Source organism: Salvia hispanica, chromosome 2 (genome assembly GCF_029641045.1).
Source record: "Salvia hispanica isolate PSC_SH4W2 chromosome 2, Shi_PSC_v1, whole genome shotgun sequence".
Classification (NCBI taxonomy): domain Eukaryota; kingdom Viridiplantae; phylum Streptophyta; class Magnoliopsida; order Lamiales; family Lamiaceae; genus Salvia; species Salvia hispanica.
In genome coordinates, this window is record NC_142693.1 from 54,339,213 (window position 1) to 54,400,576 (window position 61,364).

General features: G+C 38.6%; 2 protein-coding genes and 2 pseudogenes across 2 annotated transcripts; 2 read left to right on the forward strand and 2 right to left on the reverse strand.

Annotated features, from left to right (window-relative positions):
* Positions 1-27,978: 27,978 nt before the first annotated feature.
* On the forward strand, positions 27,979-28,817 carry LOC148932654 (ethylene-response factor C3 pseudogene; annotated as a pseudogene).
* Positions 28,818-30,686: 1,869 nt separating this feature from the next.
* LOC148932655 (geranylgeranyl transferase type-2 subunit alpha 1-like) lies at positions 30,687-35,576 on the reverse strand. The gene is made up of 8 exons (XM_089066048.1): positions 35,296-35,576; positions 35,054-35,225; positions 34,652-34,812; positions 34,462-34,566; positions 33,043-33,795; positions 32,757-32,946; positions 31,396-31,582; positions 30,687-31,271 (listed from the first exon to the last, which is right to left on the reverse strand). Exons 1-8 carry the CDS (start codon positions 35,409-35,411, stop codon positions 30,883-30,885), a joined length of 2,073 nt encoding a protein of 690 aa, XP_088922174.1. The 5' UTR covers positions 35,412-35,576; the 3' UTR covers positions 30,687-30,882.
* Positions 35,577-37,639: 2,063 nt separating this feature from the next.
* Positions 37,640-41,391, forward strand: RUS2 (root UVB sensitive protein (Protein of unknown function, DUF647)). Its single transcript, XM_089063897.1, has 10 exons — positions 37,640-37,749; positions 37,853-37,984; positions 38,688-38,776; positions 38,881-38,965; positions 39,091-39,150; positions 39,233-39,326; positions 39,432-39,529; positions 39,602-39,781; positions 40,649-40,771; positions 40,852-41,391. Exons 1-10 carry the CDS (start codon positions 37,738-37,740, stop codon positions 41,275-41,277), a joined length of 1,299 nt encoding a protein of 432 aa, XP_088920023.1. The 5' UTR covers positions 37,640-37,737; the 3' UTR covers positions 41,278-41,391.
* Positions 41,392-51,198: 9,807 nt separating this feature from the next.
* Positions 51,199-51,840, reverse strand: LOC148932657 (secreted RxLR effector protein 161 pseudogene; annotated as a pseudogene).
* Positions 51,841-61,364: the final 9,524 nt, after the last annotated feature.

Sequence of the window (61,364 nt, forward strand, 5' to 3'; positions counted from 1 at the left end):
GTTCAATTTAATTAGTAAAAAGTAAATTGGATGAGCCCATATCCAAAGCCTTCCATAGATCCCTGTCTGGGCCCAAAAGGAACTTAATATAAATAGGAGAATAAATGAGACAGAAAACACAATTTTTCTCATTATTGTAATTTTCGAAAATCCCTCTCCTAAGCTGAGGAGAATTTCGAAATCCTCTCCTATTCCAAAAAGGATTTCTTCTGTCTTCTTTATTTAAGTCCTAGTATTCTAGTAAGATCAGCCCACACTGATATTGGAGTACAGTTCGGGAACCAGAGAGAAGATTTGTGGTCTAGTACTCAAAGCATCACGTGGAGAAGTAGCTAGCCATCTTCAATTCTTTGGAGAATTAATTAGGTATTTTTCTACTCCGTAGAAAAGCATGTTTTAGGTTTTCAATATTCTTAAAGCATGATTAATTCAAGTTATGAGCATGATACATGTGATAATTACGCGAATAGATTTTGTCTAAATAATCTGCTAAATAGATCTGATTATTATGTGATTTATTATGAAACGCACGCTTCCGCTGCCGGCACCAACAGTAATTCAGTTAGCCGATAGAACATGCATTTCACCCGAAGGTGTGTTGGAGAACGTGATAGTGAAAGTGCATGATTTCCTGTACCCAGCTGATTTTCATGTGTTAAAAATGAGTGATAATAAATCTGTTGAGTCTAGCGGAGTGCTATTAGGGAGACCATTCTTACGCACCGCTAAAACTATAATAAATGTGTTTGATGGAACAATATGTCTGGATTATCATGGGGAATACATTTAACATCGATGAAGCCATGAAGAAACCCTTGGATGTTAAGAATTTGCATTCTGTCGATGTCATTAACTCCCTGGTCCAGGAATATCTTGAGACTGAATTAATGCAGGAACAGTTTAACAACTCGGAGCTGAGCCAGTCTGTTGATAAGGAGATGGCAGGATGGTGTGAAACCCTTTTGACTCGAAACCTGACAGATGAACAGATCAATGAAGCGATCATAACATTCTTCCACCAACCACTGTCATTCGAGTTTACGGGGTCTGTTCAGGTGAGGGTTTAGACGAGGGAACCAATTTAGATGAGATAGCAACAAAGAGTCTGGAGAAAAACCCTCTGCCCCAGGAAGCCATCACACCAAAGAAGGAGTTGAAGAAACTACCCGAGACACTGAAGTATGCCTACCTTGGGGAAGATGAAACATTCCCAGTGATAATCAACAGCCACTTGACAGCAGAACAGGAGAATGATCTATTGGAAGTAATCAGGAGGAACAAGAAGGCTATAGGGTGGATGCTCTCCGACCTGGTGGGAATCAGCCCTAATCTTTGCATGCATCACATCCGACTGGAAGAGGGGGCAAAAGCGCGTAGAGACCCACAGCGCAAGCTGAACCTGAATATGAGGGAAGAAGTTATGAAGGAAGTATTGAAGTTGATATCCTTAGGGATCATTTACTCCATTCCAGACAGCAAATGGGTCAGCCCAGTTCATATGGTACCAAAGAAATCAGGAATACAAGTTGTGGAGAATAATAAGAATGAATTGGTGCCTACTAGATTGGTAACTGGATGGAGGATGTGCATCGATTACAAGAAGCTTAATGAAGCCACTAAGAAGGATCATTTTCCCTTGCCATTCATTGATCAGATGTTGGAGAGGTTGGCTGGAAAGCAATATTTTTGCTTCCTAGATGGATACAGTGGATACTTCCAAATATATGTGGATCCAGAAGATCAGGAGAAGACAACTTTTACCTGCCCGTTTGGTACTTATGCATATAGAAGGATGCCATTTGGACTATGCAATGCACCTGGAACGTTCCAGCGTTGTATGATGAGCATCTTCTCAGACCTGTTGGAGGTATGCATTGAAATTTTTATGGATGACTTCACGGTGTATGGAAATTCCTTCGATGCATGCTTGGCAAATTTGGATCTGGTGTTGAGAAGGTGTCAAGAGAAGAATTTAGTCCTGAACTTCGAGAAATGCCATTTCATGGTACCAGAAGGAATAGTCCTCGGCCATGTAGTCTCTGAGAGAGGGATTCAAGTGGATAAAGCCAAGGTGGATGTAATCTCGAAACTACCCTACCCCACGAATCAAAAGGAAGTTAGAGGGTTCTTGGGTCACGCAGGTTTCTATAGGCGGTTCATCAGGGATTTTGCAAAAATTGTCCAACCGCTAACGCATCTCTTGCACAATGATGTGGAATTTGATTTTGATGAAGGATGCAAGAAGGCATTCCAGATGCAGAAGGATAGACTTGTCTCCGCCCCGATAATCCGCGCACCAGATTGGAACTACCCTTTCGAAGTAATGTGCGATGCCAGTGATTTTGCAGTGGGAGCAGTCCTAGGTCAAAGGATTGACGGGAAAAGCTATGTCATTTTTTATGCCTCAAAGACCCTCAACCAGGCTCAGAAGAACTATGATACCACATAGAAAGAGATGCTGGCAGTGGTGTACTCATTCGAGAAATTTCGACCATATCTGCTAGGGTCAAAAGTGATAGTCTACACTGATCACGCTGCGATTAAGTATCTCCTGGCCAAGAGGGAATCTAAGCCAAGGTTGATTAGATGGGTGCTGTTGCTGCAAGATTTTGATTGGGAGGTAAAAGACAAGAAAGGGACGGAGAACAAGGTTGCAGATCATCTGAGCCGAATTTTCCAAGGGGATACGGATGAAACTATACCAGATGCCTTCCCCGAGGAACATCTTTATTATGTATGGAAGTCTGCTAGGTCTATTGACTGGGAAGCAGTGTTCACAGCAACAGGTCTAGGAACATCAGACAGGGGGAAGCGTCCGATGAATGCAGAGCCATGGTTCGCTGACCTGGCCATTTACTTAGTCACTGGAGAACTACCGGGGTCCCATGAAATTTCCCGGGCCCAGAAAATGAAGCTAAAGAGTGAAGCCAAATACTACTTCTGGGATGATCTCTACCTTTGGAAGATGTGCTCAGACCATGCATTCCGGAGTGGGAACAGAAAGATGTCTTGAACCACTGTCATGCTTTAGCCTGTGGGGGGCATTTTGGGCCTAGGAAAACCGCATGGAAAGTTTTGGACAGTGGATTTTATTGGCCAACTCTGAACAAAGACTCTTTCGAGTTTTGTCGAGTCTGTGAAAGATGTGAACTGACCGGGGGAATTTATAGAAGAGATGAGATGCCGTAGAATCCGATAATAGTTTGTGAGATTTTCGATGTTTGGGGCATGGACTTCATGGGACCTTTCCCGTCTTCGTATGGGAATACATACATCCTGGTTGCAGTGGATTATATATCCAAATGGATAGAAGCAAAGGCTACGCCCACCTGCGAGTCAAAGGAGGTAGCTAAATTTCTGCGGGACAATATTTTCAATAGGTATGGGGTGCCCAGAGCCATCATCTCGGATCAAGGTACACATTTTTGTAACCGCACAATAGAAGCTTTGATGAGAAAATATGGCATACATCATCGGTTGTCCACACCCTATCATCCCCAGTCGAATGGTCAGGCAGAAATCTCAAATAGAGAAATCAAGAGCATATTGGAGAAAACAGTGAACACCACAAGGAAAGATTGGAGTAAGCACCTCGACGATGCTCTCTGGGCGTATAGGACTGCTTACAAAACACCAATCGGGATGTCGCCGTACAGATTGGTGTTCGGGAAAATGTGCCATTTACCCGTGGAAGTGGAGCATAGGGCTTACTGGGCTGTGAAAGAGATGAATATGAAGGCGTCAGCCTGTGAAGAAGAACGGAAGCTGCAACTACAAGAACTGGAGGAGCTAAGGTTGGAAGCATTTGACTCGGCCATGTGGTATAAAGAAAGAACAAAGCTCTGGCATGATAAGAATCTCCGGGTCAAGGCACTTCGCGTAGGGCAGAAAGTACTCCTTTTTCAATCCCGACTGAAGCTAATGCCTGGTAAGTTGAAATCCAAGTGGATAGGAACATACACGATCATTGGCCTTCGAGCAAATGGAGCTGTAGAGATTCAAGGAAGCGCCCTAAACTCAGTTCCTTTCCTGGTAAATGGGCACAGAGTGAAGGTATACAGAGACAACACAGACATGCATGTGGTGGAAGAAACGCCACTACATGCATCTGCTATTGTTTCTTAGGATGGTCAGGCAAGTGGATATCCTTAATAAATTCCTAGGTCAGGTAGAGTGGGAAACAAAATTTATTTTTGCACTGATGATACGCTCGGATTTTGCACTATTTTAAGGCCATTATTTGGTCCGTTTTTGATGTCAAAGTCACTCTACACGTCCATTATTTGCATATTTTGGTATTTTGACGTGTTTTGTGAGAAATTTACATAAATGAGCCGAAAAAGGGAGCCAAAATGCCAAGTTTGGGAATCTAGAGTTAGACGGCGACCGACGCGGATGTGTGCGGCGACACCCGGCACCCGACGGGAAGATCAATGCAGCGGTCCACCTCGGAAAAATGTGCTTGGAAGAGAAGTCTCGTCCGGCGACCGCCGGAAGATGTGCGGAGGTCCGCCGCCGAGGGAACAGACTCTCTGGACTCCAACGCGGCGACCGCCGGCCAAGGTGCGGCGGTCTGCCAGAGAAAGGTGGCGGATCTGAGAAGCCCTAGATTTGCGCCCAGTTTTACCATATTTTGGAGATTTTTTTCCTTCTATAACAAGGCATGGCTTTTCCCTATAAATAAGGCCTCAAGCTTCATCAAAAAGAGAGAACTTCTACTTGCAAAATACTTCATAGAGATCAAGACCTAGAGTACTTCATTGGTGCAAGGAGTTGGAAAAGGATTTCAAGAACATCAAGAACGACAAGGATTCAACCCACGGGTTTTATTTGCTTTAGTTTTATGTTCAAATCGTCTTCCCTTCAATCTATGTTTTATAAATAATATCCGTTTTGTTTTTACTTTGTTTCTTCCCTAAGTAGTTTTGATGCTGCATGATTGAGTGACACAATCGTGTATGATTTAATATAACTTGCTTCATAACTGTGACAGAGTTCTAGCGAGTTAGATTCACTTAGTAGACACTACAGTTAGCTTCCCTTAAAACGACACTGTTAATTGAGAGTGAGGACTTTTCAAGGGTCTTAGGAGCTTTTTGAAGTTACGTGTTAGGATTGACAACCCTAATCTTGTAATCAACATTTGTATCGCATGAGCATAAGCTAGGTGACTCGTCCTTTCAAAGTATAAACTGTGCTAGGGTATTGTAGTTGAATTTTGTATAACCATAACTGTGAACACACATCCCTGGGATTCCCTTATCTCTATCGTCTTTCTCTGTGTTTTATTAGCTTTTTAGTTGGTCTATGCTTTCTATTGTTCTTAGTTTTTCAAAAGTTTTCAAAACCCAATTGTTTTTCCAGATAGTATTTGAGTCTTAGTAGCGGATAGACACTTTGTGTTCGTCTTCCCCGTGTTCGATATCCGGTACTAACCTTTAGCTATACTATATATACTTTGTATACTTGCAGGTTTATTTAGTGCTAATAAAAAGTGCATCAACTGACCTAGGAAATCTTGAGGATACTCATTTACTATGTAAATAGTTTAGTTGCTTTCTGAAAAAAACAAGAAAATCCAAACAAATTAAATATTTTAATTTTCCAAAAATATTTTCGAAGCACCAAAATCCTTGGGGAAATTGTTTTGTCACTCGAGTTCTCCGACCCAGGAATTTGGCGTTTCATTTCCTTTGTTTTTGAATTGATAGGGGGAGGAAGAGCCTTGCAGATAGGAGAGAAGCGGCCCGGGAATAGGTTTTGAGTGGCTCCTGAACCATAGTGAACAGGAGGTGCCAGTGGAAGCGGCCCCGGAATTTTTCTTTAGTTTCAGGTTCAAGGCGACTACCGATCCAGATGCGAACTCCATCTCCTTCCGTCTTTTCACCATCGAGCATACCATGAGTGTAAGGGAGTGGTCTTTGAGGATGGGGCTATTTAGCAATGCCGAGGATGATGAGGGCATTTGGGACGACAGAGTATACGGCCCACCAAAGGACACACCCGGATTCTCACCACAAACTGCTTGGGAATGTTTAACACACGCCAGGAGCGGAATTTTCAAGACCAGCGTATCAAAAGGGATCCACCTCACCGACCATCTCCTCCGTTTCACCCAGGAATTCATCGGGTACAATCTGATGGGCACGGCCAGCTCCAACATCACCACCACCGATCTATACTTCACTTGGTGCATGTCTAAACGCATCAGGGTTCACCTTGGATATTGGTTAGCCCAGGCCTGCCACCAAATGACTGCCAACCCCTCTCGCCACATGTACACCTGCCACCTTCTAGGCGCTTACATAGAGCGCAACTTATTCCTGAAGTATGGGAAGGCAGAGCCGAGTGTTACAATGTGCGAGGCCCCGGAGCTCTTCAGCATGGAGTACTTCTTCAACAAAGGGCTCTTACACATGGAGGGGACGGAGTTGTGCTTCTACAACATAGGTGCCAATGTGGACAAGGTGAAGCGTGAACCGGAGCTGGTGGAAGATGTGGTGAATGCGGACGTGGCAGAGCTGCGAAGGGAGATGGCTGTGGTGAGAGGAGATATTGGGGAATTCAAGAAGGTGCTACAAGAGATCAAAGAGAGTTTGGATACCCTAGCTGGACGCTCATCTGCCCAGAATGAGAGGATGACCGAGGTTGTCAAGCTTACGTAGAGTATGGCAGTATGGTTGGGAGAGATGTTTCCCCAGATCAAGGAGAAGCGGCAGCCCGGTCCCGGAATTTCCTCCCAGCAGCAGCTTCCACCCCACTCCAGGCCTTCGGTAGCCCCCCATGCATCTCCAGCCTTGGCGTCTGTCCCTGTGAAGAAACCCCTGTCTAGACCAATCGTGATTACTGAAGAGAAAGCGCCGGCGTCGCCGGCAAAGAAAAAAGTGAAAGTGAACTGCCCCAACGTTCCACCAAAGTCTGGCTCCCAAGGGAGCCGGACTCAGAATTGAATTCCCCCCCCCCCCCCCCCCCCATTGACCAAGTAAACTTTACATTTCAGTCATTTCATTTTAGTTTCTGTTTTTGTTTATCCATGTTATTTGTGCTGAGCGTATTTAGCTGTTTCTAGTGTGTTCTCCCACTTAGCCCAATCTTTGGTCTAAGTGTGAGAAGTTTATATGTTTCGTAAGCATGCTTTCTTGTGATTAGGTGTTTATCTCCCACTTAGCCCAATTCTTGGTCTAAGTGTGAGAAGTTTGAGTATATATTCAGCATGTTTGTTTTCTGTTTTATGTCTTTGTTTTTCTCTCCCACTTAGCCCGTTGTTCGGTCTAAGTGTGAGAAATTTTATGTGTTTTATTTTTATTGTGTGCACCAACTCCCTCATTTCCCCCCTTCACTAGGATAGCTTGGGAACATGCTGGAGTGAAGTGGGAGGGGATGGGAGAGTTAGTGCAGTATGTGTTCAGCATGTTTAGGAGTTCTTAGGTCTAGGAGTTTTAGTTTTTAGGATCTATGTGTTATAGCATGAACTGGTGATAATAATAAGGCAAGATTCCCTTAGTAAAAGTAATTGAGAATAGGATGCATGCAACTTTGAGACCTCTTTCTTTGAGAAACTGAAATCGGTTTGGAGGAGGCAAGAACGATAGAAGGTGCCTTAGCTGACCTAGTTGTGAAGCCCCACTACACAAGTGAGTTAAAAGTCTTAACATTGAGCGCTAAAAAGGGGCTGCCACCTGATGCTTAGGGAGAAGAATTTAGTAAGGAGAAAAATAGGGAAGAAAAAAATAGAAGAAAATTTTTCAAATCTGGAGGTATAAGCTGGACAAAGTACAGAGAAGGAAAATAACAATAAAAAAATATATAAAATAAAAAATCTGGAAAAATAAGCTGGACGAAGTCCAGGAAAGAGGAGGTATAAGCTGGACGAAGTCCGGGAAAGAGGACGTATAAGCTGGACGAAGTCTAGGAAAAAGGAGGTATAAGCTGGACGAAGTCCAGGTAAAAAATCATTAGGAAGGAGGATAGAAGGAGAAATTCTCATAACCCGAAGCATCAGTAGCAGGAACTAACTATGAGCGATCGATCCTAACATCCCTGGTAAGGAATGAGTGATCGAGCGAATCCAACAATTAGCAAGCTAATGGCTATCTGGACGAGCTGACAAACCGACTAGGTGGACAAAGGGAAGGGGAGGATTTGGAGTGTGTAGACTATTTGATTGACCTTAAGCTTGTGGGGACACTGCTTAAAAATATGAACTAGTTCATGCCTATGTGTTTTATTTTCTAAGTGTTATTTTCGTTCATATGTTAGTTTCTAGGTCTAGGAGTTTACTTTGGTCAGGGAATAACCATGCATCGAAATTCGCCTTATTTCTCTTTTTCTTGTATTTATACTTGAGGACAAGTATGGTTTAAGTGTGAGCAGTTTGATAAGGCTAATTTCATGCATTGGTTATAAGGTTAAATTCTGCGATTTCCCAGGTCTAACAAACCTTTTTGAGCCAGGTGTGTAGAGAAAATGCCAGCCCCAGGAGGATTACAGAGATCGCCTGGTGAAGGAAGCTGGCAAGGAAAATTGAGCAGAAGGATAAAGAGCCACTAGACTAAGGAGCATCGATTGGAGGGCAAAATAGGAATCACAAGAACAGTCTAGAAGCTCTATCCACTATAAAAAGGAGCACGCACTTAACATGAGGATATACTTGATCATCACTTTTTCTAGCTCCTAGCTTAGTTTTTCTACCTTTTCAACACACACACTTGGGAGAAAGTTTAGGGGGGTTCTCGTTTCATCGGAAGTTTGGATGCAACACCATCTCTGCAGAGGCGAAGAAACAATTGTCTTTAATTTTCTGTCTACTTTTGGTACTCGCCGAGTCCTCGCTGTTCGAGGCTCGGCTTTGATGTTGTTTCTATCGTTGGATATCTCGTATTTTGCAATGGATATGTCTGTTTATGTTTGGTATATCTTATTGTGTTGTTTTGGGTTTGATTTGCTGATCTTTGTTGGTTGATCTGAGTTTGAAGCTGTTTTATAAGAAATCTGTTGTTGATCGGTTAAATCTACGTAGATCAGTGAGGATCGGAGATGGTAATGGTGTTTGGTTGTTGTGGATGGCTTGGATCCGGAGTGGATTAAGCGTCCCGTGGTTGGATCTGCTTGTTTGTGTTTCATGTAGTTGTTTAAATTCCGCATTCTCGTTTTACCTCGTCAAGTAGTCAAAGATCTTCGTTCTTGCTCTGTTTTAACTGGTTGTTTCATGATAAATGTTGGAGAAGATGATGTCGCTGTTAGTTAGTCCTTTAGTTAGTTATTTTGCAGCTTTTCAATCGTACTCTACCTTTTCAGAAAATGGGCCCCACATTCAGTTGCTTTCCCAGGTCTAGGTTCATTTAGGAAACTGTTCGTTCGATCTAGCAATTGTCTCGCTCTATTTCCCTTAATATGCATGTTTTTAAGTTTCTGCCTAGATCCAGCTGTTAGAGTAGCAAATTTCAATTACCAAGTCTAGGAATTAAAGCTCAACCATAAAATTGCATGGCAGCAGCCAACAAAAAAAATATAGTCCCCGAGTCTTTGAACATGTTTACTTGCGCATTCATCTCTGTGGATTCGATCTCTACTTCCACGTACTAGTTTTCCTAGCTAGAGTGGGTTGAGGGTTTTTTGAAGAGGGAGTTAAGGAAGTGATTGTGTGCCCGACGACAGGTAGCTCAAGGTTCTCTGAGTTCCTAGACCCAGTGTCTAGCGGATTTCCTGGACCGAGGGTTTTCTTCATTATTTTTAAGAACACGCTTTCTCTAGCCATCATTAGCTTCTAACAAGTAGCCAGCTCTTCAATCTTTCTGTTGTGCGGTTTCTAAGGAACTTTCATAATGTATAATCCGAACATGTTCCAGAAAACTGCAATTTCATGATTCAAATAGCTACTAAGTACTAAATCATCTTCCACGAGATTTGCACAATTTTATAGGACCACAATATTTTTTTCTACCTCTCGTTCTTGTACATAGCGATACTAATCATTAATATTGCTGAAAGGACTTTTCCACTATTTCAGTCCAAATTGCAATAAACAATGACAATCTTCTTCAATCTACGAAATTCTATCTCAGAAGTTTCTTTCTCCTAGATTCGTCAGTGAAATTGATAAATATATACAATAATGAATATCATCTCACATTTGGCCTGATCTTGTATATTAATATATAAATGAATAGTTGAAAACAAATTTGTTCAAAGTTAGTGTAATCTTTAATACTCCTCCATCCTAAGTTAGTTGAAAAGTTTTTTTATCAGAAATTTAAGAAATTGATGATGTCTAAATGTTAATGTATAGAGAATAAAGTAGGAGAAAATGGGCAAAGTAGGAAAATAGACAACATTTGTATTTTTGGATGTCCTTTAAAAATACACCAATTTTATCACTTGCTTATTTTACTAATTGTGCATTCAAATCTATGTTGTTTCAAATGTTATCTAAGTATTTTTTAGGGACGGGGGAGTATAATAAAAAAAAAATCCAATATAGGAACGATTAAACCACTTTAAAACGACTTAAAAATGAATATGACTTAACTATCTTGAGACGGATAGAATATATATCATATGTGTGCCTCACCTGTGCTACTTACCTGGCTTGAATATACTTCCTCCGTCCTATTCAAGCCAAGCATTTATTTTTCGGTATGGAATTTTATGTAGCGTTATTTTGTGAGTTAAGTAGAAAGAATAAAGTAAGAAAGATAGAAAAGGTAGAGTCATAGAGAGAGTGATATTTCCATTTTTATAAATGTGTCATTTATGGTGGTACATTCCAAAAATAAAAATGTGTCACTTAAAGTGGAATACAGTGAGTAACATAACATAATAAGGGTGATTTAATTCACAGGTGTGGTGTTAAACATCCACCCTGATACGATCCATATCTTAGTTTTCTTATTTAATAAGTAAGGATAGCATTCTAGTATTATAAATAGGAGAGCTTGTTATCATATTTAATCATCCAACAATGAATCAATGAATACATTATTTTGGCCAAATGCCTTGCGAAATGCTTTGAATCCATAATTCCCTACGCTACCGGCTGCCCGACGAAAGGTCTCCGCGCACAGCCGCAACGTATATCTGATATGTAGCCGTTGTCTGACAGGTTGGAACCCGCACACAGCCGCCCAGATCCTTATCTCCGCCGACCCTCACGGGCGCCGAATTTATCTGTATTTGTTATTTTCTATTTAATCGGATCGTTAGGGATTTAGGTCCTTAACAACTGGTGCTTTCATTCTGTGTACTCATGAAACGCTTCAACAACAACGGTAAGTTGGTTTGGGGATCGTCCCAACCCGATGTCTTTCCAAACGGTTCATCACGTCGCCAACAGCCGGTTGGACGTCGTGATTTTGGGAATTACAATCGTCGGCCGTTCGACGACGGTGAGATGGGGAAGAGACCCGGAGAGGGGTCACACCATGATGATCCGGTTAGCCTTAAACTGGAACGCCTGCTGGATCGCTTTGATAAGCTAGATGTGTGGAGAGACAAAACTGATCGGCGGTTTGAGAACCTGGAACCCGCTTGGTCACGTGATACAGAACCTCCACTGGGATACGTGGACGGAGATGAATTCGATGATGATGATTTTCGTCAAAAGAAACCTTGGGAGAGGGGTTATCGCCAATCTCGTAACCAGTCCAGCGGGTACGATCAGTCATTCGATCGCATGTCATCTTGCTGGGACCCACACCAGAGGTTTCAAATCGCGGGGTATGACAAACCGGAGCGGGTCAAAATGCATCCCCCTCGTTTCGATGGGACAAATGCATCAAATTGGATCTCGAGGGTCCAATATTACATCGATCATTTGATGATGCCCGATGCCCAACGATTGCACTACGCGGTCATGTTATTTGATCAACCAGCGGCGGATTGGGTATTCAACTATTGTACGAATAACGATTTCGTGATGTGGCAGGATTTCTTGGAGGATGTGCTTGATCGTTTTGATCGTCAAGGTCTTAGACCAGATATGCAGGAGAGGCTACAGTTGCATAGACTATCGTCCTTAGAGGCTGTTATGGCACTCGCACTGGAGCTGGGGGATACTCATGCGGATCGCACCCTCCCGCCACCGTCGTCGACGACTTCTCGTCGCCCCTGGAAGAACAGAGAGGGTAAGGATCAGGTGGGGAGTACTCCGGCGCAGCAGTCATCCCAACCTTTACCAACGCCGATTCAGACCCAGGGAGGTCCGGGACATGCAGCTGATCAGGCAAGACCGTCGAGAGTTCGGGTTTCGCAGGCAGAAAGGACGGAACAAGCTCGGTTGGGTCCGTGTAATTACTGCCCAGATAAATGGGTGGTGGGTCATGTGTGCAAACAGCGTTTATTGTGTTTCGCTGAGGGGGGAGATGAGGGCGTGGCCACTGACGATGAGAATGTTCCCAACAATGCCGCTCACAGTGGGGGCTCTAATTTTGATGTTCCAAACGACTAGGCCATAGACGAGATCGACAAGGCCAACAATATGCCGCTGCAAGGGCTTGTCGGGGTATATGATGAGAAGATTGGTGAAGAAGAGGAGACATTGCTAGAAGATAAAGAGGAGTTCTATTGGTAAAGTGGAGAAGATAATCGCATCGTTCAATGTGGCTCAAATGTCATTGACGGATGGTGCGAACTGTTGGTTTAAGAGAGGTGGTGCTCGCATTGGTGTAAGGATAATTTCCTATTTCTATGTGGATTTTGTTGATGACGATGTTCCAAGTATTGTTCATCATTCGACATCACTCGACGTCGATGCGCGATTCATCCCTCCGTGCAATGACATGCCATATTTGAGTGTTCTTGGAGGTGATAAAGGATGACATTCAACCGTTTGATATGTGTTTGATCCCAGAGGAGACGCCTCTCTAAAGCTTTTGCTTTCAACTCTCGTCGTTGGTTTGTGGTTTCCACCTTGAGGAAAAGATGGATTTTAACCTTGGGGGAGTTGATACAATCCATATCTTAGGAAAATCACAATTAATTAGTTATCTTTGTTTCATCATATCTTTTTCATATCTTAGTTTTCTTATTCAATAAGTTAGGATAGTATTCTAGTATTATAAATAGGAGAATTTGTTATTGAAGTAGTGCTGGATCTAGACTGTGTGCACAGTAAGGAATATCAAGCTTCCTGGGTCCAGCGAATCCACTAGATCACAGGGTCTAGGAGCTCACGGATCGTTGGAACATCTCGGTCGTCGGACACACAAAATACCTCTTCAAAACCCTCAACCACGTATACTAAAATTAGCACAAGGAAGTAGGGATCGATCCCACAGAGATGAATGCGCAAATAAACACGTTCAAAGACTCGGGAACTATTTTTGGGTTGGCTGCTGCCACGCAATTTGGGTTGAAGAAATTAACTAGACTTGGTAATTGAGATACGCTATTCTAACAACTGGATCGAAAGAACTGCTTCCTAAATTTACCTAGACCTGGGAAAGCAACTGACGGTGGGGACCATTTACTGAAAAGGTAAAATACGGATGAAAAGCTGGAAAACAACTAACTAAAGTACTAACTAACAGCGACATCATCTTCTCCAACAATTGGCATGAAACATCCAGTAAAACAGAGTGAGAACGTAATTCAAAACGGAGCAACAGAAATTAAAGAGACAAAATCGAAGAACAATTAAAACTAAGGCAGATCTACGGCTGCTAGACAAAGTAAAGTAAAAAGAAAGCAGAAAGTTCAAAATCCATGCAAACTCGGTTTCCCCTGTTCAGATCCACACTTCGGATGCTAAATCCACTCCGGATCCAAGCATCCGAAACAAACTTCGTCCAAAATAATACCCATAGCTACAGATTCGCCGAATCAACCACAGATCAACAACAATAGCACAGATTCACAACCTATTTCCCAGATCAAGCACAGAAACATCCAAAACAGAGAATAACATTCAACCTCTGAAATAAAACCTCAAAACACAGAATCAACGTAAATCAACACAAAATAAACACCATCGTGACGTAAACTAATTGCAGAGATAATGGTAAGTAGCAAACAACCAATCGACTTCAGGAACTGAATGTAAATGATTGTATCTTCGCCCTTCGTGAGGACGGTGTTACCACTGACTTTCTCCCGAAGAAAAAACCTCTAACTACCCCAGAATCCCCATTTTCCCAAGTGTGTGTGAGTGTGTGAGTTGAGAGCAAAATCATGTATATTTCGTGTGTTGCATGCTCCTCTATATATAGGCATGGAAGTGGGTCCAGCAGGGCTCTCTTGTGTGAATAGTCTTCCTTGCCCTCAGCTTTTGACTCCCTTCGTCCAGCCATTTTTCTCTTTAATTCTACTCACTTTCCTTCGCTTTTCTTCGCTGGTCCACTGCCTTCAGCTCTTCCTGGACCTAGCGATTTCCTTCACACACCTTGCTTAAAAATTGTGTTAGACCCAGTAAAAAGGTGACTTTTCATCACATAACTGATGCATGAAATTAGCCTTATCAAACTGCTCACACTAAAACCATACTTGTCCTCAAGTATAAAGACAAGAAAAAGAATAAGGCGAATTTCAACGCATGGTTATCCCCTGACCGACTCTCTAGACTCTAACTTAACACACACTCCTAGACCTAGACATAAACTGACGCACAAAGAACAAACACTTAAAGAAAACACATAAACACATATGCATGAACTAGCTTCAACTTTTAGGCAACCGTCCCGACAACATTAAGGTCAATCCAACAGGCTGCACTTCTCCAAATTGACCCCTTCCCTTCTACCTAATCAATCTGTCAGTTCGTCAAGATACCCTTTCACCTCCCCAATTATTGGATTCACTCGATCACTCATTCCTCACAGGGATGTTAGGACCGAATCTCTCATAAGTTATTGCCTTACCACTGAAGAGTCGGGTTATGAGAGTTTTCTCCTTTCTACACTTCGTTTTCCCCCTTTTTTCCTGGGTCAGGTTACTATTGCTTCCTGCCCTAGACATATTTCCCCTGGACTTTGTCCAGCTTATACCTCCTCTTTTTTTTTATTCATTTTTTTTTCTCTCTGGACTTTGTCCAGCTTATTCCTCCATTTTTTTTTCTCTCTCTGGACTTCGTCCAGCTTATACCTTCATAACCCAATTCCCCTATGTTTCTCCTTCATGACTCTTCTCCCTAAGCATTCAGTAGCGGCCCCATTTACATGTGTTAGCTCAAAGTTGTTTTAGGCTTATAACTCGCTCTTATAGTGGGGCTTCACAACTAAGTCAGCTAAGGCATCTTCTATCGTTCTTACTTCATCCAGATTGACCTCGGCTTATTAAAGGAAAAGGCTTCTAAGTTGAAATACATCCTATCTTCAATTACTCTCACTGAGGAGAGTCGTATTATATTCACCAACTCATGCGACACAAACAAAACCTAAACTTAACGACTCTTATCATGCTAAACAAATACACGCATTGACTCCCCTCCCCCTCCCACTTCACTCAAGCTTGTCCCTAAGCCATCGTCATGAAGGGAGGAAACAGGGTAGTCAATTCAACACACAACAAACAATTTATCCAAATAAAACTTCTCACACTTACACCGAGCATCGGGCTAAGTGGGAGAAATCAACAGGAAAACAGAAAACACAAACTTCTAACACTTAGACCAAGCATTGAGCTAAGTGGGAGAAGGTAAACACATATAGCAATTATTAACAGAGACACATAATAACACAGACATAAAGAACAAAAAATTACGCTAATACAGAAAATAAAAGTTACTTGGTCATGGGAGCAAATCATCTTCACCTTCTTCTTCGCCGGCAGCTCCGGCTCTTCTTCCTCCTTCTCTTGCTGATCGGACACTGGTTTCTTTAACATCAGGAACTTTGACTTGGATGGGATTAACACTGGCTTGGACGCGGATGGGGTGACCACTTGCTTGAGCTGGTGTGGGGGTTGCTGGAGGGAAGAACTGCCTTGGCCGGGCTGCTTGACCTCACTGCCTGATCCAGGAAGAACCTTCTGCTGGGTCAGGGGAGTGTCTTTTCCAACCATTTCAACATTTTCATTATCAGCTCCACAGCCTCCGTCATCCGCTCATTCTGCTTGGAGGACTTCACCGCCAAGTCTGCAATGTCCCCTCGCAGTGTCTTCACCTCCTATCTGTTCCCACTTAATTCCTTCTGCATCCTGCTGAGTTCCTTCACCATCTCCTTTCTCATCACCTGCATCTCCTTTCTCAACTCCTGTACATCCTTCCTCAACTCCTCGACCTCCTCACTAGGCACAGCCTCCACCGCCTTCGTCTCCATTTTCACCTTGTCTCCTACCTCGTAGAAGAAAGTCTCTTTGCCGTGAGATTGGAGCAACCCTTTGTTGAAAAAGTGTTCAACGCTGAAAGTTTCCGGGGGCTCGCACATTACGACCAAAGGAGTGGTTTTTGCTATCTTTATGTTGATGTTCCGCTAGAGGTAGGCGCCGAGGAGGTGGCAGGTATACATATGTCAAGCAGGGTTGCTTGTCATTTGATGACATGCTTGAGCCAGCCAGTAACCTAGATGCACCTTCACGCCTCTCGCCATGCACCAAGTGAAGTAGAGGTTGTTAGTTGTCAGGGCTGAGTTTGCCGTGCCCATTAGATTGTAGCTGATAAATGTCTGGGCGAATCGGAGGATGCGGTCTTCAATGTGTGAGGCCTTGGAGTAGCTGGATTTGAACGTCCCTGCATTGGAGTGGGTGACCAGCTCCCATGCTGCCTACACTTTAAACCCTGGCGTGTTCTTCGGTACGCAGACCATCCTCTCATTCCAGATACCTTCGTCATCTTCAGCCTTGGTAAACAACCCCATCCTCAATGGCCACTCTTTGTTGCTCATTTCATGTTCTTCGTTGAAAAGCCTGAATGTGATGGAGTCCGCGTCGAGGTCAGAAGTCTTTAGTTGGAACGTTGAGAAAAACTCCCGAGCTAGGTCTACGGGCACCTTCTCCTGGCTGTGCTTCAATAACCACTCAAATCCGATTGCGTAGATACACGCGCGAAAGTCTTCATCACATGCGATCATCCTAAGTTCTTTGGAGCTGTACTGCTTGCCAGACTTAGCCATCTTCCCTGCATTGCATCTCTCTTTGTACATCGTGGCCCGTTTCTGATCGTCGAAGCGCCTCATCAACTCCAGCAGTTCCCTAGTCAGCCACACCTCCGGGCGCTCATGGCTAAACTCCTCGTCAGATTCTCCTAGTTCGGTATCGGACCCAGGAGTAGGCTTGGCTTGTTCCTCGGAGGAGGGATCTTCGGTCACTGGGGAAAGGGGCTCCTCAACCTCCTTGACGGAGGGAGCTTTCCTTGACCGCTTCGACTGCGTCGCAGCTGCCTTACCTTTCCTCGCCCTTTCCTGGGCCAGGCGACGATCCTCCGCCTCTTGCTTCTGTCCCTCGGGCAGGGAACTCCTCTTTCTCGGAATAGACCAAGTCATCTACTTCGTCTAGCAGACTCCTCCTGGCCCTTCGCCTTTCTGCTCTCTCGTCCACCCGGCGTTCGTCTTCTTCCTGGTCGTCCGCCAGGTCCACAATCAGATGTTGCCCTTCCTCGGCGGGCTCCGGTACTCCAGTAGTATCTAGGTCTGTCTCTTCCAAAAGCTTTTCCGGGGTTTCCCCCACATCATCCACCATTGGGGTTGCCCCCTCGATATAAACAGGGGATTCCCCCCTGACATTACTCGGGGTTGCCCCCTCCTCCATCGGTTCAGGGGTTACTCCCCTAAAATCCTTCGGGGTTTCATCCCCGGTCTCCATAGGGGTTTCCCCCTCAGCCATCATCTCTAAAACAGGGGTTTCGCCCTCAGCAATCTTTTCCAAAACAGGGGTTTCCCCTCAACAAACTCTACAATAACAGGGGTTTCCCCCTCAGCAACTTCTTCTCGAATAGGGGATTCCCCCTTTTTCTCACCCTCAGAGTTAGGGTTTTCATCTCCTTGTCTATCGGACTCCACTGTCTCATCACCATCTTCAAGTCCACCATCCGCCGCCAGTTCCCTTGTCGCCTCTTTCTTGTCCGCCTCCAGTGAACTTGTGCTTGGAGCGGTTTCTGCCTGTTGAAAACCAGAGTCCGGTACCCTGGTTGAAGCTTGAGGCCTCTCGTCGTGGGGAACTGTGGGGTGCGTCGTTGAATCCGCGGGGATCGTCGGTGGTGGTATGGCAGCCGCGGATGTCATCAGGCTGGCTGAGAATAGAGCGTAAAACTCCTTCGCCTTCTCGACGCTTCCCAATTTTTGCGTCAGTTCTGCCAGCAGAACCGCGTCGTACACCTCCGGCTGCGAACTTCTGGTGGCCTGAGTTAGATCCATCACCGTAAATCTGAAACCAAAAGAAAACTAGGTAGAAATCGGGTTAGGGTTTGTACTTCTTGAGAGAGAAACAAAGTAGAGAGAAGGGAGAGAAAATGCAGTTCGTCGTTTGGGATTATTGGAGAGAGAAACTGTCGGTTAGCCTTTTTGGTGAAAAGATGGTGCGGTTGCAGGCGTGATGTAAGCAACCGTACACCTCCCATAAATATCGGCCAATTTGAAATTCGAATTATCTCCATCCCTCCTAAAATTCCTCCTCTAGACTCACCTTCCCTAGCTGATTTCCCTAACCACGACTTTACACTTAAAAAGAAATTGAAGACTCCAGACTCCTAAGGAGCCGGTGCTTCGAAAATATTTTAGGAAGATTTAAATTTTATATATATTTTTTTGGATTTTTCCTATGTTTAGAACGCAATTAAACTATTTACACATTCCTTTTGAGTATTCCCGAGATCCCCTGGTTCAGTGTATATATTTAAAATGTAAACCAATTTACTTGACCCAGGAATTCATCGAGAATACTCCCTTGTCTGACTAGGTGATAATAGGGAGTGCGCGTAGTGGCACTTCCTCCACTACACACAACTCAAAATTATCCCTATAGACTTTCACTTTGTGACCATTAACAAGAAAAGGGACAGAGTTAGAAGCACTTCCCTAGATCTCTACAGCTCCATTCGCGCGGAGGCCGACAATGGACCGATCCACTTAGACTTCAACTTCCCTGGCATCAGCTTGAGCCGGGATTGGAAAAGGAGCACCTTCTGTCCCACATGGAGTTCCTTGACCCGGAGATTCTTGTCATGCCATAACTTTGTCCTTTCCTTATACCACATAGCAGACTCATAAGACTCCAGCCTCAGTTCCTCCAGTTCTTGTCACTGTAATTTCCTTTCTTCTTCACAAGCCGAAGGCTTCATATTCATCTCTTTTACTGCCCAGTACGCCTTGTGCTCTATACCCACGGGCAGGTGGCACATTTTGCCAAACACCAGCCTATACGGCGACATTCCGATAGGAGTCATGAAAGCAGTTCTGTAAACCCACAATACATCACCGAGCCTCTTACTCCAGTCTTTCCTTGACGGATTAACTGTCTTCTCCAATATTGCCTTGATCTCGCGATTAGAAATCTCTGCTTGGCCGTTAGACTGAGGGTGGTACGGGGTAGATACTCTATGGTGGACACCATATTTCTTCATCAGAGCCTCGATGGTGCGATTACAGAAATGTGTTCCTTGGTCTGAGACGATGGCTCGGGGAACTCCGTATCTGTTGAAGATATTGGCCTTTAGAAATTTCGCCACCTCCTTTGATTCACATGTTGTGGTGGCCTTAGCTTCTATCCATTTAGACACATAGTCTACTGCAACCAATATGTATGTATTCCCGCAGGATAATGGAAACGGTCCCATGAAGTCCATTCCCCATACGTCGAAGATTTCGCAGATAATCACCGGGACCTGGGGCATCTCGTCCCTCCTTGAAATTCCCCCTGTCTGTTGGCACCTCTCGCAACACTGACAAAACTCGAAGGCATCTTTATTAAGCGTCGGCCAGTAGAACCCACTATCCAATACCTTCCTCGCTGTCTTCCTTGGTCCAAAGTGACCTCCACACGCCAAAGTGTGGCAATGATTTAGCACGTCTTTTTGTTCCCATTCGGGAATGCAGCGTGTGATCACTTGATCTGAGCACATATTACATAAGTACAGATCATCCCAAAAGTAATATTTAGCTTCACTTTTAATTTTCAACTTCTGGGCACGGGAAACTTCTTCTGAACTTGGCACCCCTCCACCAAGTAGTTTGCCAAATCAGCGAACCATGGTTCTGCATTAAGTGTTCGCTTACCCTTGTCGGATTCTCCTAGACCGGTTAATGCTAACACTGCCTCCCAACTGATTGGTCTAGGGAATTCCCCTAAATGATACAAATGCTCTTCAGGAAAAGCATCTGGTATGGCCTCTTCCGTTTCCCCTTGAAAAATTCTGCTCAAGTGATCGGCTACTCTATTCTCTGTTCCTCTTTTGTCTCTCACTTCCCAATCAAACTCCTGCAAAAGCAACACCCAACGGATTAACCTCGGCTTAGACTCCTTCTTCGCCAGTAAGTACTTTATTGCTGCGTGATCTGTGAAAACTATAACCCTCGACCCAAGAAGATAGGGTCGGAATTTTTCGAACGAGTATACGACAGCCAACATTTCCTTCTCCGTGGTATCATAGTTCTTCTGAGCTTGATTTAGAGTCTTGGATGCATAGAAGATCACATAACTTTTCCCATCTATCTTTTGCCCTAAGACAGCTCCCACAGTGAAATCACTCGCGTCGCGCATTATCTCAAAAGGGTGATTCCAGTCTGGCGCCCTGATTATTGGTGCTGACACGAGTCTGTCCTTAAGAAATTGAAAGGCCTTCTTGCATCCTTCGTCAAAGACGAATTCTACATCGTTGTGCAACAAATGAGTGAGCGGTTGCGCGATTTTCTCGAAATCCCTGATAAACCTCCTATAAAATCCCGCCTGACCCAGGAAGCCTCTAACTTCTTTTTGGTTCGTGGGGTAAGGTAACTTTGATATCACATCTACCTTTGCCTTGTCCACCTGTATTCCTCTTTCAGAAACCACGTGACTCAGGACAATACTTTCAGTCACCATGAAGTGGCATTTTTCGAAATTCAAAACTAGGTGCTTCTCCTGGCATCTTTTCAATACTAGGTCAAGGCTGGCCAAACAAGTGTCGAATGAATTCCCGTATACGGTAAAATCATCCATGAATATCTCAATGCGTACTTCGAGCAAATCCGAAAAAATACTCATCATACACCGCTGGAACGTTCCTGGTGCGTTACACAACCCAAACGGCATTCTTCGGTATGCATACGTACCAAAAGGGCGCGTGAACGTGGTCTTCCCTTGATCTTCTGGGTTAACGTATATCTGGAAATAGCCGTTGTATCCATCAAGGAAAGCTAAAATACTGTTTGCCAGCCAACCTTTCTAACATCTGATCAATGAAAGGTAGGGGAAAGTGATCCTTCTTCGTGGCCTCATTCAGCTTCTTGTAGTCGATGCACATCCTCCACCCCGTCACCTGCCTAGTGGGCACCAACTCATTCTTTTCATTCTTGACAACCTGTATTCCAGACTTTTTGGGCACCATATGGACAGGACTGACCCATTCACTGTCCGGAATGGAGTAGATGATCCCTAGAGAGAGCAATTTCAACATCCTCCTTCAGGACTTCCTCTCGCATGTTCGGATTCAGTTTCCGTTGTGCGTCTCGGTGAGCCTTCACACCCTCTTCTAAACGAATGTGGTGCATACAGAGATCAGGGCTGATTCCTACTAAATCAGAGAGACCCTATAGCTTTCTTGTTCCGCCTGATCATTTCTAACAATTCCTTCTCCTGCTCCTTAGTCAAGTTACTGTTGACTATCACTGGGAATGCCTCATTCTCTTCCAAGTAAGCATACTTGAGACCTGGTGGGAGTGTCTTCAGTTCCTTCTTGGTGTTGTTCGTCTCCTGGGGCAAGGGATTTTTTTCTGCAATATCCGGTAATGTCTCCTTCCCAGACCCAGGGGAATTCTCCAGACTAGCCACATGGGTTGATCCCTTTGATCTAGCTGACTCGGGATTTTTGCAAAACTCCATGGTGGCTTCTGCTAGTTCCTCGTCTATCAATTCCATTGTATTCATTGTTGCACACCACTTTACAACTTCTCGGTCGATTAAATGGCTCAACTCCGAGTTGTCAATTTGTTCTTGTATCAATTCCGTCTCAAGATATTCTTGGACCAAGGGGTTAATAACATCTATAGCATACAAATTCTCAACATCTAATGGCCTTTTTATTCCCTCATCTATGCTAAATGTATATTTTTCCCCATTATAGTCCAAGCAAATCGTTCCATCAAAGACATCAATAATGGTCTTGGCAGTGCGTAAGAATGGTCACCCTAAAAGCACGCCACTAGACTCAGCAGACTCATTATCATTCATTTTGATAACATAGAAATCAGCAGGATATAGAAACTCATGCACTTTAAATATGACATTCTCTAACACACCTTCAGGACAAATGCAAGTTCTATCTGCTAACTGGATTACCACCTTGGTAGCGACCATCCTAACCCCTGTCAGTTTCTTGTAGATTGAAAGCGGTAAAACATTTATAGACGCCCCTAGATCACACATGGCATGCTCGACTCTGATGTCCCCTAGAGAAACGGGTAATGTAAACATACCTGGGTCTGTGCATTTCGAAGGCATCCTTCTCTTTTGTATCACAGCAGACACGTTCTCCCCGATCAAAATCTTCCCGTCTGGTTTGGTCTTCCCTGCTATGAATTCCTTGATGAACTTGCTAAAGGCAGGCATCTTCAGGGCTTGCAAGAAGGGTAGGTTGATTTCCAGCTTGCTAAAAATTTCCATGAGGTCCTCTGTATCATCCTTCTTTTTCTTGGCTTCCGCTCGGTATGGAAACGGCTTTGCTCGCTTTACCGCATTTGTGGAACTCTCAGCTGGGGTTTCGCCAGCTTGCCTACTTCCTTCCTTACTTACTAACTCAGGCTCTGGATCTAGGAAAAATGGATCAGCTGCTCGAGGTAAAGATCCCTCTAAATCTCCCTCCTGGGGGTCATCCTGAGCATGAACTTCTCTGGGTCTAGGGCTATCCCCTTGAAACTCTTGACTTTCCTTCCCCTTACTTGCCTGTGCGGGTACTTCTTCGTCAATCTCCAGCGTCGGTCCTTCATAGCCCCGCCCTGATCTCAAGGTGATCTGACTAATGTTTGCTCGGTCAAGTGGCTTGACTGTGGCAGGGAGTTTTCCTTCATTTCCCCGCATCTCATTCAAAGAAACCGCAATCTGAGACAGCTGCTTTGCCATCATGTCCATGGCTGCTTTGTGCTCCAACTGGGCGTCTTGCAGTTTATGCACCACGTCATTATTGGAATGCAGATTATTCTGCATGAACTGCTGCGAATTCACTAGGTCATGGACCATGTCATCCAAACTTCTTTGCGATCTGGGGTTGAATTGATTCGAATTCGACCCTTGACCTTGGTTTTGTCCCTGGTTCTGCCGATAATTCCCTTGATTCCCTTGGTGGTTGTTGTACTGGTTGCCAGATCCTTGATTCCCTTGATGGTTTGGTTGGGAATTCTGATAGTTTCCTTGGTTATTCCTCTGGTGAGGTGGCACATAGGAGCTCCCTAGATTGTTCTGATTTTTGTTTCCCCAATTAGTATGGTCCTGATTCCTGTATCCCAATTGCAGTTGCCCCTCTCGATTCCTCCCTGACCAGTTGGACTGCCTCTCTGGAGGGTGCGCATAATTTGTTATCTGCAATGGGGGTGGCTGACTTTGATCATTGTCAGTCCATCTAAAATTGGGGTGAGTCCTCCATGGGGCCTCCTTTTGCCTTCCTTGGTTCCAACTTCCATCCGGATTCCAGCTCCCCATCGAATTCGCCTGGGCCTGGTACTCTCCTTCACAGGATTGGCCGTAATAAAGTTGAAGTTTCCTTTCCTCTGGACCAGGGGATTTCTCATTTTCCGATGGAGCATTTTCTCAATTGCATTTAACAGTGCTTTCTCCAATTTATCTATCCTGTCCTCCACTTTCTTGTCATCTTGTTCTGTTACTGCATTGGCCGATCCCCTTCTCAAAATTCTCCGCGGGTTATCATAGGCCTTTTTCACCTCGATCAATCTCCCCAAGGTCTCTCTGGCTTCACTTGCTTTATTCTTGGTAAAATTTCCCCCGCTCGAGGAATTCATCAAATCCTTTGATTCAGGGTTTGCACCTTCGTAAAACAGACAGTAAGTCTCTACCTCGATCATCCTGTGGCTCGGACAAGCATCCAACAGTCCTTTAAAACGGGACCAATAAGAGCTCAGAGACTCATCATATTCTTGCTTGCACTCCTGGATCTCTTTCTTCAAAGCGTTCGTCTTGTTGGACGGGAAAAAACAATCCAATAACTCCAGCTTGAAATCTTTCCATGTGTTGATCGAGTCTGGTGGGAGCCTCAGCAGCCAAGTATTAGCCTCCCCCTTAAGGGCAAACGGGACTGCATGCAAACGGTAGTCCTCCTCAATCGCCTCGTTGGGTCGCTTTTGGATGCTGCACAGCTTACTAAACTCGTTTAGAAATTCGTAAGGACATTCATTCCTTCGTCCAGAGAATGTAGGCAAAACCCCAAGCACATTTGTCTTAATATCGATAGACCTCCGGCGCGGGTTCGAGACTATGGCATGGGCGGGCTCACCGTCTAGATGCGCGGTGAGTGAACCTATCTCCAGATCGGGATCCACTATGCCATTTGAAGTAGAGCTGGGTCTAGGAACTCATAGATCGTTGGAAGATCTCGGTCGTCGGACACACAAAATACCTCTTCAAAACCCTCAACCACGTATACTAAAATTAGCACAGGAAAGTAGGGATCGATCCCACAGAGATGAATGCGCAAATAAACACGTTCAAAGACTCGGGAACTATTTTTGGGTTGGCTGCTGCCACGCAATTTGGGTTGAAGAAATTAACTAGACTTGGTAATTGAGATACGCTATTCTAACAACTGGATCGAAAGAACTGCTTCCTAAATTTACCTAGACCTGGGAAAGCAACTGACGGTGGGGACCATTTACTGAAAAGGTAAAATACGGATGAAAAGCTGGAAAACAACTAACTAAAGTACTAACTAACAGCGACATCATCTTCTCCAACAATTGGCATGAAACATCCAGTAAAACAGAGTGAAAACGTAATTCAAAACGGAGCAACAGAAATTAAAGCGACAAAATCGAAGAACAATTAAAACTAAGGCAGATCTACGGCTGCTAGACAAAGTAAAGTAAAAAGAAAGCAGAAAGTTCAAAATCCATGCAAACTCGGTTTCCTTTGTTCAGATCCACACTTCGGATGCTAAATCCACTCCGGATCCAAGCATCCGAAACAAACTTCGTCCAAAATAATACCCATAGCTACAGATTCGCCGAATCAACCACAGATCAACAACAACAGCACAGATTCACAACCTATTTCCCAGATCAAGCACAGAAACATCCAAAACAGAGAATAACATTCAACCTCTGAAATAAAACCTCAAAACACAGAATCAACGTAAATCAACACAAAATAAACACCATCGTGACGTAAACTAATTGCATAGATAACGGTAAGTAGCAAACAACCAATCGACTTCAGAAACATTGAAGTTCGACGGAATAACAGCACAAAAACTGAATGTAAATGATTGTATCTTCGCCCTTCGTGAGGACGGTGTTACCACTGACTTTCTCCCGAAGATAAAACCTCTAACTACCCCAGAATCCCCATTTTCCCAAGTGTGTGTGAGTGTGTGAGCTGAGAGCAAAATCATGTATATTTCGTGTGTTGCATGCTCCTCTATATATAGGCGTGGAAGTGGGTCTAGCAGGGCTCTCTTGTGTGAATAGTCTTCCTTGCCCTCAGCTTTTAACTCCCTTCGTCCAGCCATTTTTCTCTTTAATTCTGCTCACTTTCCTTCGCTTTTCTTCGTTGGTCCACTGCCTTCAGTTCTTCCTGGACCTAGCGATTTCCTTCACACACCTGGCTTAAAAATTGTGTTAGACCCAGTAAAAAGGTGACTTTTCATCACATAACCGATGCATGAAATTAGCCTTATCAGTTATCATATTTAATCATCCAACAATAAATCAATGAATACATTATTTTGGCCAAATGCCTTGCGAAATGCTTTGAATCCATCATTCCCTACGTACCGGCTGTCCGACGGAAGGTCTCCGCGCACAGTCGGAACGTATATCTGATTTGTAGTCGTTGCCCGACGGGTTGGAACCCGCGCACAATCGCCCAGATCCTTATCTCCGCCGACCCTCATGGACGCCGGATTTATCTGTATTTGTTATTTTCTGTTTAATCGGATCGTTAGGGATTTAGGTTCTTCTTCCACCCACCCACCCACCCTACTCTCATGCACTCAGATGAATTTTCAAACGAAGAATTCTAGAATTCAGCGAATAAACTGTTCAGTGTTTTGAAATTAAAAAAGAAAGGCGTGTGCTGAATCTCAAAACTGGCAGTCAAGAGAGAGACAATTGTTTTTTTTAGTAGTATTCAAGTGGGCTGACATGACTAAAATAAATTAATCAAAGTATCTCTTGACTACTAATTTAAAGGTATTATCAAAATTCTACCTTTTCTCTTTAATTATAGATTACATTTATGCATTTTTAATCCCACCAGATTTTTAATTCAGATATCACGATACTATTGGATTTTTGTTATAGCTGTAAAGTGAATGAATAATTAGATTAAGTAATGCCCCTGAACAAAATTAATACTAGCATATATTCCATTCGTCTTATTCTAAATGGAGCATTTCTATTCGAGTACAGAATTTTATATAGTGTTGTTTTGTGAATTAAGTGGATCGAGAGGAGAAGTGATGTTTCTACTTTTAGAAATATGTTATTTAGAATGTGACATTCTAAAATGAAAAATGATTCACTTAGAGTTGGATCGAGGGAATATAAAAATCTAAAATTGATTTTGTAAAACGAAAATTCGTCTGGTCATATAAGTATAAACGTTTGCATGTTTGAATACATTTTTATTTACATTACTATCAACCGGCCATTTTGATTTCTTCTAGCTACATCATTAAATGTCTTTTAGTTTTCAACCTCTTTTTCATATACTGATTCCTAATCAAACCTCAAGAATAAGTTTAATCATGTAATGTATCGGTTTAATTATTCCAATTCCTTTACGGTGTCACATGTTGTGGAGATAATATCCTTCAAACATCATTACTTTGGTATTCTTATCAAATGCATGCGATTACAACTAAAGATGGACGTCTTTCAAGATAAAAAAAAAAAATACCAGATAAAAAATAAAATACCTCAGTCTCGCAAAAAAATACTATTTCGTGCATAAAAAATAGACTAGTTTTACCATTTTGAACTGTCCATCAAAATTATACATATAAAGTTTTAAACTATTAAAACTGTTATAATATGAACCTTACAATCCACTACCACTACTTTACCACATTTTTCCTTCATCTTTTCATACTTTACCAATTATGCACCAAAACTCATATGATTTACAACTTAATTTATCTTTTAGGAACGGAGATAGTAGTTTTCTTAGTTTCGCCCCACAAAATTAATTTACTTTTTATTTTATAAACATTTTCATCATACATTATATTGTATTACTAAAAAATTGGATCTTACTATCTCTTAATATATTTTTTTTAATCTTTCATACTTTATTAATATTATACATGATCTCAAAATCATACTTTAATGCACTGATTGAGTATTATGATTGTTCAAACGAACATAACATAACAATTAGAGAGCTCGAAAAAAAAAAGCTCAAAAACCAAATGAAACAATAAAAAAGTAATGAGTCGCAAGCATATAGATTGTGAATTATATTGTGGGACCCGCGCCGCCGGGCGTCAGCGATCCAATTAAATTTCACCATCATTTTCATATATAGTGAAAATAAAATACCAACTCCGAACACATCAATTCCACCCCACACTACTAATTTTAAATAATCTTAGGTATTCAATTATTATTATTTAATCAAATAATCCACTTAATCGCAGGGTATATAAAGCCCCCTAATATTCAAAAAGTATCGTCAAACTTGTTAGAACAAAAATCAAAATTATGGATTCTTCTTTGTTCCAATTTGAATTCGAACACATGTACGGCGTCTCCGGACTCCCTTTTAACGTTAACGACTCCGAGGAAATGCTCCTGTACGGCGTCCTGGCCGAGGGGGCGGCCTCGGGGGAGAGAGCGTACAGAGGGGTGAGGCGGCGGCCGTGGGGGAAGTTCGCGGCGGAGATAAGGGACTCGACGAGGAACGGGGCGAGGGTGTGGCTCGGGACGTTCGACAGCGCGGAGGCGGCCGCGCTGGCGTACGACCAGGCGGCGTTCGCGATGAGGGGGTGCGCGGCGGTGCTGAATTTTCCGGTGGAGAGGGTGAAGGAGTCGCTGAAGGAGATGATGAAGGAGGAGGAGGAAGGGGGCTCGCCGGCGATGGCGCTCAAGAGAAAGCATTATTCTATGAGGAAGAAGAATAATAACAAGAAGAGTGTGAATAGGAAAAGAAAGAATGATCACATTCACAAAAATAGTAGTGCTCTTGTGGTTTTGGAGGATTTGGGAGTTGAATATTTGGAGGCCCTTTTGACTTCTTGCTCATCACAAACTTGTTGATTTTTCATTTTGTTATGTGTATTAGTAATCATTTTCTAATGGTGCTAGCTAGCTCTCTTCTTGTTTAGCTAATTAATGGATTTAAATGATGCGTTGAGACCTTCTATAATTTTTTATTGTCCTGTCTATAGTGTCATTAGGGGTCGTTTCGTTCGGTTGTTTGTGATTAAAGGCCATGACTAATATTATCTTTTGTCTGGTTGCCTTTTTTTTAAATTTAACTTGTGACAGTGTGTTGATCTGCCCCTGTATTGTTAAAGATTAGATTTTATCTCATGATTAACTATCTCATATTCACTCTCGTATGACTAATTTAATCTTAGACAAATCATGTTATGGCTTATCCCATGTTGTACCGGACTGTTATTTTATCTAATGAACCAAGTACCATCAAATATGTACTCCCTCCACTGTCTCATAGTTGAAGCGAAACTTTTCGGTATTGAGTTTAAGAAATGAATAGTTAGTATATTAGAGAGAATAGAGTAGAAAGTAAATAAAGTAGAGAGATGAAGTAAGAGTGAGAAAGTGTTTATTATTATTATTATTTATGGAAATGACTCAATTGTGACGGAACATTCAAAAATAGAAAAATGAAAAAAAATAGATGGAGAAATACGTATAAGTAGCGGGCTTAATTAGAGTGATAATTGGATAATTATCTCTGACTTATTTTGGGTGAAATGAAATGTTTGATAATTGACGTTCACTCCAATTGAATTGAGAGTGGATCATCTTAAGATTATCCAATTACTATTATTTTTGTTGCCCTTAAAGTTGAAAGTGATGTTGTAATAACCGAAAGTCAGCATCCCACTTGGCGTGTCTATATTAAGCTAACAGTTAATGTTTTCATGTTTAGACTAATACATGTTACCAAATTTAATACTCCCTCTAATGGTTACAGGTTACTCCATTTGATATCTTATGAACAATAAAATTTTGCTATTGATTAAGATTAAGAAAGAACAAATTCTTCATCTCATAGAACAATATAATATTATAAGGGCATTTTTGGTAGTTATGTTTTTCTACGATAATAAAATATATATTTAATATTTATCGGATAATTGGGGTGCAATTTAAATTTTAAATTATCTCAGGGTCTATGTTAGTTTTTCAGTCCACCTTATTTTTTATATTTAAATATATTAAATAAACCAACTGAGTAGGCGAATTAATTAATTTATATAAGAAATCCAATCATGATGACTAACTTAAAGTATCTTACTCTTATTGCCTTCAAATTTTTCACCTTTCCATTTAATTGAGATTTAATAATGTTATTTTAGTACTATTACAATTTAAACTTGAAAACAAACTATTACAATTACCCGTAGAGTTTAAATATTTGTTTTACTATTTCTCTAAATCATGGAATTAGAGTTTAAATAGTAAGAATTTGTTTTACTATTTCTCTAATCATAGAATTCAAAACTCAAAGACTGCAGATTAGGACGTGATCAACAAAATCTTAAATTTAACTTTTTAAACTCTCCCACGTGTAAAAGAGAGAAGAGCAAAACATTTTCCATGTTTGATGAATAAAATATTGAGGAAAAAGAACCTAGAATAGAAGTAATGTCGTTACATATTACATGGAATTAAAGATAAGACAGAAACAATAAAAGAATTTTGGGATTATATAATTCTTACTCTATTCCTATATAAAGCCCCACTTTCTACAAAGCCACTACTGAGTTCAGTGAATCTATCAATACTTCATATTTATTTGATTTTTAAAGCTAACATTTCAGACTAGTGATAAGGGCAGCACCATTTCATCTAATATGCCAATTGGGTGCAGACTTTATTCCTCAATTATCACGTGAAAAATATTGGATTGGATACATAATTGGGGGCTTAAACCATGTCCCATATTTCAAAACATGTCATCCCTCTTTCTCATTAATAATGAAACATTTTCCTTTTTAAATTATCCCATTAAAAATGAAATATTTTCTAAAATGAAAACAATATCATCATCTCTACTTTTATCTCTTGTCCTGATCTATTCTCTCTTCATTAACTTACAATACAATACTACGTATAATCTCATGCCGAAAAGCAAATATTTCATTTCTAATGGGACGGAGGGAGTATAAATCATATAAATCTCGATATTCTTAAGAGAGATCTTTGAAATGTACACTGTTAAATGATGATAAAATTGTATTGGTAAAAAGAAAAGGAAAAGCTAAAGATAGACACCATACAGTTAATCCAGTTCGTGTTGGATCTAGTTAGTTTTCCGACTTCAGTTGGGTTGTTTTCCAGACAAAAATTACAGAACAATAAACAGATGAAACAACTTCTTAAATAACCAACTGTTGAAACATATCTAATGGCAGCTCTCTCCATCAAACCACTTCAATGCTGGCATCAACTTGACCAGAAAAGCTTTCAATCTCTCATCGGCAACTGCATTTCCTACGATATCCAATTGCACCAAATTCAAGCCCCTGAAGAGTAGATAAGCATACCAGAAATGCTTCAAATCAGCATCTCCATCGGTGAATATCTTCGACTGCCACTTGGACCCCGTTGTACTATTGAGAGGAGACGAGCACATGTATCTTCTTGTGTCGATGGAGTGGGCGCCAATCTCGTTGTATGATACATCCAAAACTCGTAATGAGTTGAGCATTTTCAAGGGTTCCAGGGCTGTAAAACTGCTGAGCCTGTTGTTGCTAAGCTTCAAGCAGGAGAGCTGTTGCAAAGCTTCCAACCCTGTCCCAGAATTCGGACAAATTTGAAATAGGAAATCAAATCAGCTCATCTAACCCATAAATAAATAAATAAATAAAAAGGAATATTGTAGCTCTTCACAGTAATGATGTCAAGGATAATCTACCTTCAATAGATCTAAGTTTGTTGTGGCTGAGATCCAACATTTGAACCCACAGAAAGTGCTCCAGACATGAAACTCGTGACAATGAGAGGCCCTTTAGCCGTACACTTGCATAAGAACTAATACTTGGTGACGACAATTCTTGATAATTACCACAGAGCTTCAATAAAGACTCAGTATTTAAAGTCAGCTGCACAATAGTAATTTTAGATTATTAAAAGTAGGATTCATGCAGAAAAAGTAACAAATGCATTGATGAAAATATTTGTGAGCTTGAAGCACTGCCACCTCCCACTACCTCACATGAAACATAAAAAAGAAGTTTGTAATCAAGATGTTATACCAAGGAAGGAAACTGCATGCAAAGAACATAAAAAATATTACAAGCACAGAACTTTACACAGTATGATCAATTGCCACTATACGAGGTCTATGCGATGCAAGCAGTGCTTATAAACTAGGGATCATTGACTTTCATCTAAAATGACCCTTCATTCCCCCAAAGTACAATGAAAATACTACTATGTATTAAGATTGTAAAGTAAATACATATGCACAAATTTTTACTCATATGAGAGTTTTCCGGATCCAGCATCCACTATTAGCATTCCTTGTCTATAATCACATATGATCAGCTTCTCAGAGTTTAAAGTGCTTTTGAATTCTCTAACTAAAGAGATCTTTCCTCAAAACTGTTAAGAGTACAAAGGAGATGGAAGGCTGGCAATGAACAAAAGAAACAGAAAATATATTTGATATATATGTAATACCGTCCTTTCACTAAATACAAGACTTCGACATTTCTCTCAAATCTATAGGCACTTATTTATAGGACTCTCAAAACTCAAAATACGAAGGAAATTAAGATGACATATAAAGATAGACTTATTGACTTCTAATATATAAGGATAAGACTTTTAGACTTCTAATAAGTACAGACAAACTTATGGACTTCTAACTTCCAAACTCGTGGTGCGTATCAAAAACTTATGAGACTCTACTTCCTTGAATAAACAGAAGAATTTAACAGGGATCATAGGACTTTCTTATCTAGCTTGTAATTAAACTAAGAGGTTTCAGGTGAACTAAGAGTTAATAACGAATTGACAATTTTCACGAGACCTAAAGCAAAAGGTCTCCATGACAAAATTACATTTATTGGGTACAACAAATCTTTGATCCAACTACTCAAACTCCAAAGCGGACTGATTCTATATTGCTTTATGTATGTTCACACTATTTTCATGGGATTGCAGATTGACCAAGTAATGACTATCTAACATGATGAAATGCACATTCCACAACTGAAATTACCAAAGCATTCTGTATTGTCCAGAAATAAAGATAAATGAAAGAAGATTCACCTGCTTCATTAGCACTAAGCTATACTCATCCTCATAATAACCAATATGTGCAGGATCCATCTTCATTAAATCATGATAAAGTGCAAGAATTTCTTCATAATTAGCCTCAGTTCCGGAATCAATGCAACCATATGTGATCAATGTGTTGTGTGCCACCAAGAGTCTTGCAAGAGTAAGTTTTCCAATTTTACTACAATAAAAAGACAGAACAAGAAAATAAAACTACTTTCCAAATCAAGAAGCTTCTTTGAAAATGTGAAAGCAATCCAACATTAATCCAGCTTACCAATTTGATGATAACAACAGTTCCCGGCTGCAAGCAATTTCATTAGATATAGTCTCCATGCACAACATAGGGGTGGTTGGCTTATTCTCCTTTGTAATGTCTAATTTACATAGTGAGGCAAGCAAGTTTGCATCTTCAGGATGGGTAGAATGAGGTTTAATATTCTCCTCATTCCATGATATTTTGTGTGTAGTTTGCAGCTCGGAATCCTCTTGATTGTTTAAACATATACTTGCAGTGAAATATATATGACAAGACCGACTACATGGCATACCACTTGAAGAAATAATGCCTGGAAACTGTGCGATAGTAACCTTTACATGGAAGGATTCTAAGGTGTCAAGAGGATACTTAATGTAAGTTAACCAAGCCTGGGAAAACCCAAGTTTATTTGCCGCAAGTGGAAACCAAATAAGACCATCACCACCGTCATAAAAATATTCTACATTGACTGTAGATGAACTAACACCTCCAACTGCTTCACTGAAATATAAAATTAGGGGAAATGGTCTTTCTCTGTATGGTTTATTAATTGATAAAGATAGATTAGAACCATGAGGAGGTGATGAAGAAAGAAATAGAGGCTCCCGCTTCAATGTTTGACCCAGAAGCCACGAATGGTAAAACCAGCCACTTTGATCATCAGGGTCTGTGAAGAGAGCATTGCGCACAAACTCAAACTCCTCACTCAAGACATTCTCTCTTTTTTCATATCCTTTTGCACTTTTCTCAAGTAGTTTAGACAAAAGCATGCTGCAAGTGTTGAGGGAAAAGTGATATAATTATATCAAAATACAAGTGACTGCTCAAAGAGGAAATTAAAATCCATTTATATTAAATCTCATGTACAATCTATGAAGAGGTTATTAAAATTGACATTAACAGTACTTAACATCTGTTACATGACATTTGTGACACAAAAACCAACCTTTGTAGCTCTATAACATTCGAACATTAGCATCTTTCATGAGCTTCTCACAATGTAAATTTTATATATATTACTGTGACCAAACTCCACAGTTCACATAAGTTGATTAAACTAAAGTGCAGACTAGAAAATATTCAGTAGCGAAACTGTGCCATACCTAACCAAAGTGCTGGTACTATCTCTCGTGCATCCGTTGTGGACACTACTTATCAAGTCCAAAAGAAAATGGAGGTGTGCAAACTAAGATAGCATGACGAGATATCAATGGAATATGAGCAAAATATTATACTACCATACATATTTTTTACTTCAGAAAACCAACTGTTTCCATCAGAAAAAAATACATACAATTTTATAATGATGATAGATGGTCATTCAATGACTATAAATGTACAGTGAAAAATAAGACTTCCCATGGCATAGAAGCTAAAGCATGCGTTATGAACAATCATTTAAAGTGAATAAAAATTTCAAGAAACAAACTAGCATACCTTCGGTTATGCCAGGCAGAGTAATTACTAAAATTATCATATATCATATCAGTGGTGTATTGAAGTTCATCTTCATCCGAAATCTTCTTTAGGTCTGTTATAAACCTGGAAAAGGCAGCGCCAAAAAGCCACATTAGCAGGTCCAAATCACTATATTACCCAACTGAACACCAAATTTGCAGGACTTCACCTCCTGTAATTCCACGCATGGAAATTTCGGGAGTCCAGTTTCTGGAACTTCCCCAGAAGCCGCAACTCCCTATCCGAGGACGAATGACCCTTACTTAGAACCCATTTGCGATGATGCCACGCCCCATAAGCCTTAAAGTTAGTCTTCAATGCATTCTCTACCTAAAAGAACAATTCATACTCTAACAAGTCATTTAACCAATTCCTACTACCAAAGAGTTGCAAAATTTCAAATTTAAACACTCTGGATCTAATTTCAACTGAATCACAGCTCCGTCAGTTGTTTAACCAATCCCTACTACTAAAAAAGGTTGCAAACTTGAACACCTCCCACATATCCTATATAACTTCCAACTCACGCAATCAAGAGCAATCAACGGATAAAAAGCAAGCACAAACTTACAAGTGTCAATTCATCATCAAGAATTGATTGGGGCGACTCGGAATCAAGTTGATTCTCGTGGTGCCGATCGAGAAGATGCTGAACCGCGAGCTTCCGGTAGTTCCAAGCGGTGTAATGCTCGGGATTAGATTCCAACAGCTTGGCACTGATTTCAATCGCTTCTTTCGTGTATCTGCAGTGAAAATTAAACAATCAAAATCCAATTAATAGTACAATTTGATGGAAAAGGGAAAATCGCAAACATTTTGTTGTGGTGAAAGTGGAGGAGCTGAGATTGGAGATGACGAAGTTTGGCGGCTTTGAGAGAGGAGTCATCTCGCTCTTCCTGAGTTGGGGCTTTGCGAGGAATCCCGTGCATTTCTGGAGGATTATTGATTGAAAGGGTTTGGATTCAAATGTGAGGAAATAGGGGTTCTGAGTGTTTGACTACTGTAAATCTCTGTGATAGTATCCGCGATCAAATCGGAAGGAAAGCTACACGAAAACCGGCCTTGCACTCATATCAGTTATCACAAATCATGGAGGCCTAAATCTCATAACATATTTTCGTAACACTACTTAATTTTTTTTTTTTCATTTTGTACTCCTTTATTAAAATATATAAAAGTTTAAAAATTATAATTCCTAATTAATAAATACTAGTATAAAAAATAACATAATTAAGTTTTCTAATATTACATTAATTAACACAGAAAATTACATATCTTAAATTATTTTTAAAATTTTCTTTTCAAAATTAAATTTAATTTAAAATGTACTACTGCTAAAAAACTAGGTTAGGGTGAAGTGTAAGAATAGTAACGAGCGGTCGAGTTATGCCAAACCGCACCCCTTGATGTGATTCACTATTATGTGAAAAATTGACTCATATTAATATATTGTTGGGCAAAAGATCGAGTTCTAAAAGAGAACATATAAAGAAAAAAAGTCTGGATCTCAACAGTATAACGTCTACCAAGATTTATCTCAAACGCTTCTATAAGGCCACTATTGTATTCATTTTCTAAAGAACTTTGCAAGGATACCTCGCACGCCTCAATCGTAGTCCGGTAGAAGAAGATATGACTGTTTTACGAAGACTGCACGTTGCAGTGAAAAAACGCTCGACTTGGGTGTTTTTGAATCAGAAATGTCCGACCGGGTGATTTGGGCGTGTTGCGAGTTAGGAAAACCTTGCGGGTCGGGCGTTTTGCCAGCCAAAAAATGTCTGATCTGACAAAATGTGTATGGGCATGTTAAGAAGAAGAAGCAGCTTCATTCACCCACCTAAGTCATGTCCCCATGGTGTTTTTAGCTTATTTCTTTTGTTATTGTGACCATCATGGGTCGCTAGAGATTGGGATTACTCTTAATTTTAGTAGGATTGTTGAAACATAAACTTCTTTAATTGAATTTTTATTATTTCCTTGCTTATTAGTCCTCCTAGCCCACTCAATATGTCCACGTTCTTAAGTGACACGAGATTTATGAGAAATTATGTGAAATAAATAGAGAGAAAAAAGGTAGTTGAATATTTTAATGAGGAGAGAGGATAGAGAGATTTATTTCCAAATATAAAAAGTGGATATCTTGAGTGAGACAAGGTAAAAAGGAAATATTGACAGCTTGAATGAGACGAGTGGAATAATTCTTAACTTTGGTGATTACTTTTATCTGTGTTGAGAATTTAGCAAGACAACTTAATTTGGGAATTGTCTTAATTATAATGTCTCTTTAACTTATAATAAGGAGCAAATAAAGATAAGGAACTTTCAGGCTAGAACCGAATAGGGATAAATCAGGGGTGGATTCTTTGTGTTGAATTATGACAGAAGCTAATCTAAACCTTACTATGCATCTTGTAGGGGTGATAGGTTAGTGAGTTGAGCCTAGAAGACGTGATCAACCTAGCCGAAGTGTATAGTTCCTCGATCAATGATCAGAGCGATTGTAAAATCAACATGATCCTAAAAAACACGGAGAAAAGTAATTATGAAATGTGAGTCATGTGAAAAAGCAACTCAAACCAAATTAGGAGTAGTTCTTTCCCTTTGTTTAAGTTATTCTCAATTTACTTTCTCGATCTTTTTGCTCGAATCATTTGTCTAAACCTATACAACCACAAATTTACCGTTTTAATTAGTTTTAGCAATGAATATCCTTCTTGCAGGTTCGAAACCTTTTGTACTATATTGCACGTCTGTATATTCATAGAAGTGGTATTTTTAAGGATTTATAACTTGTTTTGTGAACTTAATTTACACTTTAAAGATCACAGCAAGTTTTGTTAGCATTGTTGCTGGGGAAGGCGATAAGTATGAATTATATGGTTTACGATACATGATTTTATGTAAATGTCATTTTGTGTGTGATGAATAAAGAGTAAAGTAAGTAATATGAGAAAGGAAGAATTAGAAATGATGTTTTTTTCATTTTAGAAAATTTTATTATTTTATTTGACTCGAACTCGATTAATTGTAGGGGTGGATATTCATTTTCAGTAAAATATATTTTCAACAAAATTCCTAAAAAGCAATCTTGATAAAAAAGTTAAAAGCAAATTTGTTTCTATTTCTAGTATAAATTTTAATTTTACTAATATGGCCAATTTTCATACTTGTTATTCTAGAAATAAAGCAGCCGTTATTATTGTCAAGCTTCCAAAACCTGAAGAATTTGCCGGCAAAACACTTCAAGTCTTATCCATGAATTTGTTGGTAATTCCTTATCATTCCATTCTCAATTACTACTTCCCAAGATTCGTGTATATATATTCTTAAAATGGATTATTAATTCACTCATTTATGGTGGCCTCTTCAGGAAATATTGAAGATGCAAAGGGAGAAATCAAGTGAGCTGCCGCCACCGCCGCCGCCACCGCCCGTGTGGTGGATAGAGACTTCCGATTCAGTGTCCCACCGCTTCCAATTCGAACCCGATGGCCAATTTTCTGTGAGCCTTCTTTCAAACAGCTGCTGTGCTCATGCTTCTTCTCTAGTTTTTTTTATTTATTTTCTTTTTCCTGATTGATTAATTCGATGTATGGTTGCTCTGGTTTATGTTGATTTGGGTTAATGGCATCGGGGCGCCAGTTATACGTGTTCAGAACTTAACCTTACGAGCCAATTTCTTGCTCATTCTCTTGTTTGGTTGATAATATGATTTTGTAGGGTTTCCAATTGGGGTTAATTTGTGTAGAAGTTCTTAAAAAAAAGGAAATGTTGTGGTTCTGTGGTAAAATTCTGCTGGTGGGATGTGTTGTTTTGCCATATGAGATTTTTTTTAATAATAATTTTGAATGTGATTGTAGATCTTTGGTTTCATCATGTAAATGCACCTCATTACGCAATCACTCTCCCACAAATAGTCGAGCGATAGCTGAGAGGCTGCGATATACCATCCGTTCTGATGAATGCTGATAAGAATGGTGAAATGCCATAAATCTAATAGCAACATTAGTTTGTTTGTGTTTGTGTGTGTGTATGTGTTTTTGTGTCTTTCTTTTATTCCTTTTGGTGCCCTTCTATGTGTAAGGTTGTATGGTTTTTGATAGTATATCTTTCTCTGAATGAATAATTTTCCGTACAAAAGACACTAGAGATTTATTTTTAAGGTTTCCTTTGTGATATTGCTGAACCTTATAATTGTTATTCAGGTAAAGATGGTTGAAGACATGAGACCTGCCTCCCGTAGGGTAGTCGAATCCTTTCTTAATAAATTCTTTCCATCAGGTTATCCGTATAGGTAATTCGCATTTATCAGCCCTTTTTCACATGGTTTAACAGACAAACAAATCTGGTCAAACATCAATTTCATTTATGTGTTCATATCACTTCTTACACCTACAGTGTGAATGAAGGCTATCTTAGATATACACAGTTTCGTGCCTTGCAACACTTCTCCAGCGCAACACTGTCTGTATTATCGACTCAGGTTTTCTTGCTATTTATTTACTTTGGTCATAACAAATCATGTTGGACTAGTTAGTGATCTTAATCTAAATGATACGAATACACCACTACAAAAAGGACGTTTCTCAGTCACTCACTCCCTTTCAGTCTCTGCTATTTGCTGCAGGCTTGCGACCTACACCGGCTCAGGCTACAGCTGTTAGTTGGGTAAGGATTATTGTTTGGAAAACTTATCAAGTAGTCACTGAATTTGTTGTGTTGTGAATCAATGTATTATGTTATTTGGCAGATATTAAAAGATGGGATGCAGCATGTGGGAAAGCTCATTTGCAGCAATTTGGGTGCAAGAATGGACTCCGAGCCTAAATGCTGGAGGATATTGGGTTTGTGATACTGGATAAATTTCACAGTCTCCGATTCTTTTAATTATCAGTGAAGTTATCCATCCATATAATTTTGTTCAGAGGATTAGATCTTCCTTCATGCAGCTGATGTTCTTTACGACTTTGGCACTGGTCTCGAAGTAATTTCCCCTTTATGTCCGCAGTTGTTTCTTGAAATGGCTGGGCTTGGTAATTTTGCTAAGGTGGGTTGCCTATTTGCATTTGTACCTGCATCATATTGTTGCGTACATGGAAGATGACTCTTCACTGTGCAGGGAATGGCAGTTGTTGCAGCAAGAGCAACGAGGTTGCCCATATATTCTTCATTCGCTAAAGAGGGAAATCTCAGTGACCTTTTCGCAAAAGGTGAAGCTATTTCTACACTGTTTAATGTTCTCGGAATTGGAGCTGGTATTCAGTTAGCATCTACTGTTTGTTCGTCTACACAGGGCAAGGTACTAGTTATTATTTATTTAGGTTTTAATTTTTTTTAGCAGGACAATGCATCAGTGAGTAACTTTTATACACCTAAGTAACTTCAATCCCATCCCATCTCAGTTAAAAGAGAGTTCCACGAAAATAAGAAAAATATCCGCCTCATTTATGTGGTGTGTTAAAATTTCTATGATTGTTTAATAGATTAAACTGCTACGTAGGATTTATTAGTTAATATACTTTAAAGTTTAAACATTAAGATATATCATGCCATTTGAGGAAGAGTTGGTAGTTACTAAATTTCAATCTAATTGGTGTATCAAGTATCGTATTAATGATTTCTCTTGAAAAAATGGGTACCTTATTATTGATATTTTGTCGTTAGAAACTTAGAATATCACCTCCGTAACCCTAGATACTGGTATATTTCGGCAGTTCACATTTTTTGTTTTTCTAGATGCTGAGATTAAAGACAAGTACAATCACATTGTATATGGATTGAGATATAGGGTTGTATATGGATTGAGATATAGGGTCTCTTTTTCCTTTTACTAACCCATTCATGTAGATGTACAATATATTTGTTGTCATTTAATTTGTATTTTCCTTGTGGGCATTGGATGCAAATTTCTGATATGGACGACCCCTTGATTTAGCGTTTGTCATGACGAATTTAAGTTGAAAACTGAGTATATGCTTTTTCAGCATAATTACTTGTCTTTCTGCCCATTCGGGATTAGTTTAGCCATTTCCCAGATAGCTGGATACCAAATCCACTATTTAGGAATGATTCTCAATCCATTCGTTATTTGTTCCCTTTCTATGATAGTAGATGATACTTCTTTTATTTATTTGTTGAGATTCTGACGAAGCTCAGCGCCTTGCAGCTGGTGGTTGGACCTCTCCTATCTGCGTTTCACATTTATTGTGTTAGAGAAGAGATGCGAGCAACTCCTGTCAACACTCTAAACCCACAAAGAACTGCAATGATTGTAGCCGAGTTCTTGAAGGTTCTAACCTCATTCGGTGTTATTTGGTTTCTGATTCTCTCTATCCCCTGTAATGAAATGTTTTGGTCATGTTACACCAGAGTGGCAGAATATCGAGCCCAGCCGATCTCAGGTATCAAGAAGACCTCTTGTTCCCAGGCCGAATCATAGAGGAGGCGGGGAGTGTTAGGGTGGGAAGGCCTCTGCACGACACCATCAAACCCTCAGAGCTACACGGGGTGAGGGAAAAATTTGGTAAGGAGAGATTTATTCTACAGCGCAGATCCAGATGGACAGACATGATATTGGAGCACAGTGCGAGTGGTGAAGATGCTCTGAGGGGATGGCTTGTTGCTGCATACGCCGCTGATATTGAGAAGAAATCCAACGAGCCTACCGAGAAGGCGCTGACGGAGGCTTATGAGAGAATGAGCGTTGTGTTTGCTCCTTTCCTCTCTCAGCTGCAAGCTAGAGGTTGGCATACTGATCGCTTTCTTGATGGGAATGGATGTCGTTTTGCTTTTTAGTCTGATCTGCTATAGCTCTCTATTGTTTTGTTACTTTGTAAGGTAGTATGGATTATTCTCTTGTTTAAAACAATTATTTCTAAAATTAGCTCATCTGAGTATCTGATTTCTTTATTTTGGTGTTTTATTTTCTTCATTTAAATAATTTATGTTACTTGTCTATATTACCTTAGAGTTTATAAAGGAATACTACTACTATCATTTTTTACTGAGTAAAGTACTATTTAGGTCCTAAACAAATGACCGAAATACGATTTTGGTCTAGTACATTCACTATTTGAAAATCAGCTCTTAAACATACAAAAACGCTTTTTGGTCCTAAACATACGAACACGCTGTCGATTTGGTCTTTCTTTAACGATTCTTCAACCGTAAATTAGCAATATTTTGACCAGATTAGTAATTAATTAAAATAAAAAAAATCTAAAATAAAATTTCTCTCACATCTCTCTTCCTCTCCTCCATCTCTCGCCGGCGACAACCAATTCATCACTCTCCCTCATCAATTCTAAAATCTGAGATTTGTAGTTGTAGGCCTAAGCCATTAACTCCATCAAATTGCTTCGAACTCTTAACTCTAGTTGTTGATTTTTCAGTGGCATTTCAACTATTTCCACATCCTCTCCAATAATGCAAGGATTCGATAATCCATTCTACGAATTCAGCTTGCTCAGTTCACCCAAACACCTCGCCACCTCCTTCATCGACAGCCTCCTCTCTCTGCACGACCTCACGCATTTTGCCGCCACCGCCGCCACCATCTTCCTCACCCTCGCATCCCTGGGCGCCGAAACCCTAGGATCGTACACGCTCATGAATTTCCCCTTTCTTATCAGCGGAATCGCTCAATCCACCACCAACGGCGACGAATTCACCATATCCAGCTCTGGCGGTCTGGAGAGCTAATTGAGGCGGCAGGGCCAGGTTGGGGGGAGGACGTCGTACAGAGTGTCGTTGCTCATGAATTTAACGAGGAGGCGGCGGCCGTAGGAGTTGGTGGAGAAGCCGAGGACGAGGAGGTTGACGAGGGAGGGACTGTAGAGGGAGGAGAGGATGTCGGTCTCATTGTCGAGGTCGTTGGCGGAGGGCTTCTTAACGGCGACAAGGCGGCCAGAGCGGAGTACGACCTTGTAGACTCGGTCGAGGAGCTTGGAGGCGGAGAAGTTGGCGATGGCTAATTGGAGGTCTTTGTAGGTGAATTCTTGGATTTTGATGGGGTGGGAATGGGAATCGGATGTGGAGATGGAGGATTCGATTTTGCAAGAGAGGTACCCCTTTAGAATTGATGAGGGAGAGTGATGAATCGGGTGTCGCCGGCGAGAGAGGAAGAAAGATGTGAGAAATTCTATTTTAGAATTTTTTTAAAAAATTTTGTTTTAATTAATTACTAATCTAGTTAAATTTTAGCTAATTCACAATTGACCTTCAGAAATTGACGGAATCGTATGTTTAGGACCAAACCGACAACGTTTTCTTTTGTTTTAGGAGCCGAATTTCAAAAAGTAAATGTTCTGGACCAAAATCGTATTTCGGTCATTTGTTTAGTACCAAAATAGTACTTTACTCTTTTTTACATACAAATAAACATAAATTTAAACGCATGCCAAAATAGTCACACACACATACTACTATCATAGTACTACATCCGTCTCGTAAAAATAAAAACTATTTTCATTCTGGACCGTCTCTTAAAAATAGAAACTTTTTGAACTTTCTGTTTTAGGAAGTTCACGATCCAATAACTCTATTTCCACTACTTTTTCTCTTCTTCTTTCTTAATTTACTCATTTTTCTTCCTATCTCTCTTATTTAACCTATTGTACATTAAAGTCTGTGTTGTTTCAAAAGTTTTTAATTTTCAAAGACGAGGTTAGTATGATAAATTCGGAGTTGTTGACTTTTTTTTAATATTTGACTAGAAAATGTCACTCCATTTTTACTATATATTTAAAGAAAAGTCACAACTCTTATTATAAATAAGTCTCTTAGTATTAAATGTAAAAAAATGAAAAATAAATTAATGGTAAACGAATCCAAGAGGATGTCAATTGGTGCAACTTTGCATCCACTATCACACCAATAAAAAAAACAATAAGGTTAAAAGGGAGCATGTTTAACAATGGAGTATAAAATAAAAAAGGTGGAGCTCTTTATTCAAATCATACCAAAAATTTAGATTTCGACTTGGTACCTTTTCATTTATAATATTATAACAATAAAAATGTACAGGGGAATTACACTTAGATACATGATTTTTTTATCCAATTTATCTACATGAATTAAGTATTTTAATATTCTTTGTTTGATCATTCATTTTTTTTTTTTTTACTCCTCCGTCCCAAGGAAAATGACCCCTTTCTTGAGCGGCACGAGATTTTATACAACTTTATTTTGTGTGTTAAGTGGAGAGAGTAAAGTAAGAGAGACGGAATAATGTAGAGATAAAGTGATTTCCATTTTAAGTAATGGGTCATTTTAATTGGGACAAACCAAAAAGGAAAGTGAGGCATCTTCAATAGGACGGAGAGAGTACATAAATTTATTTATCACGGAATTTAAGTGATGCAAAGAACGATGGCTTTTTGATCACCCACTATCAAGTCACATATAGCTCTTTGGATTCGTATCTATATAAACATAGAAAATGTTAAAAGTGGTAATATTAAAATGCCTCGACCATTTTTTTAAATTGCCAGAATTAGATATGATAAACAAGAACAAGATCTAGCTTTTAGCTTTTGGATTCTATCTTATAATTCATCATTATCTCAAATAGCACGCTTTAAAAAGCACTCTCATGTGTCCAATTGCTTTAGTTTATGACAATGGAAAACTATAATAATCCATCTCGACTCTCTATATATTCATATTCTATTTACATACGCAATAATCCATATATAAAGGATTAGATCAAATGAGAATTTCCCTGCACAAGCAAATTAGGATTAATTCAATACCAAATTATAAATCTTTATATAATAATACACGATTGTCACAAAACGAGTCATTATAATTCAAAAATGTGCATAAATCATTAATTATTAGCACCAAATAAGAAATGCTACACTTTGGATACATATTGATACATATTGATTTGTTGTAAATAAATTGAAAATATGTTAGCAGAAATGGCAAATACAGCACACTCTGTAGGAATATATTTTGTACTTATGCAGCAATCGTGGAGTAACACTTATAGGTAAATTTTTTATTACAAGAGATAGCAAGGTTCTTAAGAAAAAACTGTAGTCTATCGAGTTTTAACTTGTGCAGTTCTCGAGCAATCACTTAATAATATGTTTAGTTACACCAATTAGTGGCTTCTCGTATATAACCATGTTTTCGACCTGATGACCAACTTATCAAATAAATTCGTGACCGAATTAGCCTCATAATACATGCGCCTCACCACTACAAACCAATTCATGTTATATATACTCCAAATATTTCGCACGAGATTGAAGCAACTTCCATCCCCTCTATCTGAATTGACCATAAATACCCCATCTTAGTTGTTGCTTGAATTCAATATTTCGTATGTCGTTGTCCCATACAAACTGCACACCATGCCCATAACTCAACAATAAACTTCTGGAGTATCCTTTATATGTAAGTACATCTTAATTTGATCAACTTCTGTTATCACAAATATAAATATTTTAAAAACTATGTTGTATTTTTTAAAGATTAAATACCCTCTCTTTGAAATAAATCATTGATATTTAAGTTTGAGTCTTGAATTTTTAAGAGATATTGGTTCCTAAAATTACAAACTTTGACATATTTCTAGCACTATTTCCTATAAACTTTATAGTTGGCTTTTAACAGTTTGAATTTTAGGGATATTGATCCCTAAAATAATAGTTTGAAATTTTTAACTCGTGATTTAAGCATGTGCCAAATATTTGAAATTCGATGCCTTTGTATATCATTCTTTACGCTAAATCAAACATTTTGTAAGATGTAAGACGCTAATTAATTATTATACACTCAGAATAAACTTAACAAAATAACTCTTATTATATAAAAAGTATTGTGTTAAAGTTTAGTGGACTTAAAAGTGTTGAATGGCCACTTGTGTAATAAGGCTGCTTTCGAGATTCATGCATGATCATTAATTTTATTTTACGTAGAATATTAATTTGGTGGACTAATATTAGTGTACTATATTATGGTAGGTCCGGCCAATTAAATGGGTCACTCACCTTTCTAATCTGGTAGTAAATTCAAGATTGAACTCTTAGCTGCTGAAATTTTATTAGATAAATTTAGATATTATTTATTTATTTATTTATTATTATTATTATTATTATTATTATTATTATTATTATTATTATTATTATTATTATCTGAACTCATCCTATTACCCTCATATTGTATTCGAATACATTCGTGCTGATAAATTAAAATCTACTATTAATATTAGGATAACATATTAATTTTAGATCTGCATCGTTGCTTTGATTTAATTTGCAAATATTTAATCGTGCTATTTTTATTCGCATATAATTTCATATCAAGGTCTTCGGCAAAAAGAAGGAGAAAAAATCGATGCAAATAAATAAAACCACTATTAAGTGTCGGCTTGAAAAAAATCTGTTTATAGTTTATTTTATTTTATTTTATTAGTCTCGAAAAATATAAACACTGATTATTTGGTTAAAAATTACATGCCGCACAACTAGCCAGATTCAATATCACTGGTTTTGGTTTCATGCTGTGAATAGAATAATACTTGTATAAATCGTGCTGTTCATCTAACTTTTGAATAGTCATACTGAAAAATAAAAAAATTGTTGTGGTGATTCAAATTGAGTACTAAAAATCGATAAAAGTTGGGGGAAAAATCAATAATATTGGTTTTGGAGCAACATTTTCTCCCAATATTGTCTCCTTATTGCGGCAGCCAAAAGATTTTGCGGCTTAAAAGTCAAGACAATTATTGGAAAGTAAATTGAGATCTAGCTAAATCTAATTATATTCGTGTCTAGTATACTTGGAATTATCATTGAAATATGACTTTTAATTCATATTTCCACGATCACAAAATGATTCCTTATTACAATATGATTCTGAATATAAATTGAATTCGAAATATTACAATATGATTCGGAATATAAAGTTGAATTTGAATTTGAATTTGAATTTTGAAGTCATTTCAAATATGAAAAAAAGGCTATGTTTGATAGGGGTGATAACTCATCTATGGATGGAATTTTATGAACAAAAATGTCATTCGTAATACTCTCTCATTACGCAATATGGTTCCCTAGCTCCTATACCCTCTCCCCATTCGTAATACTCCCTCCGTCCAAAAAAATAAAGATATTTGGGAATTACGTCCGTCCAAAAAAATAAAGATATTAGGGATGGTACGAGAATTAATGCATAATTAATAAAGTAAGAGAGATGACCAGAATGTTAGTTCAAATAGTATATTAGTGAATATAAGGATCCATCTTATTATTAGTGTTTACTGATGGATCCTAGTGGTCGTATGACTTGTAAATAAATTGATGTATATATGTAATGAGTTTAGAAGAACTTTCTATCAATGAAAATGAGATATTTTTAATGGACGGACGAAAAAGAAAGTATCATTATTTTTATGTAATGGAGGAAGTATAATGTCCCATTTTAATATGAATGAAAATGGATAGAAAAAATTAATTGAATATAACTTTCATTTTTATTTCCTCTATTTGTTTTACAGTAAAATATTTATGCAATGATTTAGGCAAATATGTAATCCAATCACCTAAAATTAAAAAAATAAATAGATTTCTAATTAAGAATGTACAATACATATTGAAATATTTTATCACATACGGATGAAATATATATTATGTATGGAAAAATATCTGGCCATTTTTATTAAAATTGCGGAACACTACTACAATAGTAAATTCACATACTATTCACACTTTATACACACTTTATATAAACTAGTATATATTCCGTGTGACGTACGACACATTATATTTATTTATAAAATTATATATATAATATAACATTATTATGCACTAAAAGTAAAAAATAAAACAAACTATTATTAATATTAGTCCGTAAATATTGATTAAAATATTTTAGATATCCAATAAAAAAATGCAAATGCACATTACAACATATAAAAATTAGAGTTGAGAGCATATTTAAGGCAATAAAATAATACTATTAATTAATAATTAAAGAAAAACAAATCATCAACCACGAAATCATATTTATTGTAAAAACATTTTTCGTGGAAATAGTTAAACTTGAGTTTAGTTGATTACAATGAACGCATAACGCAGTTAAATAACGGGAAAGTGAGGAAAGCAAACAAATTTCTTGTACCTTTGTTTTTGAATCCCATTGCATATACGAAACAAAACAGAAACTAAAACTAAACCCACTGTCGAATATCGATAGGCCGAATTTTTTTGCAATCTTTTCATAGCTCGTTTCCCTCATTTATATTCCAAATATAAGCATCAAAATTTATTTCCAAAACCTTTTTCTCTTACTTCTCCCATTTATTCATCATAATACTAAAAAAAACTTTTAAACTTTTCATTTATTGCAAAAATTATAACTATGAAAGTGGCATTCACATTTTTTATTTTATTTAATATCATAAATATGTTCAAATGGTAATTTTGTTATTTTCTCCAAAACTCCCCTTATGCACGTGTATAGATTCAAAATTAAAAATTAATAGCCCATTATGTTGAGTAAATAAGAATTCTATATATACTCAATAAATTTCCACTTGTTTGGATATAAATAAATTCAACATTTTTTTGTAAATATTTGAAAAATAATTTTAAAAAAATTGGAATGAAATAAATTAAGCATATATTACAAATATGGGATAGCTAGATAAATTCATAGAATAAATATAAAATACAACTTAAAAAATTGAAAAGAAATAAGAGGCTTTAGGTTTACATGAAAGACATGCCCGCTGTTTATCTTCTCCCATCTTCACAAAATCTCCATTTTTCTTCTACAAATTTTCACCCTTTCCGATTTCATGCTATTTCTCCCTAAGTTTCTCTTCTCCAATTTACTAAACAACAACAATATCTCTATTTCTTGTTCCCTTTCTATTACTCTAATTTTTGTAGGGTCGGAGGCAAAGATGCCGTCCTTTGAAGGTCGATTATGAAGCTTTCCAACCCCACTTGAGTCTGTCGTTGATACACAATAAGAATAGAGAGAAGACTAATCAAAGATTAAACAACATACAAATAGAATATGTTAAATTAGTGTTTACTCAATCAACGTGGAATGTACAATTTCAATTCGAAAGTTGTAGTATTTATAGTTAACAAAGTATTAGGAGTATGCTGCAAAATCTTTTCACTTCCCCTTCCAAAATCTTTTCATTTTCCACAACTTTATTACTTTCATCTTTAATCCGAGAAAAAATTCACTAGTCAAGCCATACCAAGGACTAGTCAAGCCATACCAAGGTGTCATTGTGACATGGTATGTTCAACCAATATTTATTTGACAAGTGGAAATAGATTAACACTTAAATTAATATCACTAATAAGACATCTCTTTATTTGGAAATGTACCAAAATATGGTAACATTATTAGGACTTCCTATATGGATTATTATGGTGTAATGAGTATCAATATATGTATCCATATATACACATGTATTTTCGCGTGTATTGACTTTAATTGTTTCTGGATAAATTTAGTGAAATTACTTTAATCAACTTAATTTTATTAATCTTCATATTAATCATAATCTAAAATATTTTAATTTACTTTAGTTACTTTAATTCTTAATATTATATTCTATTTACTTTAATTAACTAAAATCTGTTAAAGTTTATATGAGAGCATCCACAGCGCATCGCGCTGTTGTCTCATCTCGTCTCGAAGAGACGAGGCAGATAAGAGAAGGCGATGCGGAGCGCATCTCGTCGCCATCTCGTCGCGTGTCTCGCCCGAAGGAGTCGTCTCGGAGACAGCTCGCCACGCGTCTTGGCGACGTGACGAGCTGTGGTTCGTGCCCGCGAGTGGGCGTCGTTTATATCCCTTAAAATTGATTTTTTTTTAAATTCAGAAAAAAATCAAAAATTTAAAAAAATATATAAAAAAATTCCAAATATTATACTAGCCATTTGTTTCAAATTTGTAAATTTTTTTCAATTTTTTAAAGCCTCCAATCACTTTTATAAATACCAAATCATTCCCACAAATTATCCACCATAAAAAAACTCTCTATTCTCACTCAAACACTCTACATTTTTATTTTTAATGAAGTGTGTTTTTTATATTTTTAGGATTTTAAATTGTAATTTTATTTTATTTAATGAAGTGTGTTTTTTATTAATTGGATTTGTTGAAAATAAAAATAAAAATAAAAAATGAAATTGAATGAATAGTTAAGAGATGAGATGGTTAAGAGATAGAGGGATGTAGGTACTGTTGGTTTTGCAGCGGAAATCTATTTAGTTTGATTGAAAGATTTACATCTAAACATGCTTTTATCTGATTGTAAACTAGAAACATGTTCATAAGCATATAATCAAGATCATACTGAATATATATGCAATTACATAGAACGATTTACCGTATGAATTCAAGCAATTGAATTCGAACTCCTTCTTCAATCGATCTCTACCACGGATCTTCTGATCTGTTCCCTTTAACTTGGAATTGACCTTTGTGTGGGCAAAGCTTGTCAAATCCTCAAAAGCCGGAGAAGAATTGGAAACAGAAATCTCTAAGGTAGAAGAACCCTAGAAATCGATATTTGAGATTGCAGAGAACTAAAAATATCGGTAGAATTTTTTTTTCTGTCTTCTCTTCTTCTCCCTTTTATATTAAGTTAATTATTTTGGGCCAGACCAGGGATCTATGGAGGATTGGATTGGGCCACAATTCAGGCTTTCACTAATTAAATTAAAACTAATTTAATTCAAGCCCAAACTTAAATATTATTATCATCCACTATAGATATAATATTGACTGCCCGTCCAAACCGAAATTACGAGTATTCCGGGACTTCCTCTTTAATTAAATCATTTCCCGTGTTAAAGATATAAATATCCATTAATTAATATCAAGTCTGCTATCTGACTTTTATTAAATAATTTCTTTTTCCAAGAGTGGTCTAGTTCAGAAACATTATTTATTATTCATGGAATAAATTCCAACTGGCCAGTTTTCTGAATAATAAAACCTTTTTCTAAACACCTCTTGAGGATATTATCAGACTGACCTCTCCCAGCACACGGTTCATTGCAATAACAATACTAGCACCACTTAGACATTAATGATCACTACCCAATCTATCAGGATTCTTGGGCAACGAAATACCCTCACCAATTGATAAGTCAAAGTCGTTTTCAATTAATATCGTATGCTCAATGTTATGTCAACAATGATTAAGAAATGACAATCACCGAGACCTCGTCTTTCAGTAAATAGCCAAGAAAGACTTATCTCACTGTTTGATCCTTTCAGTGCTATACCACACCGACGTCGTTCATTTCCTTAGGTAAGAAAATTTTCGGACTGACGTCGCAACCTTTCACGATAGGTAGTCAAAGTCTATCTAGGTTGTGAAAACATTTTTCTTACTGCAAGAACCGACAAGTTACCTACTGTGAACGCCGCTCACAACTCGTCTACTGTGTAGAAGACTTAGACTCATTTTGCTTAAACTATGTATTTAAATAGAAAACATATTTCAACATCTCATAAATACATAAGTAACCCATAAGCAAAACACATTGTAACAAAATATTCTTTCTCATTAAATGGTAAAAATGGATAGAAGAGTTATTACATATACAAGCATACGAAAGATGCTTTTCCAGTATACTAAACTCTAACAATCTCCCACTTATACTCAAAAACAGCTTTCTAGTATACCAAAACTACAAAATCCTCCCACTTATACTGAAAGCGGGTCTAGGTCAGTCGAACACCTAATCCTTTCACATGACGTTCAAACGTCCTGGCTGGAAGTGCCTTTGTGAATGGATCTGCCATGTTGTTTTCTGATGCGATCTTGACCACTTCAATGTCTCCTCTCCGCACTATATCACGAATGATGTGATATTTCCTCTCTATGTGTTTGCTTGCCTTGTGGGCACGTGGTTCCCTTGAGTTTGCCACAGCACCAGAGTTGTCACAATAAACAGTGATGCTCTTGGGCATACTCGGAATCACATTCAAATCAGTAAGAAAGTTTCTGAACCATACTGCTTCCTTTGCGGCTTCTGATGCTGCCACATATTCAGCTTCCATGGTAGAATCCGCGATGCATTTCTGCTTCACACTCTTCCAAATTACGGCTCCACCTCCTAATGTAAACACATATCCAGAGGTTGATTTCCTCGAATCCCGATCAGACTGAAAATCTGAATCAGTGTAACCCAAAGGATACATCTCGGATGCCTGGTAAACTAGAGAATACTCCTTAGTTCTTCTCAGATACTTGAGTATTTTCTTTACCGCAATCCAGTGTCCTTGACCAGGGTTAGACTGATACCTTGCTACCATGCCAACGGCAAAGCAAATATCGGGCCTTGTGCATAACATAGCATACATGAGACTCCCAACTGCTGATGCATAAGGGATCCTTCTCATAGCTTCTATCTCAATAGGTGTTTTGGGACACATATCCTGAGACAGAGTGATTCCATGGCTAAAAGGTAGAAAACCTTTCTTGGAATCTTGCATGCTAAAACTCTTAACTATCGTATCGATGTAAGATTCTTGAGATAGGCACAACATCCTTTTCTGGCGGTTCCTAAGAACTTTAATGCCTAGGATGTGTCCAGCTTCTCCCATATCTTTCATCTCAAATTGACTTGATAGCCAATCTCTCACGTCTGACAACATTTTCTTACTGTTTCCAATCAACAGTATGTCATCTACGTAGAGTACCATAAACACTACATTCTTACCTTCAACTTTCTTGTACACGCAGCTCTCATCTGGGCACTGCTCAAAGCCAAAAGACTTAACAGTTTGGTCAAAACACATGTTCCATGATCGAGATGCTTGCTTGAGGCCATAAATGGCCTTCTTAAGCTTCCACACCATGTGTTCTTTGCCCTTGACTACATATCCCTCGGGTTGTTCCATGTAGATGGTCTCCTCAAGACTTCCATTTAGGAAAGCTGTCTTGACGTCCATCTGCCATACCTCCCAATCCATGTAGGTTGCAATAGACAAAAGAATTCGGATTGACTTGAGTATAGCTACTGGCGAAAAGGTCTCATCGTAATCGATACCTTCTCTCTGGGTATAACCCTTAGCTACTAGTCTTGCTTTGAAGACTTTAACTCGTCCGTCAGGTCCTCGTTTACGTTTGTAAATCCATTTGCTCCTAATGGCAGTACAACCTTCAGGTAGGACTAACAAATCATAAACGTCTTTGTCTATCATTGATTGTAGTTCAGAATCCATTCCTTCTTTCCAGGAATGACTATCTGAATCTGCCATCGCCTCTTTGAAGTTCCATGGGTCTAATACATTGCCGTCCGGGTCTAAGTCAGAAGACTCACCCAAACCAATGTACCTTTCTGGTTCACGAGGAACCCTCCCACTACGACGAGGTTCTACAATTTGTGGTACAGAAGTTGATATCTCAGGTATAGATTGTACTTGTGTTATTGGATCTTTGCTTGTGGAAACTGAAGTATCTCTTAGTTCCTCAAGAGCTACTTCACTGCTGGGCTTATGATTCATCACATAGTCTTCTTCTAAGAACTTAGCATTTGTGCTAACAAATACCTTCTTATCTCGTAGACTATAGAATTCATAGTCTTTTGTTCCACTGGGATACCCTACAAACAAACATACCTCAGTACGAGACTCCAACTTCGTTGGATCTTTCTCCAACACGTGTGCTGGACAACCCCACACTCTGAGATGTCTTAGACTAGATTTTCGTCCAGTCCACAACTCATGTGGTGTTGTAGGTACTGATTTGGATGGTAAGTTGTTCAAGGTATAGCTTGCTGTGAGCAATGCGTGCCCCCAGAACGAAATAGGTAACTTAGCATAACTCATCATCGATCGAACCATTTCTAAGAGGGTTCTATTCCTTCGTTCAGCTACGCCATTCTGCTGGGGTGTGCCAGGCGCAGTCAATTGGGATTCAATTCCCGCCTCTGATAAGTAGTCCAAGAACTCACTACTGAGGTACTCGCCTCCACGGTCAGACCGTAGAGACTTGATTGTCTTACCATGTCGCGTCTCCACAAGTGCCCTGAATTCTTTGAACTTTTCAAAAGATTCTGACTTGTGACGCATCAAATAGACATATCCAACTTTCGAGTAGTCATCAATGAAGGTGATGAAATACTGAAAGCCGCCTCTAGCTTGAGTATTCATTGGTCCACACACATCAGAATGAACGAGCTCAAGTACTTCCTTGGCCCTATTACCCTTGACCTTAAATGGTCTCTTAGTCATCTTGCCTTCCAAACATGATTCACAAGTTGTATAAGGTTCTATTTCTAGATCCTTAAGTAGACCTTGGTCTATCAACGCTTGAATCCTAGTAGGGTTAGCATGACCAAGTCTAAGGTGCCATAAGTATGTTTCGTTCATTGAAACAGAAGGAGATTTTCTTTTTCGAGAAACTTTCGATGTTGAGTTAGATTCAGTTTTATGTTGCATATACTGTGTAGACATTATAGTGTAAAGATTGTTTTCCATGATACCACGACAGATATAAGAACCACATTTCTTGATAATGCATGAATCATCAAATGAAATCGAATATCCATCAGAAACAAGTTTAGAAACTGAAATTAAATTTCTTCTAAACGAAGGTATCAACAAAACATTGTTCAACACTAAAATTCTATCACTAGAAAAACGTAAATAAACGTCTCCCACTGCAACAGCTGCCACTCTCGTAGCATCGCCCAGCTGGATTTCGATCTCTGCTTCATTCAACTGCCTTGTTACCTGCATAATATCAGGATCAAAGCAAACATGATCAGTAGCTCCAGTATCAACCACCCATTGCTGAGTAGATACAACTGCTAAACATGATTCTACAACGAAAGCTTGGTGCATACCTGAGCCATTGCCCTTTTTAGGACAATCCGGCTTCCAATGCCCATTTTCGCCACATTTGAAGCACTTGCCGCTTTGCTTCTTGTTCGTGTTCACCCGTTTCTTTTTGCCCTTAGCTATCTTAGGTGCTACAACATTCTGGGCTTTCTTCTTCCCCTTACCTGGCTTAGAGCCTGAGGAAGACGGCCTAGAACTCATCATAGCAGCCTTTGTCTGGATCATAAGATCCTCCGCTGACTGCAACTCAGTCAACAGTTCAGCTAGGGTGTAAGCCCTCTTGTTCATCTCGAAATTGAGCTTGAACTGCTGATAGCTAGCTGGCAAACTCTGAAGGATTATAGTTACTTGGGACTCGGGATCAATGGTCCCTTCCAAAACCTCAATTTGATTGAGGTGGCTCATCATCTCGAGGACATGGTCCCTCACAGGTGTGCCCTCCTTCATAACCTTAGTCATGATGCTCCGAAAGGCTAAAGACTTAGCCGCTCGATTCTGAGTACCAAAAAGGTTATTAAGATTGTTCATAATCTCAGTAGCAGTGTTCATGCCTTGATGCTGATGTTGAAGTACTGTTGACATAGAAGCCAACATGTAGCACTTCGCCATCTCATTGGCTTTACACCACTTCCTGTATGTTTCTTTCACTGCTGCAGAAGCATTTGCAGCAGGTTCGGGTGGACATTCAGTAGTGAGCACATATTTGTACTCTTCGGCAGTGAGAACGATATCCAAGTTTTGTTTCCATGCAATATAGTTATGACCTTCGAGTTTGTGTTCTTTAAGAATAGCGGAAAGAGGATTGAACGACATCTTGTTTGGATTTAGCTGAGAAAAAGAATAGCTTATTGTTACAAACTATGTAAGATTCTAAAGAGTAAAAACCATTAAAACCGTTTAGATTCTCACAACAGTCAAATAGAATTAAGTACGCCTCTAGGGAGGTCAGGTAAAAAATTCATATTTAACAAAATTCTGGTCACAACATCGACGAATAGTCCAGAGACCACTGAGGTGGCATGGCCGCCAAACGTTGCCTAAGCTTGTACCATTGAATATTCACACCAAGAATTTCATTTCCGTATTGATACTCCTTCTAAGGAAGGTCGCACGCCACAAACAAAATTCTACAGTTATCTCACAAGTCAATTTAATCTTCTGAACTTTGCAATTTCTTAGGATTAAAGCTCCCACTATGGTGGGTCGCGATAATATTGGAAATTACGTATAGATAAAATTGAACTTAATTTTGAGAAGTCTAACCAATGAACTTGCTGTTTCTTAGGATTAAGGCTCCCACTAAGGTGAGTCGCGTTAATATTAGAAACTGCTTCATACATAGACCAATTCTTTGGAGACCATATACGACAGAGATCGTAATTATCGCTTAGTTATTTTAAGATATGGTTTTTCTTTTAATTATCACTTAAGTGAATTAGGCAGAAAGTTCACTTATATTAATTTCAAATTAATAGATAGTTCTATTAAATCCATGAAATTAAACTAAGATAATTAAATAATTTGATTAATTAATAATTAATTAATTATAAATAATTAATCAAATATTTCTTTAATTAATATTAATAAATTATTATTAAATAATAATAATAATATTAATTATAATACTTATCCTTTTCCATTAGGTTTAGGAAATCTAGATATAATAGGATTTAGTTGAAAAATACTTATCCAAATCATCTTAAGATATATTCTAGATAAATAAAACTTATCAATATCTTATAGATAAGGATTATAATTCAAACCTAACTATATCATGATAAGTATATATTATAGAAATAATCTACATTAAATTCCAATTTATTTATTCCATAAAAATGGAATCCTAGATTTAATAGGATTTATTTGAACAACTAAATCTAATCTATCTAGGATATATCTAGATAGATAAATACCATCTATCAAAATCCCTAAGATATAGATTAAATTTCAAACCTATATTAAATCATAATAAATTAATTTAATGATATTTCATGTAATAAATCAATTTTATAAATTGATTTCTGAATGAGATGTTATATCCCACTCGTAATATACGCAAGAGTCAAGCAAACGTGCCATAAAATTCGTAATATTAGTTTATGCATTATTTATGTACTGAATAAATATTTGGAATCCCTTTGTTTAAATAATGATTCCACAATTATCGTAATCACAGTTCATATGCTAAATGCATTAACCAAGTCCACAAACAATTAAATATTAATTCACGTAAAACATATCACTAAAATTAAAACAAATGAGACATGGTATCTCTATTATATTTTAATGATATTCACGCAACATAACAACCATTTTTCCACAATTCATGTAAATCATGCAAAAACAGTTCACGTATCACGCATTAGTTCACCAATCACCCGAATCTCACGGCAACGCTTGCGCTACTCTCGGCCACGACATCGTGGCCAGCAGCTTCCGCCGGACCTCGAAACTGATCGCCGGTCAGCAGCCTTGGTGCTGCTCTCGCCCGAGAAAACTCGGTCAGCAGCACCAACCACCAATCGACTCCGCTGTATGCTCGTGTTTGCCACAACAGACTGCTCTCGGCCGGAAAACCACAGCCAGCAGCTGTCCGCGTCAGTTTCCGATCAAGGGAATCGCCGGCGCTGCTCTTGGCTAGAAGTTCAGCCAGCAACGCCCTTCGGCTCCCACTGATCCAGCCTCCTCGTTGACCAGCCAGCCCCGTAACATGGTCGAAACTAGTCGACCATCGGCGCCTACTTCCCGTCGACTGAACATGTGTGATCCGGAGCTGCCCTCGGCTTTCTACCGGCAGCTCCCACTGATATTTCGTGACACCGATTGTCTCGCCCAAGGGCACAATCAAAATGCTTTTCGAAAGTTTTAGTTTTACAGTTCACCATTCAATATGAATTGATAAAACACCAAAATATGCCTCGAAAACTTTAAACATGTATTCATACAATCAAAGCACGTAGTAAATCAAACAATCAGAGCCTAAAAACAGGCTCTGATACCAATTGTTGGTTTTGCAGCGGAAATCTATTTAGTTTGATTGAAAGATTTACATCTAAACATGCTTTTATCTGATTGTAAACTAGAAACATGTTCATAAGCATATAATCAAGATCATACTGAATATATATGCAATTACATAGAACGATTTACCGTATGAATTCAAGCAATTGAATTCGAACTCCTTCTTCAATCGATCTCTACCACGGATCTTCTGATCTGTTCCCTTTAACTTGGAATTGACCTTTGTGTGGGCAAAGCTTGTCAAATCCTCAAAAGCCGGAGAAGAATTGGAAACAGAAATCTCTAAGGTAGAAGAACCCTAGAAATCGATATTTGAGATTGCAGAGAACTAAAAATATCGGTAGAATTTTTGTTCTGTCTTCTCTTCTTCTCCCTTTTATATTAAGTTAATTATTTTGGGCCAGACCAGGGATCTATGGAGGATTGGATTGGGCCACAATTCAGGCTTTCACTAATTAAATTAAAACTAATTTAATTCAAGCCCAAACTTAAATATTATTATCATCCACTATAGATATAATATTGACTGCCCGTCCAAACCGAAATTACGAGTATTCCGGGACTTCCTCTTTAATTAAATCATTTCCCGTGTTAAAGATATAAATATCCATTAATTAATATCAAGTCTGCTATCTGACTTTTATTAAATAATTTCTTTTTCCAAGAGTGGTCTAGTTCAGAAACATTATTTATTATTCATGGAATAAATTCCAACTGGCCAGTTTTCTGAATAATAAAACCTTTTTCTAAACACCTCTTGAGGATATTATCAGACTGACCTCTCCCAGCACACGATTCATTGCAATAACAATACTAGCACCACTTAGACATTAATGATCACTACCCAATCTATCAGGATTCTTGGGCAACGAAATACCCTCACCATTTGATAAGTCAAAGTCGTTTTCAATTAATATCGTATGCTCAATGTTATATCAACAATGATTAAGAAATGACAATCACCGAGACCTCGTCTTTCAGTAAATAGCCAAGAAAGACTTATCTCACTGTTTGATCCTTTCAGTGCTATACCACACCGACGTCGTTCATTTCCTTAGGTAAGAAAATTTTCGGACTGACGTCGCAACCTTTCACGATAGGTAGTCAAAGTCTATCTAGGTTGTGAAAACATTTTTCTTACTGCAAGAACCGACAAGTTACCTACTGTGAACGCCGCTCACAACTCGTCTACTGTGTAGAAGACTTAGACTCATTTTGCTTAAACTATGTATTTAAATAGAAAACATATTTCAACATCTCATAAATACATAAGTAACCCATAAGCAAAACACATTGTAACAAAATATTCTTTCTCATTAAATGGTAAAAATGGATAGAAGAGTTATTACATATACAAGCATACGAAAGATGCTTTTCCAGTATACTAAACTCTAACAGGTACCATCTCTTAGTTAAGAGATGGAGTGAAAAGTACAGTGGGACCCATGAATAGTGAAGAGATGGATAAGAGATAGCGTTGTAAATGGTCTGATATTGTAGATGGTCTGATAGTATTAATCATGATGTAAAATATTTTTGCGCACATATAAATATTGCCATTGCACGTTATTAACTATATAAATGGTTATATGTTATGGAGTATTAAAATATAGAGTTAGCTAAATTTAAAAATATAATCTAAAAATTAATTTTATTATATTATGTTAAATGTAAATCTACATTTACATAGCATGAAAAAACTTTAAAAACAAAATACTACACAATAAATTACTCCTGCGAAAATAGCAATTACATTCAAAATTAAAAATAATTAAATTATGCTGCTATCAAAATTACTAAAGTTAATATTCAAAATGTGTCTCTTCTTCAGAAAATAAATAAATATTAGTTCAAATAAAAATCTTCCAAAAATATTTCATGTAAATGCGCCGTATACTAGGAGTACACATGAATGCATGTATTGTATATACTCCTATGTGTTATCCATATGAAGTTCACAAAAGTTACCATATTTTAGTACATTTCCAAACAAGATGAATGTTTCGTTATGTAAAATAATTTGGGTGTTAATCTATTTCCACTTGTTAAATAAATATAGGTTGGACATATCATGTCACAATGTCACCTTGATATGTCTTGATTAGTGAATTTTTCCCGTCTAATCCTAATGAGCATTCAACGTATCACCTCCCCTTCCAAAATCCTTTTATTTTCCACAACTTAATTACTTTCAACTCTAATCTTAATGAGTATTCAACATATCTTTAAAACCTTTTCATTTAACTTCCCCTCAATTATTATAAAGAATAAAAAACAATTTATTTGCTACCTTTATTTAAATAATCATAATGGTATTTTTGTTAATTCTCTCAAAACTCCCCTTTTATATATGTAAAGTATGAATAATTATTTTTATCAATAATATCTTTTTATATTTTTTTAAAATAAAATGAGAGCAAGTTCGAGCACCATCTCACAATTTATTTTACATAACTTTTCACTTACATGACTGCATTAAAAATTGAAACTTTATTATCAATTGTGGACGGCGGAGGTTACATAACTTAAATAATCATAATATCATTTTTGTTAATTCTCAAAATACTTTCCTTTTATATATGTATAGATAGATTAAAGCAGTGTATAGTTAATGTAGTGTACTCAATATTATATAAATATTTTGAAATAGCAATCACTAATTAAGGCCTTGTCATTTATAATATAGATAAAAAAAGATTTATCTCACTATTCATTCAGTATTATACTAGTGTTGTTAGTCTCCTAAAACAAGAAAATTTCTGGACATACTTTGCAAACTTTCACGATAGATAGTGATAAGCTTGAGTTAAATTTGCATGAATTTACAGATATGGCATATTTATATCTTATTTTATTTAGTATTTTGACCGTTTTGTGAAATTGTGTTGAAAAAGAGTTCAAAACAAGTGAAGCATGGAGTGAAGAAAAAGAGCTCGGAACGAAATCAAGGACAGAAGAGTCTAGGCAACCCGCTGAGTTGCAACTCACGACTCGCTAGGACCTACAAGAAGTCCAGAACCGAGTCAGCGACTCGTTGAGTGACAACTTAGCAACTCGTTGAAACACCCATTACTTTGTAGACGGCCCAATGAGTCGTTGAATGGTGACTCAGTGACTCGCTGGGATGTATGCGAATCGGATTCGGAAGCCTACCCATTAAAGCACCACAAACACGACTCCAACCACAACTATTCACGCCCAAACATCTTATTTTCGTCTCAGAGTAAGAGGAATAAATCAAGAAGGTTTTGATCACCTAATTGAAGACTTCCATCTGCACAACTCTTCTATGTGACATTCATCTTCTTGTTATTCATGTTTTTACTGTGTTGTACCAAATATTTTGTTAGAGTTTTGTATACTGTAAAGCATATTTCGAGTGCTTGTATATTGTAAAAACTCTTTGTTTATTTTTCAAGGAATAAAACAGATTATTTTTGTCACAATATTTTAGAGCATCTCCAATGCTATTAGGCCAGCCACTCTCTCTCCCTGCCACGTCAGCAGCACTAAAAATCCACCTGCCACATCAGATTTAGGCCAGCCATAGGCCAGCCGCAAAAAAAATAATTCAAAATATACTACATTTACGGAATTAAAATTACGATTAAATTACGGAATTAAATTTACGAGACATATACGGGTAAATTCATTAATTGCATTTAAAAAGGTACATAGATAAAAAAAAATTACATTTAAAAAGGTACATAATAAAGAAAAAAAACTATCGCCGTGCAGTCCTCCGTGCCCACAACTCTTCAATTATATCATTTTGGAGTTGAATATGAGCATCCACTTGGCGCATGTCGGCAAATTCCTTGAGGCGGCCGGCTTCATCGAGAGGTACCCCAAGTCGTACGTTAGGGGTGGCCGTTCCGTGGCTTGGACCGGCTTCATCGTCATTGGCCCAACTAGTCAGTTGTACGCCTTCGTCTTCGACGATCATGTTGTGCAGGATAATGCAGGCGTACATTATTTGGGATACGCATGTGACATCCCACAAACGCGTTGGACCCTTA

Bases quoted from the DNA above. Each gene is read 5' to 3' on its own strand.
- RUS2 (XM_089063897.1), top strand. The intron at 38,777-38,880 runs GTAATTCGCATT...TTACACCTACAG, and splicing joins CCATCAGGTTATCCGTATAG to TGTGAATGAAGGCTATCTTA. The intron at 39,151-39,232 runs GTAAGGATTATT...GTTATTTGGCAG, and splicing joins AGGCTACAGCTGTTAGTTGG to ATATTAAAAGATGGGATGCA.
- LOC148932655 (XM_089066048.1), bottom strand. From the start codon at position 35,411: ATGCACGGGATTCCTCGCAAAGCCCCAACTCAGGAAGAGCGAGATGAC. The intron at 35,226-35,295 runs GTTTGCGATTTT...TTTTCACTGCAG, and splicing joins CACTTTCACCACAACAAAAT to ATACACGAAAGAAGCGATTG. The intron at 33,796-34,461 runs GTATGCTAGTTT...CAACACTTGCAG, and splicing joins TCTGCCTGGCATAACCGAAG to CATGCTTTTGTCTAAACTAC.